Source organism: Astyanax mexicanus, chromosome 8, assembly GCF_023375975.1.
Source record: "Astyanax mexicanus isolate ESR-SI-001 chromosome 8, AstMex3_surface, whole genome shotgun sequence".
NCBI lineage: Eukaryota > Metazoa > Chordata > Actinopteri > Characiformes > Acestrorhamphidae > Astyanax > Astyanax mexicanus.
In genome coordinates, this window is record NC_064415.1 from 9668208 (window position 1) to 9740296 (window position 72089).

General features: G+C 38.1%; 2 protein-coding genes across 2 annotated transcripts in view; both read left to right on the top strand.

Annotated features, from left to right (window-relative positions):
• The first annotated feature begins 17137 nt into the window (after window positions 1-17137).
• On the top strand, window positions 17138-47102 carry wrnip1 (WRN helicase interacting protein 1). The gene is made up of 7 exons (XM_022678163.2): window positions 17138-17810; window positions 22381-22575; window positions 25751-25995; window positions 41658-41872; window positions 44330-44485; window positions 45266-45345; window positions 46544-47102. The coding sequence occupies exons 1-7, from the start codon at window positions 17166-17168 to the stop codon at window positions 46814-46816; spliced, it is 1809 nt and encodes a 602-aa protein (XP_022533884.2). The 5' UTR covers window positions 17138-17165; the 3' UTR covers window positions 46817-47102.
• Window positions 47103-50630: 3528 nt separating this feature from the next.
• The window catches only part of dhx30 (DEAH (Asp-Glu-Ala-His) box helicase 30), a 27586-nt gene continuing 6127 nt past the window's right edge, over window positions 50631-72089 (top strand). The window contains exons 1-15 of the mRNA XM_022678162.2: window positions 50631-50832; window positions 52467-52594; window positions 53216-53326; window positions 54630-54802; window positions 54967-55075; window positions 57486-57635; window positions 57734-57886; window positions 58777-59256; window positions 60660-61043; window positions 62016-62094; window positions 62362-62466; window positions 63502-63677; window positions 64587-64793; window positions 68889-68970; window positions 70327-70520. Of these exons, the coding sequence (XP_022533883.2) occupies window positions 50646-50832; window positions 52467-52594; window positions 53216-53326; window positions 54630-54802; window positions 54967-55075; window positions 57486-57635; window positions 57734-57886; window positions 58777-59256; window positions 60660-61043; window positions 62016-62094; window positions 62362-62466; window positions 63502-63677; window positions 64587-64793; window positions 68889-68970; window positions 70327-70520 (2718 nt within the window). The 5' untranslated portion in view covers window positions 50631-50645. The remainder of the gene's footprint in view (window positions 50833-52466; window positions 52595-53215; window positions 53327-54629; window positions 54803-54966; window positions 55076-57485; window positions 57636-57733; window positions 57887-58776; window positions 59257-60659; window positions 61044-62015; window positions 62095-62361; window positions 62467-63501; window positions 63678-64586; window positions 64794-68888; window positions 68971-70326; window positions 70521-72089) is intronic.

The following is a 72089-nucleotide window of genomic DNA, read 5'->3' on the forward strand; positions in this document are numbered from 1 at the left end:
GTTCTCAATGTTCTCAATGTTTTTTTAGCCTGGTTTAAGGTTTTTGCAGGTTTAGATTTAGATTTTGTTCCGTTTTATGGTCCTCAACTCTCTGTTAACCCTTTGAGGTTTCTCTGATTAATCTATATTCTATATTTTATATCTGCAAGCAATTGACCAGTACTTCCAACATTTCAAACAGGAAAGTTTTTTTTTTTTCATTATTTTAAAATGTTCTGCATTGTAAACTAATACTAAAGTCATCCAAACTATGAAGAAAAAAAAGGTTAAACAAACCAAGATGACAGTTTTGCACATCTTGGCTGGATTTTCTCAGTCAGCTTTATGAAGTAGAGTCACCTGGAATTCAGGCTTTCAGTTAACAGCTGTGCTGAACTCATCAAGAGTTAATTACTTGTCTCTTTATGCGTTTTTAGGCCAAGCAAAGTAAACCAAGCTAAAGAAATGAAGGTCAGATAATCCGTAAAAATCAAATTATTTTTTAAAAGTATCCTCAAGTGCACTCACATAGACAATCAAAAACGTTATGATGAAACCGGCCCTCATCAGGACCGCTCCAGAAAAGAAAGAGCAAGAGTTACTTCTATTGCAGCGGATAAGTTTGTTAGAGTTACCAGCCTCAGAAACTAATATATATAACTAATATATAAAAAAGTTATAATATGTTGGGTTTTTTAACACTTTAAATTACTACATAATTCATTATAAGTTTCTATATGTAGGCAAATAATTAGAAAATATAAATACTGAATGAAAAGCTAATGAGAATCCTAACTTTTGACTGGTATTGTACATGTTATAGATCAAAAACTATTGCAACTATTAAAAAAAAAAACATGGCAGCGCTCAGCTGCTTAAATGAGTCATTCCTTAATACATTCCCTTCCCGAAAGCATGTCACTGAATACCCGTGTGTTGACGCTACACAGTGCAGTACACGGCCCTGAGGGACTGGAAATAACCATCAGTGCAGCTCATCATCCACCACTTAAAAGCTCATCCCGGCTGATCCTGACGGGCTTGTCGCTGTACATCCCGGATAGAAATAACGGCAGTGATGCCAGAGCACCGAGAGGAGAATCAGGGAATACCTCAGGATGGCACGGACATTACGTAAACGCACAAATGCTGTAAAATCCAGAGTGGATTTAAGGTAGTATTGCAGACAATGGTAAATCTTAACTGTTAGCAACGTCAACATTTCAGAATTGAGAGCGAGGAAAGCAGGTGCTCAATAAAGCGAAGGCATCAGACTCCTAAATCCTAAATCCCATAATGCAGCAGGAAAGGCGGGAGGATCCAGGATGCCCTGGGCCTGCACCATAGCTCAGATGCATGGCGTGTCAGTAATAAAATCCGTCCAATCCAGCGCCGCTCTCACCGTTTCATCCCTAAGCCTGCAGCACACACCCTGTCATCAATCTCGCCCTTAACTCAACGGCCTGCGCTCTAATTCCCTAATTTTTAACGTTCCTCGCCTGCCAACATCCCACTCCGCTGCTCGGGAGTAATTGTGGGACTGGCGCTCGGCCACCGCCCATCATCCCGCCGAGAGCGCGCAGCTCCAGACTGTCTGAAAACATTAGCTGACTGATGTTTAAGAGCTGGCAGCCGCGGCGTTTTTCGGCTTGTTTATTGAGTTAAGCGTGCCGCTGAGTGCAGAATGTAGATGTGCCGCTCTGCCGAGCCAGAGCTGCTCAGGTTTGGACGTCGCTCTGATGGAAACAGCCTCTGAGCAGAGCTGGGACTGTCTGGAATTTTCATGAGCGTGCAATACAATATCCCGAGCCTCTTTATCTGATATGTGACTGATGCAGTGTGATTACTGCATGTGTTTGAAAACTCTATAAACTTGCTTATAAAGAGTACCAGTGAAAGTTTGGACACAGCTTCTTATTTAAAGTTTCAATCGACTTGTTTATTTAAAATATGTTCTACATTGTAGATTAATATTATAGAGATCAAAACAATAGTAAACAGTAAAAAAAATCTAGACGGTATTGTTCAGCACCTCCAGAAACTCCTTCCTTCAAGACGCTGAAAAAACTATTCCAGGGGACTCAGGTATCATGGTATCATGTAGGTAAAATATTAAGTGTGTGCAGATCTGTCCTCAAAGATAAATGCGGCTACTTAATATGATGAAACTGGCTCTCATCAGGACTGCCCCGAGTAAGGTAGAGCAAGAGTTTTCTCTGTTATCCAGCATCAGAAACCACAAGTTAACAGCACTCTAGATAAGAGCACCTAAATTCTGCACAGAGTATTTTGGTTTGTTTAAGACATTTAAGTTACGACATGATTCCTTATGTGTTCCTTCATAGTCTGGATCACTTCACCATTCATTAACAATTTAGGAACAAAATAAAGAAAAAGATTAAATGATAAGGTGTGTCAACTTTTCATTAAAATTTTTGACTGTACTGAATATATAGGATTTTAAACTAATATGATTGGAGTGGCACAATGTTACACAGTTACCCAACATTTTCCTGTCTGCTTCAGTAAAGTTCACATAGTGAGGTTATAGCATTATACCAAGCATTGATAGAAAAGCTATTCTCCCTAAAGCAGGACAATGGAGCATCACAATAATTCTAAAACAGTTATTTTATGGTACAATGCTACATAATGTTGCATTATTAAACTATTAACGTAATATCATAAGCTTTTGTACTACTGTTTTTAAATGAATGCTTTCTTTTTTGATTTTCACATAAGCTTACACAATGGTAAAGTCTGATAAAAACAGTGTGTTGTTCAGTAACATCACCATATTGGTACATATTTTATACTCAATTATATGTTACACTAAGATTTTTTTTTATTTTTTATTTGAACGCTGTTTTGCATCTGTCAGACACAGTGATGGTATAGTTACTTTGAAAAAGTAATCCGATTACTGATTACTGATTACTCCTTTAAAAAGTAACTTAGTTACTTTATGGATTACTTGATTTTAAAAGTAACTAAGTTACTTTACAAGTTACTTTATTAGTTACTTTCAGCAGCTGCAGACACCACCTCCCGCCGCCTTAACATAAACATTATAACCAGTTTTGCCAATACTCCCTTTATTGGAAAATGCACTTTTAACAGCAACAATTTATCTCTATTAAGTTGAACTATTTCCTAAAAAAAAATATTTTTTTTTTTTTTATAAAAATAAAAAAATTAACTTAACATAAATATTTTTTTTATAAAAAATAAAATATGGTCTTTCTTGATTTTACTAAACATAAATACTTGTTTTTATAAAAAATATATAAAATAAAGAAAGTCTTTCTTGACCTGACATATTTAACACTGTAAAACTGAACATTGAACCTGTTGTTCTCTGCAGGGCAGCAAGGAGTGGTTTTATAAAACAGAACCGTGTATATGGTCTAGACCAAGGATCACATATTTGCAGACTGCGGTCCGGGTCCGGACCCAGACGTTGTCCAATACGGACCCAAACCGATAAACTACTGAGAAGGATTTAATTCTGACAGTGTTCATTTGAAGCACCGGAACTTTTCTTCCCTTTATAAAGAGATAGTGAGCGGAAAACGGGCGGAAAACTAAAACGGGCGGAAACTAAAGACACGCCGAGCGCGCGAGAGAGAGACAGGGGAGAAAGCGAGACGCGTGTGATTGGGGAAGAGTGGAGGGGGAATGGGTAAGGGAGCGGTGTGTGTGTGTGTGTGTGTGGAGGAGATGAGGTGGAGAGAGAGAGAGAGAGTAATGCACAGTGACTTAAATAAGTAACTTTAATCTGATTACTGGATTGGAAATAGTAACGCGTTAGATTACTCGTTACTGAAAAAAAGGGTCAGATTAGAGTAACGCGTTACTAAGTACTAAACATCACTGGTCAGACATAACCAGTAACACAGGACAAACACAGCTCTCATACATCATAGGTGCAGACAGGAAGTGGCCTGCTCTCACCCCGCATCACCTGACACTTTAATAATAGACACAGGCATAGACACGGAGAACTGAACGATCTGCCATCATCATCTGCCAGATTTTCTGAGACCACAGTGAATGATCAGAGGGTTCTGGCAAACAGGCTCTTAATGACATACAGCCGATTACTGCCCAAATCAGTGTTCAGATAAGATTGACGTGTGTAGGTTTCTCAGGACCAGACACGAAAAGACATTACATGACACGGCACGACACCTCAGGACCAGAGCAGACCAGACAAGACAAGGCCAGAAAAGACAAGACAAGACAAGACAAGAAAACACAAGGAAAGACACGACAAACAAGACAAGACAAGACAAGACAGGACATGATATGATAATACAACCCACGACAAGTCAAGTCAAGTAAAGTCAAGACATAGGGAGAGTCTAAGAAATGCCAAAGCTCCTGCTTTCCAGTATAGACAAGACAAGACAAGATAAGACACAACATGACAAGACAAGACAAGAAAAGACCAGACAAGGCCAGATGAGACAAGAAAAGACAAGAAAAGACAATGCGAGACACGAAATGTCACTTCAAGACCAGACAAGACAAGACAAGAAAACACAAAACAGGACAAGAAAAGACAAGACAAGACAAGACAAGACATGGCATGGCATGAAATGACATGACATGACAAGTCAAGGCAAGTCAAGTCAAGACATAGGGAGAGTCTAAGAAATGCCAAAGCTCCTACTTTCCAGTATAGACAAGACAAGACAAGATAAGACACAACATGACAAGACAAGACAAGACAAGATCAGACAAGGCCAGATGAGACAAGAAAAGACAAGGCAAGACATGAAACGTTACTTCAAGCCCAGACCAGACAAGACAAGACAAGACAAGACAAGAAAACACAAGACAGGACAAGACAATACAATACAAGACATGACATGACAAGTCAAGTCAAGTCAAGTCAAGTCAAGTCAAGTCAAGACATTTAGAGAGTCAAAGTGATACCAAAGCTCCTACTTTGGCAAGACAAGACATGACAAGACAAGACGCGACATTGAGAGAGTATAAGAGATGCCAAAGTTCCTACTTTCCAATACAGAAACAAGAGAAACATATTAAAGGAGGTGCCATAAATTAACCTGTGATCAATTCCAACACAATACATTTAACCTAATTCAGATTAAAATGACCTAAATTGACCTCATATGATTAACCAAACACACCCATACAGCTCCTGAATGCTTTATTACAGCTGCTGACAGGCCTGTCTATCTGACTGACATTAACTACTGCACACCTGTCAATCTTTCCAAACAGACAGATAAATAGACCATCATGTGACCTACCGATGACTGTCACAAGCAAGCACTGGGTCCAAAGCAGGACCTGTGGTAGAACTGAAACGCAGGGCAGTGCAGGGGCAGTGGCAGCAATAGTATCACATATACTGTATATGTTAAGTATAACAAGCAAACTTACTAGAAAATTATTCTCTTTTTTATATAAAGCAGCTGATTTATATTTGTCATTTTACAACCTAACAAGTCAAAAGTTTGGACACATCTTTTTATTCAATGGTTTTCTTTATTTCTTTATTTCATTTGTTTTCTACATTGTAAATTGTTATTAAAGACACATATGGAATTAAGGGACACATATGGAATTATGTAGTAAACAGTAAAAACCTGTTAGTCCTCCACATTAATCCCCTGATCTAAACCTGATGAACTGAGATTAAGATGATTTGAGGTGATTTAATTGGGATGAGCTGGAGCTTCACAGTGTGAAGGAAAAGCAGCAACTATTGTTCAGCACCTCCAGGAACTCCTTCCTTCAAGACGCTGAGAAAATAACTATTCCAGGTGACTCTCCCTCATGAAGACACTGAGATTAAAATACCAAGAATGTCCTCAAAGATAAATGTGATACTTAAAAGAATCTAAAGTATAAAACATATTCTGGTTTGTTTATTACTTTTACTTTAGAGAATAATTCTGCATGTGTTCCTGTATACCTTTAATCTAGTCTTCAATAATACATTTACAATGTAAAAAATCATAAAAAGAAAGAAAACACATTGAATGAGAAGAGGTGTGTCCAGACTTTTGACTGGTAATGGTAAGAGGTGTTTTGCTTTATGCGTGTCTTAGCCAATCAGATCATGCAATTGGTACTCAATCGACTGGCTTTCATGCATCTAGTCTAGTTACGTAATAAGAAATCTATTTAAATGACTGTACGCCTGCATCGGCTGACGTAAAGGAATATTCCTGCTGTCAGCACCAACAGACCATTGCTATCCTTTACATCAGCATGTGACACTAGTGTAGCGATCTATTAATGGCTGCTGGTGTGCGTTAAGGTGATGCTCAGAGGTTTGATTTGAGTAATTGAAATTCTGAAATATTATTGTATTTTACTCTTGTGCTCTGGTTATATTTAATAAGTCATTTAATTTAATATTGCATGGGGTCTTTCCTTGTTTTTTTTTTTTTATTGTTGGCTCACAGTGAGCGGTGTAACACAAGGGGAGGCAGCAGCATGCCATAACCCACCAGGCTGGAGGTGCAGCAGTATGTGAAGGCTACCTTACATACAGTATTTTATTTATTCCAATTCACCTTAAATAGTACTGCATTGTTTTATTTTTGTTTGTAACAAATTTTTAGCTGATTTTATTTTATAAACTGGAAAAGTGCAGGTAAAATAGACATGATTGTGGCAATGTTGTGGCAATAGGTGTTGCTATGGTATACGTGGTGGTTGCTTTGGTGTTGCTAGGTGGTAGCTAAGGCCTAGCTGATTTTACTTTGTAAAAAAACATACATATGTATTTACCTTCCATTTATTTTAAAATACATTTTTTTTATATATATTTTTATGTTAAATTGTTATTTTCGATTATTAATGTATCAATACTTTGGAAACTTTGTTTTAACAACATAATTTGAGTTACACTACCAAAATAATCAATCTTCAATTTATTTTCATATATTTTTGTCTCATATTTGTTATTTTAAATGGTTATTTTCTATTATTAATGTATAAATACTTTAGAAACTTTTGTAACAATATAATTTAGGGCACACTACCAAAAAAATCTAATGTTATTACATGTAATTAAATGTTTAATATGCTCCAACTGCTATGAAATGAGATTAGAAGCCAATAATTGGGGGCTAACACACCACTATATATGCTCTCCATCTGTCAACACAGACTCATGGCATGACCATGATCATAAAGACCAATATAAGTGTAAACACACTAAGGGTGTATTATGATCAGATTACAATCAGCTCCCTCATACCTGCAGTGCTGTGATCCACGAGGGGTGGAGTCAGACACGTGGCCGCGGTCATGTGGGGCCTATAGCATTTCACTTCTAATCATAGTGAGGAGCTCAAACTCCTGACACTCCAGTGTACATGCGGATGAGTTTTCTACAGCTATAGGTAGTTATTTTATCAAAGGCTAGCAGATAACTAAAGGAAAGTCCTCTAATCTGTAGACGATTAGTTGACATCGTCTTGCTGTGAGCATCTGGCCTGTGTTTAACCTCACTTACAAGATAACACCTCACAACTTGTACAGGTGTGGGCCTTCCCAAGCCATCCTCTGAGGTAACACTTCATGATCATTACCTATGGGATGTGTGTGTGGGGTATAGACGTGATTTTCCAGGGTCGATTGTGTCTTCACATGGACAATTCTAGCCAGAATCCGCCGGTCACGATCAGTGATGGGAGTAACGGCATTGAAATAAACACTTTTTTTTTTCAGTAAGGAGTAATCTAACTACCGTATTTTTCGGGCTATAAGGCGCACTTAAAATACTTATTTTTTCCCAAAAATCGTCATTGCGCCTTATAATGCAGTGCGCCTTGTGTATGGATTTTGCTTGTGTTTACTGACCTCGATTTTATGTGGTACACGGGGCTCTGTTGTGCAGAATTCCTCACCCACGCCAGAAAAAGATCCCCCTCTTGGGCTAGCGCGCGGTTACCTTTGACTGCCGTACTGCCTCTCGGCTGTGGCTCAGGGTAGCTAGTTTCCACTGTAGCTCCGTGGCCAGAACAAGGTGCCGGTAAACTTTCCTTTCCACCCGTTCTGGGGTAATAGCACAAACTGTTTCTTTTTAGCGCCCACTTCTAAGTAAAGTTAACCTCTTAACACGCGCTGGCCCACCGGCGGGCCAGAAATATTTAATATTTCATAACTGGCTGTGTTTCTGAATAGTTATGAACAGTTACAGGGCGAAATTTAGGGCGAAATATGCCTTGGTTATGATTTTAATAATTCATAACTCTCATATTTGCGTTTATCGTTCGTCCATATTTCATCGAATGCGGTCATGTCATACACCATTCGAACCGTCTGGCTCTCCGGATTCCAGAACTGTGCTTTTACTGTAGGATGTATGTTTCATGAATTAGAGCTGCGTCAGAGCGCATGTTTCCAGTAATAAAAGGCTCTCCTTTTGTCCTGGGGTAACCTCCGGTCACTGCCGCCACCCCCCGAACACACACCCGTGCTCAGCCACAGGTCCTACCTTCAAAACGCGTCCAGACTAAAGAGAATCCATCAATCCAGTCTCCTGTAATCCACAGTTATATCCAAACAGCGCTGGAAATCACTTCATCCAGAAATGAAACTTATCCAATCTTTATCTCTGTTTTAAAACCGTTTTATTCACCGAATTCGGCACAACACGCTATTATAGTCAGAAGCCTCGCGGAGTAATGCGGTACTTGCTGTGCTTCAACATAATATTATGGTCTGTCGGAGCGTTGCGGCTACCGTTGTCAGGAGCGTCGCGGAGTAATACGTACTTGCTGTGCTTGTTGATTTATTGCTCAGAGATGTTGTTATTTTTCACAGATATTGTGAAGGATTTATTGCTCAGAGTTATTGTTACTGATATAAATAAAGTTTCATTTAGTGCGCCTTATAATCCAGTGCGCCTTGTGTATGGACTAACACTAAAAATAGACCGTTCACTCATCGTGCGCCTTATAATACGGTGCGCCTTATAGTCCGAAAAATACGGTAATTACTCTGACTGTAACTATAATGCCGTTACCATTTCCGACACCCCGTTACTGCACGTTACTTTAGCCGCTCAATTAACCTTTTTTTTTTACTTCACGCATGCTGACAAAGGCACAAGTGTGTGTCTGTGTGTCTGTTGCAGACATCCCAAGTTGCAAAAGTTGATTTCAGGGAGGTTACCCCCACTCTAAATTGATCTGGTGTGTATGTGTGTGGTATGTATGTACGTTTGTGTGTGTGTGTGTGTGTGTGTGTGTAAGTGTACGTATGACTTTGTTGCTGTAGTGCCTGATGCAGTCCTCCAGATGGACGGTTGTTTCCGGTTGAGAGTACTTCTCACCAGTGTGTTAGTTGAGTGATAAGTGTAATTGATTGTGTAAAAACATGATTTTAAGTATCCTTGGATTTCTAGAAAGGCACTATATAAGTGTTACTTTATTCATTCATTCATTGTGTGTGAACATGGACAATTCCAGCCAGAAGCCGCAGGTAACGATCATTGCCATGAATAGTTCACGTTGCCTTGCTATGCGCATCTGACCAGGGTTCAACCTCATTTACAAGATACAAAATACAAGATACAACCTCACAACGTATACAGATGAGGGCAATTCCAAGGCATCCCCTGAGGTAATGCTTCATGAACAACTTATTACTCATAACTCCATCCAATGACGACCACGACCACAATCATCAGCTTGAACGAAACCAGCCAGCACAGGAAGTCATAGGTACACCCAATCTAGCTACGCAACTCTGAATTTAATGTAACATTGCTACACTGTTTGCATTGCATCTACTGTTCACCTTAATGAACAGCTAGTCTTACATCAATGGCTCAAGCAAGAATTTACACCGTGTTCCCTAATAATCCCTCTAACCTGAAATGAATGTATCCACCAGCCAAGGGTCTTATCTTAAGGTTCAGGAGTGGCTTTAAGAGTTCAACACGGGGTCAAGAACACCAAGCATTGAAAGAAGATCTACCTGTGCTTCTGAAGATGAAGATGACCTGGCATTCCTCCGATACGACAGTAAGTCCCAGAGCTTGCGCCACAAGTAGGACGCCATCAGACACACACTGCTAACCAGCCAAAGGTCCCGGGCCTTCAGGAGGTTCTCCAAGCTCATCCACTTTTCGGTGCCTTTCTCCATTCTCGCTCTTCGTTCCTGCTTACCCTGCTGATCCTAGAGTGGGTCTAAAAGAACGGAGAAGCTGATAGGCTCAGAAAAGGGGTCTGAGATGGACGGCTGGTGATAGTAGCACGGGGCAGTAATGTGAGACCCCTCAATAAAAACATGCAGGCCTCAGAACAATCCAAACAATCACCCTCACTCCCCCCCTTCCACCCCCCCCCCCCCCCCACCACATACAGGGGACGAGAAGGACAAATCGACTTGTCCCCATGATGAGCAGATAGCAGGTGTTGGAGTACAGGGTGTTGGAAAACACCTCACGCTGCTCCCTGAACCCTTCTCACTATGGTGCAGCCAAAAGCAGACAGCAGTAGGCCGGGCCCTTCCTGGCTAAGGCGGCTGGTGATACTGACATGTCTGCTGACATATAGCTAAATACAGTGCTCTGCAGCCATCTCTTCCACTTCCAATTCGGGGACTCAACAGATATAGATGCTATACTAAATATTGTGGTTTATATCGGGTGGTTTGCTTGGGCATGGTGTTGCCCAGGTTAGACTTGTAACGTTGGTGAAGAAACAAACAGCAGAAATAAACTCAAATAAATCAGAAAGCAATTAGAATAGCCGGGGTGATAGAATGGAATTCTGTCCAAGATGTGCAGGAAAGGTGGATTGTGAACATAACATTCCCCAATACAAGAATATCATGGGATAATCTGGCAGTAGAACCATCTAGACCAGGGGTCGGCAATATCATGAAGCATCTGGCCCGTGAGGTTGTTTGAACTATAATGAAAGATAATGAACGATAATGAAAAAATGAAAAAATAAAATGCTTCTCTGGTGAGCTTTTGTTTACACACCTCCCCTGTCTCTCTCTCTGACGCGCTTGGCGTGGTTTTAGTTTCCACCCGTTCTCATTTTTTCAGACAGTTCTTAGGTTCCCTATTTCCTTATAATGGTGTTTTTTTTGCTAGCCATGTCCCAATTCACTAGCCAGGGCAGCGGTAGTGTTTTGGACCGTGACTCTGAAGACACAGGTTCAATCCTGTGTTTCTCAGGTTTACCTGCTTTTAAGATTAACCCTTGTGTGGTGTTCGGGTCTGTGGGACCCGTTTTCATTTTTCATCAAATGATACTAAAAAAAATATATTTTTCTAACTCAAACTCATTGGCATTGGCTCATTTATTGTGAAAAACATATATCAAAACACATTTTCGATAAACACACACTGTACACACTGTAGTTCACCTTCCTAATTTTTCTTTGAAATGTGTTGCGGGACAGCAATGCAGGAATGGATGTATTTGCCCCTGACATTGCATGTCCTGCGATTTAATTATTGTGCATGCACATATTGCAATATAGATGCTGAAATTATATATTGTGCAGCCTTAATTGAAACACTGTTATTATCAGCGCAACTTTTGAAAATGTTACCATATTTGATATATAAATAAGAGTGCAATATGGTGGTGATGCAGCTGCATGTGTCACATAGGTCCAGTGGAAAAAAAATGGATTGTGTTTTTTGTTTTTTTATATCTATACATATATAACACACTTTATGTTACATCCATTAAATATTATTTATTAGTATGATAGCACTAAATCTCTATAATCATCAGCATTTTATATATTTTTAATTCTTAGTTTCTAAAATGTTAATTCTGTAACATAACAAGGTGACAATCTTGGAGTGAAATGTGGCTGAACATTTCTTTAATGTTCTCTGTTAGCTGGGTGCATGCATGATCTAACGTGTGATCTAATCAGTTAGCAATGGTACTCCTGGAGGTCTCCCCATACAAAGATTTGAGTTCCCAAGCAATAGCTTGGTTTGATTGCTTACTAACTCCTCCCCCTTTGGATGTGGATGCTGACTCCCTTAGACCACACTCTCCAGCAAATCCAATACCCTGGCATACTATCTATTAAACAGTGGCTCTCGAATGCCAGTGTGCATGTCTTACATATACTGACACTTAGCTAACTAATGACTTACCTGACTTCAATGTCCCTGGCATAGCGCTTGAGTTAGACGCCTTCATTAAATCATCCAGACACCTTAATACCCTTAGATCCTCTTTCTCACCCACATTTAACCCGAAACCTCTGACTGTACCATCCGAGACGTTCGTCTACTCCACACCTGTTTACAGACTGGTGAGGAATGGGGTGTTATTTACTCTATAAGTGTGGGAGAGTAATGCCACACTCCGCCATACCGAAGTATGGTGGATATCAAGTGCGAACAGTTGACTTAAGTTAGCTTATTGTGGCGTAAACTAAACACAGATCAGATACAGCAAAACATGACCATGCCTTAAGTGTCCAAGATGGACTATGGTAATGCTAAGCATGTGAGGGATGGGTGCTGACTTACTCTTAGCCATGAGCCAAGCATAACCCAGCACCAGAGAATACCCTGCCTCGATACTTAAGTACACATGCTAGGGCCATGTGCTGTAACACTAGCCAGTTATCATAACAAGCTAACACACCAAAGTGACGGTAGCTCATCTCTGTGGATAAAAAAGCTCTGTCCTGCCTGGAGATAAATGAGAACAGCACATTATCTGAGAAGCTCCTGCTGCTGTTCCTCTGTAACGAGTTGTTTTTCAAAGTAAAATAGAAAAACAAAAGCAAACAGAAAATATTCACTCAGAAAATAGAGGAATACAATTGTGTAATTGACCCACAGCTTGAAGAAAAGTTTATTTAACCCCCAGACGAACCCAAAATCGGTTCTGGGTACAGAATCATTTATCACCACAAGTGATAAAACTCCCTAAAACTCTGGATATGAGGTGAAAGTAAGCTTCAAGAGCAGTAGCTTCAGCCCTGTTTAAATATATTAATACTGTAGCTTGAATGATCATTTTAATGCACAGTGAACTGAATGTATTTATTAACTGGAGAAATAAGGGAATTATGGCTGATTTTAATACTGTATACCTCTAATGACTTCAAGAATAACATATAATAAATTGATATTAAACTCTTATTATCTCTTTGAATACTTGAAACACTTGAAACACTGAGTATTTTAGGTCCATTTTAGTCTTTATGGAGCTATTGAAAATATTTAGATTTGTAAAGCAAGCCATGTTAAAGTTGTTGCCGTTTCTCTTTTTAAGGTCTATTGTTTAAATTCTTCAGCTGTCTTCATGTTAATAAAGTCTGTTGTCTTCATATATTGTGCAATTTTGTGGGACAAAGTAAACCCAATAGTTATCAAAGCTTAATTTAAAGCACAAATGTTTTATATTATATTAACTATATAAACAGTATGTCATAAACCTACATAAAAGCCCAGTGATGCAGAAAATAAATTAATAAAAAATTAATAAAAATACTGTCATATACCGTGAAACCATCAGAACCTTGAAAAATACCATGATATGAGGGCTCAAAGTCCAGCTTAAGACCAGCTTAACCTGATTGCTTTTTTCACAAAGTCAATGTGGATGGAAAGTTGGTCATCCTGATACTGGTATTCCTCCCTCGGGTAGGCTGCATTGATAATGCTAGTTGGCCATTGGTCAAACATTTTGGAGAGTGTATATGTTTTAGATTATAAGTGTTTAGTGGCTGCAGAGTAGCAGTGAGCTGGAAAAACACAACACCTGTGCTTTAAACAGATTATTGAACCTCATTATGATGTAAAGCTTCTATATATACGGATATTTGTAATTTTCTATTTATTTGTTGGGCAGGGTGGCAACCCTATGATTGGCTGATTGATTGAAGGTGTTGAAGAACTCATCAGATGAAACATTACGTTCATAGAAATGAAAGTGTTTGTATTTCTCATTCGGGTTTATACAAAAGACCTGACAAAGTAAGAGAGCATGGGGACCTGTGATATCTGAATGCATCTGGTGTACTCCTGTACCTCCCAGTGGTGGGTGTAGGAACTGTCCTCAGACATGATATCTAAAATGAGCACTGGCCTTGCAACTGTTGACCTCAAACAATACCTTTGACCCTCTAGTGCTTCTCCTGGCTTTTTCCTACTGTTTCTGTTAACTAATGAACTGACCAACTCCTCTAGTCCACATAGCTGTGTATGCAATTATTTATTAATAATCTTTAGTGGTTTGATAAATGGAGGGATTAATAGAAATGTATATTAAATCAATGTTCTCCAACATTAACTCTTTTAATTCTTCATGGTTTAAAATGTAAAACATCCTGTATCAGAAATATATTGTTTATTAGTTCTAATAGGTCAATGGTACCATTTGGACAAATGGAGTAAATCTTATTGCTGTCATACATTGTAGAGTCCATTAGATGGCAGCAATTTATTATTATACAGCAGTACCTGTGTGCCCTAATGTTTTAATTGCCTCAAGTCATAGTAAATTTGCAGGGCTTTCCTGGAAATACCTGTATTATATTTATATATAAAAAATCATGTTTATTTAAATAGCATTGTATTCCAAGACTAGGTTTAATCCATGGTTGAGAAAATGGTCCACAGACTAGGCCTGTCACAATAATTATGTTGTTCAATAATCATACATTAAATATGCATGTTCTTAAAAAAATGTAGCTAATGTTAATATTGCTTGTTATATATATATTTTTTTTCTGAGCATGAAAATGCCATTAACATGAATTAGCTGGTATTTTGACTTTATTAAAATAGTGTACTAATTTTTGTATAATATTTTACTAAACTATCATTATATAAGTGGCATAAAAATGTGCATCACACTTATTTTTAGGACAATATATCCCAGTCTGAACAAAAACAATAAAAAAATCAGATAAATATATAATACTAATACTAATAACAATAGATTTATATATAGACAAATTATACTATTATGCATGTAATAATAGATGTAAAAATAGATGTTTAAATACCGTAAACAACGATAAAGTTTGTTTGAGTCTGTTGTGCGTGTGAGTTCTCCAACAGACTACAATTCCCACAATCCCTTCCCCACCAAAGTTCACGACCTCTGGCTTGATTATTTTTATTTATTTTTTATTTTATATATATATAAAGATAGTTTAAACGTAGCATAAACTGCGTTGAACGTATTTAAATAGCAAAAAACACTTGCATATTTATTTAAAAAATGAAAAAAAAAATTGTATAATATTTTACTAAACTATCATTATATAAGTGGCATAAAAATGTGCATCACACTTATTTTTTAGGACAATATATCCCAGTCTGAACAAAAACAATAAAAAAATCAGATAAAGACATCACAATTTTTGATATCATTCTGCTTAGATTAGGGTTCTGAGCCAGATTATCTTTTTTTTATAAATCTGATAAATCTGAATATTCTCAGTATAGGATCATGAGTCAGCAAGAGGTTATTGGAACACTTGTTAAGGCATTGTAGTAGGTTATGTGTTTGATATGCTATGTAATAATGTGTGTGAGTGTGTGTGTGTGTGTGTGTGTGTGTGTACCTCCTCTATATCTCCACTCAGCTCGATGTGCTTGAGCTCCCAGAAGCAGCGCATGGTCTCCACTCTCTCCAGGTGACGGAAGAAGGCCAGTCTGCCCAGGCTGATATCATCAGACCTCTGACGAGCTCTCTTCAGTCGTCTGGCCTGCTTGCAGGGTGGAGATGAGTCTGGAGCTTCAGTCTTCATCCCAGGGGACACTGGACCTGACCCTGGTCTCTGATGGCAGGCCTTCTTATCAGAGCTGGAGTGGAACAGGGAGAATGTAATAAGACTGAGTTAGATTGTCAGGATTAACAGAGCGCATGTATTATTAAGCAAATGTGGATCTTTATATGGTTTAAACATATAGAGCATTAAGATATAATAAAATCAATGTGCTGAATATCTCATTTAAAACAAGTGATGACCAAATCAGTGGTTTATCCACTTATTCTAGTTACCAGAATAAGTAAAATATTTTATATTTTTTATAGTTTTCTAATATAGAAGGTAACTACTTCTGACCATTTAAAATATATTGTTACAGCATTTTTTTTAATCAGCTTTTATAACTTTTGTTCTGTTTAAAACAAACAGGGAATTCCCACTCGATAGATAGATAGATAGATAGATAGATAGATAGATAGATAGATAGATAGATAGATAGATAGATAGATAGATAGATAGATAGATAGAAATAAACATGTTTATTCGTGATGCATTATGTATATATTGTAATGCATAATGTGTATATGTAATATAATATTTAGGTTTAAATACCGTAAACAATAACAAAGTCTGTTTGAATCTGTTGCGTGAATGTCTAAAAACAGACTTCATTTCCCACAATCCCTTTCCCACCAAAGTTCACGACCTCTGGTTTGGTTATTTTTAATTATATTATATTTAGTTATATTTAATTTTTAAATAAAAAGAGAGTTTAAACGTACCAGAAACTTATGTATTTAAATGTAAATTCCCACTCTTCCATTTTCAATGGCATATCTACCAGAGACTGAATATATTGCCAAAATCTAACAATAATAGATAATACAAATACTAATAACAATATATATATATATATATATATATACATATATATATATATGTATATATATATATATATATACATATATATATATATATATATATATATATATATATATATATATATATATACGTATATATATAGGTATATATATATATGTATATATATATATATACGTATAGATATATATACGTATAGATATATATACGTATATATATACATGACATATTGTTATACATGTAATAATATATGTAAAAATAGAGGTTTAAATAGCGCAAACAACGATAAAGTTTGTTTGAGTCTGTTGTGCGCGTGAATACTTCAACAGACTACAATTCCCACAATCCCTTCCCCACCAAAGTTCACGACCTCTGGCTTGATTTTTTTATTTATTTTTTATTTTATATATTTAAAGAGAGTTTAAACGTAGCAGAAACTGCGTCGAACGTATTTAAACAGCGAAAAACACTTGGATATTTATTTTAAAAATAAAAATAAGCTCAAATAAAGAAACGCACTTTCGTGCACTTTTTATGCTAAGCTAACGGCGGCGCGCGCGAGCAAGCGGGCGGGCTGCGCGAGCGGAGATATGGCGGGAGTCGTGGAGGCAGAGTGTGTGAAGTGCCCGGTGTGTGGGGGGGATTTCGAGCCCGCCAGCATTAACGCCCACCTGGACGAGTGTCTGCTGGACCACCAGGCGGAGAGCGGCGGGGACCGGGGCGGCGAGAGTGAGCCGCCGGCTAAGAAAGTGCGGGTTAACGGGGAGTCTGGAGGAGCTGGAGTGAAGCCTGAGCGACCTGCTGCTGCTGCTGCTGCTGCTAGCGGGGGTGGTACTGCGGGTGTTTCAGGTGGTACTAGTACTAGTACTAGTACCAGTACTGGCGGTGGTCCTGGAGTGTTTTCACTCTTTCAGAACAAACCGAAAGTGACTGAAAAGTTGGAGAAAAGTTCTTCCTCCACTTCTTCATACTCCTCCTCATCTTCCTCCTCCTCCTCCTCCTCCTTCATCTCCTCCTCCTTCAGCAATACTACTGCTACTGCTCCCAATCCAGGCATGAAGTGGGAGTCCCTGCTGAACATAGACAAACCCCTGGCTGAGAAGCTGAGGCCCAGCTCTCTGGAAGAATACTTTGGGCAGAATAAAGTGGTGGGAGAGCAGACCCTGATGAGATCTCTGCTCCAGTCCCAGGAGATCCCATCCCTCATCTTCTGGGGACCTCCAGGATGTGGCAAGGTCTGATTTAACAGGGCTTAACTGGTCTATGTAGGTACAGATGACCCACCAAACGCTAAGTGATTTGTTTGTTTATATCAGCCTAAATGCCTGGTTTCATCTGTAGAAGTATCATTAAAAATATATTCATTTGGTGCCTAATCCCATTCCCACACTAAATTACATGGCCACGTTTTGTAAATGTTTTTTTTTTATTGTTACCAAAAAAATTAGAAACAAAACAATAATTATTCTCACACAACATGATCCATCTTTCTGAATCTTGTTGGAACAAACATTGAGCATGTTTGTGGTGCTTTATTTATGATGAAAAAAAATGCCTGTGCTTAAACTACAAATATTTTTCCTACACATATAGCTTTCTGCATTCCAGTTTTAAGATTTTATTTTATTATTATATTATTTTAACATTTTACATTGACAGAATTAAATTATATAATACACTGTACAATACAGTGTCTTGATTGGGGCACACATTCGCTGTGGCATTGTTTTGATAAGCTTCTGCAATGTTACAAGATTTATTTTAATCCAGTGTTGCATTAATTTTAACCAAGATCTTGCAGCAGCATTGATGATGGTAGAGTCTGACCACTGCTTAAAGCAGCACTTCTCCATCTAGCACATCCCAAAGATTCTCAATGAGGTTAAGATCTGGACTCTGTGGTGAATCTCATGCTCCCTGAACCCTGAACTCTTTCACAATTCCAGCCTCTTGAATCCTGACATTATTATCATCTTGTAATATGGCCGTGTCATCAGGGAAGAAAAAATCCATTGATGGAATAACCTGGTCTATATTCAGTATATTCAGGTAGTCAGCTGACCTCATTCTTTCAGCACATACTGTTGCTGAACCTAAACCTGCAGACCAACTGCAGCATCAACCCCACATCATTTACTTACTTAAGTCCAGGTGGTGACTTTTTTTTTTGGGGCCAGGCAGGGTATTAGTGGTGTATCAATTATGATTCTTATTCTTATTTTTATGCTAGTTCCCTGTATTTTATTATTAGGGGCACAGTAATAATAGTGTAGTGTGGTTTAGGTCACGCAGACTAGAGCTTTTTTACTGTATTTTAATTTCTCAGGAGAGAGAAAGCGAGTTAGCAAGAGAAAACAGCAGTGTTGACAAATTGAATGATCATCGTAAACATGCTCACTACTTTATTTCACTAATTCAGTTTAAAATGTGAAACTCATAACGTATATTGTATAGATGTATTACACATGGAGTGATCTATAGTAAACGTTTATTTTTGTTTTATTGTTGATGATTATGGCCAATGAAAACCCAAAAATCAGTATCTTAGGAAATTAGAATATTATATTAGACCTATTTGTACTTTTGACTAGGGGTGGGCAATATTATATCGTATACAATATATCGTGACTAGGGTTGCAACGGTATGAGATTTTCACGGTATGATAACCGTCTCAGAAAATACCGCGGTATCACGGTTATCACGGTATCACAGTTTGTTACATATATTATTAAACTGACCCTTAAAGAAATTACAACAAAGGTTTTTTGTTCAATTAACTATTTATTGTAGAAACCTGGAACAACTATATAGATAATGTCTCCTTAAAAAAATAAACTGTACACCATTAGGTGAAGGAAACCAGGTTTTTCCACTACTCTTAAGGGCATTAAGGGTGTATATAAAAAAAAAAATATATATATATATATATATATATATATATATATATATATATATATATACACACACACACACACACGTGTCACACATTACATGTCCTCTAAGAAGTAAAGATCCTGTGTTTAAACTATTCAGTACAATTATTTAGTATTTAATATCTGATAAACTGAGCCTGGGTCAGTGTCTGATCAACAACTGTTATAAACGTCCGTTTTACTGCCAAGTTGGTATATAACCAGATACTGCAGAAAGAGGGGATTTATTTCTGACATGATCCTCACAATAGAGATTTCTATTTTAAGGCTTTCACACCGAGTCTGGTTTTAACACATGAAAAACAGGCACGTCAGAATTTGAAAATTAACGCATGTAAATGAACGGCGTCTTTCACATCCAGTCCGGCCAGCACCTTTACACGGACACGTGAATCCGTCGTAGCACGCACTTCACGCCTGTACCTGCGTTTTACTGGTAATAAGCAAACACACACAGTATGATAACCGTGCATTTTAATACCATGGTATACCGTGAAACCGGTTACCGCTGCAACCCTAATCGTGACAAAGAAATATCATGATATTAAAAATCCATATCGTGATAATAGGGCTGTTCTGTCTTAAAAGTAGTCTATTATTTACTGTGAAGCTTTAAGTGTATTTATTGTATAATTGTTTTAGTTTGCAGTTTATATGCATGCACTAAATATTCTGCAATATTATTTGATGCATTATATTATTTTATGCTATATTATTTATTTTGCCACGTTATGATTATTCTGTTATACAATAGTATAATATACTATATAATGTACTATAGTAGAATATACTTTATTCCTTAAATGAAAGAGTTATTTTAGTTTTCCTATATCACTAAGTATATCGTTATCGCAAAAATACCCTGAAATATCGTGATATTATTTTAGAGCCATATCGCCCACCTCTACTTTTGGGCAGTGGGCAGTGTGCCAAGTCCTGCTGGAAACTGAATTCTGCATCTCCATGAAAGTTGTCAGCTGTGGAAAGCATTATAAACTTTGCGATTATATTCTATTTTTTTGAGATGCACTAGTAAAAAGAAACAAATAAATAAATAAGTACTGCTACTTTAATGAAATGTATGCATGAGCTCACTGACAACAATCAAGCCCTTACTTTCTTCACAGGTTCACAAGAGAATATAAAAATATTAATATTTTGTGTTTTAGCTTAAACACAAACCTTTTTTTTTATAGTAAAACAAACTCGGACTAAAAAGAAAAATAGTCGTCATTCCTAAAAATGAGCAAGAATATGGCACTAGGGGTGGGCGATATGGCTCTAAAATAATATCACGATATTTTAGGGTATGTTTGCGATATCGATATACTTGCCAATATAAGAAAACAGAAAAAAAAAAATAATAATAATTTCAGGAATATAGTATAATAGTATAACAGCATAATCATAATGTGGCAAAATAAATAATATAGCATAAAATAATTCAATGCAGCAAAAACTAGTGCAGAATATTTAGTGCATGCATATAAACTGCAAACTAAAACAATTATACAATAAATAAACCTAAGGCTTCACAGTAAATAATGGACTACTTTTAAGACAGAACATCTCTATTATTACAATGTGGATTTTTAATATCACAATATTTCTTTGTCACAGTATATTGTATATGATATAATATTGCTGACCCCTATTTGGCACTACAATATGTATCACAATAAAGGGGTTACTTACAATTCAATATATCGTAATATATTGCAAAACTGTAAGCAATGTGATTTTATCCCATTTTGCCCACATTGTGTGAGATGCTGATTTCCTCCAGCCTGCCTCCACAGTACAGGACTGGCACAGCTGCATCGCAGGCAGCCGGCGCTGACAGTCTGCAGCCTGAACCCTCTTCATCCGCCGTGGCATGTGTAACCCATCCTCACAGTGTGTTGGCCTGTCAGACTGAGGGAGCTTTAGAACGGCCTTGGCGTTCTGCGTGTTTGATGCAGTATTTTTAGGACAGTCGCTGAATTTCGACCTAGGTTAGGCCTGTTCATTGCGCTTTGTCTCTCTGTGGTGACGGCGGGTGTTTTATCAGGACATATATTATGATAATGTTCTCGCACATGAGTGTGAGTGATGACTGTGATGCTTTCTCACTGGCGGACCGTGAGCGCGAGATGGTTAGGATAGCGTAAATGTTTTCCAGAGCGCCGAACAGAGATGCAGAACAGCGTACGAGTGCTGACCTTGCATGAAAGGTCTTAACCTCAGTCCAGCATCACCCAAACATCTGCTGATATGGATATGTTTCCAATTTTACTGTACATATTGTGATAAATTCAGTGTTTTTTTTTTTTTATTATTTCAAAATATTCTAAATTGCGGATTAATACTGAAAAACATCCTAAATTATTTAGTAATAAAAAAAGTGTTAAACACACTAGAATAGGTTTTACATTTTACATTCTTCAAAGTAGCCCTTTGCTTAGAAGACAGCTTTGAACATCTTGGCTGGATTTACTCAGTCAGGAACTCATCAAGAGTTAATTACTTAAATTTCTTGCCTCCTAATGTGTTTGAGAGCATCAGTTGTAAAGTAGTGAAGAGGTAGAGTTACAGGTATACAGTGAATAGTGAATATTTGATTAATGTTCTAATCCATATTATGGCGAAAACATCTCAAATAAGTAAGTCGCGAAGACCATCAAAAACATGATGAAACTGGCTCTTATCAGGACCGCCCCAGTTCATCCGAGTTACCAGCGTCAGAATCCACACATGGTGCTAGTGTACATCAATCATAACTATCCAGTATGATTGGCCATTTACTAAGTAACTGCAGGTACTTGTTGAATGTGTTAAATGTATTGTATGTAATACTGTGTAATAGTTGCCTGTCTGGTTACTTGTTTTCAGACAACCCTGGCCCACATCATTGCCAGTTCCAGTAAAAAGAAGGGTTCAACGCGGTTCGTGACTCTTTCTGCCACCAGCGCTTCCACCAGCGATGTTCGAGAGTTCATTAAACAGGCCCAGAACGAGCTTCGCCTCTGCAAGAGGAAAACCATCCTGTTCATTGACGAGATACATCGCTTTAATAAATCTCAACAGGTCAGTCAGAACTTGATTATAAACACCACAAACTGGTTAACATTTTTAAAAGTCTGTGACTCCTGTTCTCTCGAGAGGGGAATCTGGTTAGTTATCATCTTTAGTGTGTTTACCCCATGAGGCATGTTAGTTTTACGCATTATGTTATATGTTATATTGAGGTATGTATTAAAATCAAGTGGTTGAGTAAGGAACTGCAGTATAGCTGGAAATCACCACTAATGACACAGGATTTGGAAATGTGATTGATACCAAAAAGTAAAATGCAGTTCACCGTGAGAGACAGTGCACAATTATGCATAACCAAGTCATGTCTGAAATAATGTAGTGGGCAGGGGGCAGGACCGTGCTCCAGCATGATTTAACCAAACCGTGCCTAATGTGAGTACACCCTTAACCTTTTACTATTTACTTTAGATCAAAAGCCCCTCTAATTGCAACACATGTTTATAATTCTTATAATGCTTTCATTGAGCCCAAGAAATGTTAATAATGAAGTGATGCTGTCACTTTTTAAAGCGATATATATATGTATTGCTTTTACCCTGAGCTGAAAATGGAAAAGGGAATGGCATTTGAATGGGAACTGGCATGCAGTGAGTGGCTCCCAAGAGAGGGTGGCACAGGCGGTGCATGTGCCAGGCACACTGGACTGCCTGTCTCCAGCTTTAACTACAGTAAAAGTACACTGTGCTCAAAATACACTGGGGGCTGTGGATGCCTTAAACAAAAGCAGGCAGAGGGATACCCTTCCTTATCTGTTTTATTTAGTACAGATGCTCAGCCTAAACAAGAGATCTCGTTCTACAAGACAATAGAGAGCTTATAACAGATTATTGTTGGAACAGACAAAGCCTTGCTATTGCTTTAAACTCCAGAGTAGCTTTATTAAGATACCAAAGCCATGCTGCTAAGGTGGAAAGAATCTCAGAGCTTAACGTTTACTCAGGTGGACTTCAGTGAGTCCTGACTAAGAGAGGAACCCTAAAAATAAACATCAATAAAACTGAGGGGTGGGTCTTAAAAAAAAAACACATTACTGTCAGTTAAAGTGGACACCCCTTTTTAAAGATTTTTTTTTTGCTGTTTTAAGCTCCATTAATTTCTGACACTGATATGCAAAATCACACACATACAAATACATAGGAACTATTGCCAAAAGAAAAAGATAAACATGAACCGATTGGCTCTGTGCCGTTTTCTAGACGTGGGCTAGAGGGGTAAAAAAAAAAAAAAAAACAGCATTGAGCTGTGAAGCAGTGGTACGTTGTTCTCTGGAGTGATTGAGCTCCATTCAGTACTTTTGGATTGGATGAGTTGGGGTGGTGATCATCTATCACTAAATGCAATCAAATCTCTACAGAAATGCTGTAAAATATAGTAGGAAGTCTTCCCTGGACAGTAGAGAGAGTTACTTCAATAAAAGCAGGATAAACTCTTTTTAATACCCTTAATTTTGGAAATAAAACAAAGAATTGTCCCTGTACTTTTATCCATATAGTGTACTTATTCCACTGGCAAACACCGCTGGTGTAACACCGCCAGTGCAAGTAGTGCAGGAATATCAGATGTGCAATATGTGTGTTGCATGTTTATACAGTCTGTTTACACTCCTCCTAAAATGAGATTGGGAATTATAAGCAGGTTTAAGTTGTCAGCTTTTTAATTACAATGCATGCTGTTTAATTACTTTAAAAGACTTTGAGAAGGATAACATTTATTTTAAATGTTATATGACATTAAATTATGTTTAAATAATAAATGTTAGTATTAAATAATATAATTTATAGCCAGGATATAGACCTATATATATTATATAGACCTTTTAAATATTATTGGAACAGACTGTAAGCTTTTTGCTAAGCTGGGTAATAAATTCATCCCTATCACCACTCCCACCCATTATTGAGTGGAAATGCTTAGCTAGCTCTGACATCAAGTAAGGCTGCCCTAACAACTTTTAAATCAATTAATCTATCAATTCTTTTTTTTATTAATTAATAAATCTAACAATTAATCTATCAATTCTTTTTTTTTTATTAATTAATAAATCTAACAATTAATGTATCAATTATTTGAAAGAAGTGATTTTTGTACTTTTTGCCTCAAATAAAATACGGTACCAGTCAAAGGTTTGGACACACCTTCTCATTCAATGTTGTTTGTTTATTTCTTCATTTTATTTATTTTCAATATTGTAAATTAATAATAAATACATCAAAACAATTAAGCGACACAGTGCAATTACGTAGTAAACAGTAAAAAAGTGTTTATCGTCCACATTAATGCCCTGATCTAAACTTGATGAACTGAGATGGTGATTTGAGGTGATTTAATTGGGATGAGCTGGAGCTTCACAGCGTGAAGGAAAAGCAGCAACTATTGTTCAGCACCTCCAGGAACTCCTTCCTTCAAGACGCTGAGAAAACTATTCCAGGTGACTCTCCCTCATGAAGACACTGAGATTAAAATCTCACCAAGAGTGTTCAGATCTGTCCTCAAAGATAAATGTACTACATAAATCAGCATGTGTTTCTGTATATTTTTTATGTAGTCTTCAATATTAAATTTACTATTTACAGTGTAAAAACATCATTAGAATCAAGAAAACACATTGAATGAAGAGGAGAGGTGTGTATATATATATATATATATATATATATATATATATATATATATATATATATATATATATATATATATATATATATATATATATATATATATATATATACACACACACAAAACTTACTGAATATTTTGACCTATAGTAAAGGTGTGTGTGATGTGACAAAAACGTATACTTCAATATATATTATATGATGAAACCCCAAGGTCTATATGATGTTAAATGTTGTAGTATTATGAGCTTTTTTATGGCATTTCTCTGGAAACCTAATCAATTCAACAAAATTGATCCAGGCATGTTCTTTTCTCAATTTATTTGTATATATTTATATTTATGAAATACCTCCCCAACAGTACCTTACTATATATAGTTTTTGTGCTATTTCTCTAATTGCATGACACTAATTGCATTTATTTTTAAGATCTTAGAGTAGAACATTATGTCAACTAGAGCACTCACCCTTGATAGTTGGACACCTTGGGGATGCCCAGGACCTTTTTCTCCTTGCCTCCCATGTTTCAGACACGTCTGCCGGTTTGATTTCAGGACACGTTTCTGCCTCACGTGGAGTGTGGGACGATCACGCTGATCGGGGCCACCACGGAGAACCCCTCGTTCCAGGTGAACAGCGCCCTGCTGAGCCGCTGCAGAGTGCTGGTGCTGGAGAAGCTGTCGGTGGAGGCGATGGGCTCGATCCTGCTGCGGGCCGTGGACTCGCTGGGGTTGGGTGTTCTGCCGGATGATGCTTCAGAGAGGAAGCGCTTAATGTCTGCAGAACAGCGATGCTCAGTGTAAGTGTGGGTGAGGGAGTGAGTGTGTCAGTGTGTGTTTATGTGTGTGGAATGCGCCCTTGTTATCACAGAGCGCGTGGACCTCAAGCCACCCGGAAATCAATCTGCGGCTTGTGATTGGTTAAAAAGGAGCTTAAGCCACGCCCATAGTCCCTCCCATCTGTCCCTGTTTCTCCAGACTGTAGGCTACAGAAGGAGGTGAGTGTGTGTATGAGTGTGTGTGTGTGAAGGGGGGGGGTGGGGCGTGTAAGTAAAGGACAGCTGTTAGCTTCTGGCACTTTCATACAAGTGAGTCTCAGGTTTTAGGGTCTGCATATTCCAATCCCCCCCCCCCCCCCCCACAGTAAACACGATGCTGGGTAGAGCCGGTGTTGAGTGACCCAGAGCCGAGTCTGGAGATTAAACGGTTTATGAGAATGACCCCCAGAACTACATACACATCTATCCCCAAGGATTCATATACATAGGTGTATGGTTACACATGTAGCGCTGTGTTAATGCAAGCATTCTGTATGGGAAGCTTTTGTTATGTAACATGCCATACACCATTGTTGTCATGCCACGTATTTATCCAGAACTGCAACTTAACAGCAGGAGGAAATGCTTTCATAACTTTAAATGGAAATTTATGTAAATTGTGATGCAATATTAGAAATATACTCCTCAATTAAAAACTACGGAGATTTTTGATATTCTATCTACTGTACATAATATAGTCAAAAACTATGGAGATTTTTGATATTCTATCTACTGTACATAATATAATCAAAAAACTACGGAGATTTTTGATATTCTATCTACTGTATATAATATAGTCAAAAACTATGGAGATTTTTGATATTCTATCTACTGTACATAATATAATAAAAAAACTACGGAGATTTTTGATATTCTATCTACTGTACATAATATAATAAAAAAACTACGGAGATTTTTGATATTCTATCTACTGTATATAATATAGTCCAAAAACTATGGAGATTTTTGATATTCTATCTACTGTACATAATATAATAAAAAAACTATGGAGATTTTTGATATTCTATCTACTGTATATAATATAGTCAAAAACTATGGAGATTTTTGATATTCTATCTACTGTACATAATATAATAAAAAAACTACGGAGATTTTTGATATTCTATCTACTGTACATAATATAATAAAAAAACTACGGAGATTTTTGATATTCTATCTACTGTATATAATATAATCAAAAAACTCAAAAGAGAAAGTTAACACTTGCATGTGTTTAACGGTAGCACTTTTTTCAACTAGTGGTGTGCCATATCATATTGTACGCCATTATACCGGCAACATTTTAAAATATCATAAACTATATAATATATAGTATATATAGTATATATATAGTATTACTTTTTTGCTGTTTTTATTAAAAGAAAACATTTCATATCAGATTATATCTGTCCAGTATCATTTATTTTACTTTACTCCTAAAGATATATGGAGATATTTGGAGTGTTTTATTAGTAGCATGGCATTCTGGATCATTGAATTCTGTTACAAATCTGATAAAATTCTTTTAGTTTTTAATATCTCAGTTAGAGGGGGTGCCATATCATATCGTATGCAATAATAAAACTCATTTCGCTGTAGTAGTGTATTCTTGAAATTTTTTTGTTAATTCAATGTTTTTTCATATCGCCAAGAGTATTGTTATCGCAGAGCCGTGCCGGATCTGTCGGCTCGCCGCTTGAATTCAAATAAAGTAACAGATATAGTCAATTATAAGTTCAAGATTTGTAATATTTACTCAACGTCATTTTAAGCTACAAATTCTGTAAATCCATATTCTGCCATTTTCAGCTTTCTTTTCTGTGGTTAAAAGGCAGCTGTGTGTATGCCAGGGCTTGTATGTGAGTGAAGTAGCTGCCTGCTTTTCACCGATTGGCTGGATGCAACACAGTGGCCTGATTAATTGGAATAAAGTTAAGCATGCAACGGCTCTCACCATTGAAATGAATAGGATGCGATGTGGCTTAGGTGCTAGTGGACACATACCGGAAGCTGTTTGGATGGCTCACTTATTGTGATGTCACAATAAGGAACCCTGCTTAGAACCATGCTGACACCACCCCTCGCCACCAGAGCACATAATCATGGCAGGGACAGCAACAACTTATTTGCATGAAAGTGACAGAGCCCTTAACCTCATGAAGATGTTGTTTTGTATAGCCTATAGAACTGTTCTAACTTGTGTGCCAAAAGGTATAATATTCCACCTCTAAATCCTTTGTCGAGCATGGATGCAGTCATATATATTTAAAGAAACGTCTGATGGCTGGACGGGGATGGTGGTGTAGGGGTTTAGTTTTTATGAGTAAGCTTTTATGGGCTGTAATGTACAGGAATAGTATGTTAGGAGGAAAGCCATTGTGATCTTAGTCTTTCCTAAACCAGCAGTGAGTCATCTGGTTGGCCCTGGCTATCATCTATACCACAAAGACAGGTGCAGTGCATCTTCACTACCTAAACAGTAATGGAACTCCATTCATCTACACTCTTCTAGCTGTTTTAGAAATGAAGATGCTAAAAATAAGAGTGTTTGCTTCGAGACAAGAGAAGGCAAGGGGCAAGAAAACCAGTGACCATATTTGTGCTGAAAGTACTGCAGTTTACATACACACTACAGGTCAAACATTTTAGAACACCCCTATTTTTCTGTTGATTCTTTTATTTATGTATTTTTTTTTTATCTTAGCAATTACGTTATTACTGCACTTCACCTGTCAGACATCTAATTCTTCTCTTCTCTTCACTGCTGAATCTAAGACTTAGTCCAATTATGTTAAGCTGAGCTAAAGGCTAAAGCTGTTGCCATGTAGGTCAGTCAGACCTCTTTCTGTAGCAGTTTTCAAGTTTTTCCAGTTTTTAAAAGTCTTTTATAGGTAACAGGAAACAGTACTTACCACTCTCTGGCTTCATCTGTAAGTTCTTTAAAGGAAAGACTTCTTCTTTTAATAGTTACAAAGTTCTCTGTGTCTTTTTCTAGTTATAATAGTGAAAGTGTGAATGTGCTGTGTGTATGTGTGTGTTAATGCTGCAGTAGAGAAATGGAAAAAATAAAGAGGGTGAATAAAAATGGAGTGTTCTAAAACTTTTGACCGTTAGTGTACCCCCTAGTGAACATCCTTATATGTATTAAATGTTATTTTTTTTGTTTTGTTTTAATAAAGTCTGATTGATGCGAAGATATAGAGAGATAGATAATGCATATAACATAGAGGCATTAGAGAATATACAGTATTTATATCAAAAATATGCATTCTGTGATTGGCTGATATTTTTTTAATTAGCTAAATTCTAAGAGACCATTAGATCATGTCAGTTAAGAATGCTGCATCTTTTTGTTCAACCTCCGTTTGGAACTACAGGAGAGATGGGGATAGATAGACAGATTGATAGTGAGATCAATGAGTAAAGACATGGGTGGATAGATGAATGGATGGAGTTAGAGATGGATACACAGACAGATGAATTGATAAACAGTGTGGTGTAAATGTTTTAGGCACCTGTGGGAATATTTAGCAAAGAAAAAGCTTCTTATCTGTGCAGTAAGTGTTTATTAGCTCAGTAAAACACTAAAATTACAATAAATACAAACAGTCATTTTACAAAAATTCCCTCATGTTTCCGTAAAACATCTCCTAATCTCTCCTCATCTGAGTTTAATAGAGTTATTTCTAGTTGTCATCATATTAATAAACACCTGGTTTGGTAAATGTGGTAAATCAGGTGAGCTGCTGATGGAACTGAACATATTATACACATGCTGACTGAGGAGCATCCAGGAGAAATCTGGAATCTCTACACATTGTTCTTCAGCTTGGCTCATAGGATTTAACATACTTGCATCTGTTCAAATCATATGTGGTGCTTTTTTCAGGAAAAAAAAAACTCATATTGCTGAGATAAATGGATTAGTGCAATTTGCTTTGGTGCTTGAAACTTTTGCACAGTACTGTATATAGGTAAGCATGGACTTTTAGGTGGATGCATCCTATTACTTTTAATCGTATAACTCCGCATTAAGCAGGAGCAGATACTGTGGCTTCCACACCTGCAGCAGGCTGCACCAGAGTCTACTAAAAGTGAACCCCAGTGCTTAAAATGTTCAAAAACATAGTTCACTTTTAACTAAACATATCAAACTCTAGCATTAAAAATTTTAACAAGCATGTGCTATCATGCCTTCTATACTCTTCTCATGATCATCATCTTGTCATAATAATAATATCGCCTACTTTTAGAACAGCAACAAATAAGAAACAGGCCAATCAAACATTTTCCACTGGACCCGGTAACACTTGACCCAGCTTTGCTGCCAAAACATGTCCCCTCTCAGGTTTAAGAGAACTACTTTCACCCTCATTTGTCATAAGGGTGTCGTTAACAATGTCCCTGCGGCTTCAGGAACGTTGGCAGGTGGTCGGTGCCAACTAGGACAGCCAAGTTCATTTCTTTTTTTGCCTGTCCTCCCTGTTACACCCTTTCTGTTTACTAGCCAGAAGTAATCAATTCAGTTAAATGCTTTGGTTTTGGATTTTACAGGGTGTCACCTTGGTGTCTCTACTATTTCTCATCATGCTTCTCGTGTTTTGAGCAAGTATTTAAATTCTTCTGCTGTTAATTGTTTGCTGTAAGCTCCTGATTGGAGTGTGAAATCGCAGGAATGGTGTGAGGAGCACATGCATTGACAGGCTCGACTCTTCCAGTGATGGATGAAGGCAGTTTTACTCCAGGTTCAAACAAATTCATGAAATCAATGCTGTGATGTGCTGGTGCCAGCCCGAGCTTCGTTTTATAAGCTGTCCATGGTGATTTATGAATTGGATCAAATACACCTTGTAAATCTACCTTGTTCACTTTATGAAGGATCTGCCTGTATGTGCCTGTATCTTAAATCCTACACAATGTATGTTTGTGTGTCCCTGCTACAGCTGCCTGCTCTCCAAACCAGCTTACCAAAGCCAATACTTACAGGGGTTGGACAATAACACTGAAACACCTGGTTTTAGACCACAATAATATATTAATTCTGCCGTGATTTGATCAGTCGTGGTTTTATGTTTTTTGGATACAATCCGGATTAGCACCCGAACATCCCTTTCAGACAGCTTCCTCTTACAGCGTCCACAGTTAATCCTGTTGGATGCGGTTGGTCCTTCTTGGTGGTATGCTGACATTACCCTGGATACCGTGGCTCTTGATGCATCACAAAGACTTGCTGTCTTGGTCACAGATGCGCCAGCAAGACCAATTAATGAAGATTGGCCACCAGGCTGCTCCAATTTAGCCATGAAACCTCCCACAATAAAATGGCAGTTGTATCTAGTTGTTCACAGGTTGGAGATGCCGTGCATTAAAAGCAATGCTCACCTAACGAGGGGTAAAATACCAGTTCCAACCATTTATCTGGGGATGCAAACATACCAGACAGCTCTAGAAAAGCAGTACAGAGCTTTCAGAATATCTAAAATTTTGAATCTGTGTTTCATGACCAGACTATCGGTACGGCCTGTCATTTTTCAGTCACTATCCTTTAACCCTAAATCAGAAAAAGTTGATCCAGTGTGGTAATGCAAATAAACACTGAATGTCTTACATTTCTGCTGACGTATGTTTCATTGCAGATTGTATGAACCAAAGATATTTATATTCTGTTTTCTCACCTTCATTTAATTTGTTAATATGCCTTTATTTGTGCATTTCAGGCCAACACCAAATTCCAAAAGTAAAGTTGGGAATTTAAAGTATTTACTACTTTGTAATACTACCATTCTTAAATTAAAATTTTTACTCTATAAGGTGCGATTGAATCATCAAATTTTCCACAAAATCGTCAGTGCGCCTTATTGTCTGGGGCGCCTTATGTACAAATGTTACCAGTCAAGATTTAAGGAGTAGTAAAGCCACTCTGCTGAAGTACAGCATTATACAGGAGTTTCTTAGTTCTCCAGCACTGAGGCTGGAGCAGTATTAGCATTAGCTGCTAACTGCACTAAGCGCTAGCTCTTTTACCATTCAGAGATGAGTATATTGGACTGTAGCCTGCTGCTAACCCTGGCTAGCACTGCTGGAGCAGTATTAGCATTAAAGACTAACTGCACTTTTTCTGTACAATTGCTCTTTTTCTGTTCAAAGGTGAGTATATTTGACTGTAGTATGTTTGTTTATCGTGTTAAAATAAGCTATATGGGATGAACCGCTAGCTAAAATCATTGCCCTGCCTTACCGGAACCGGTATAAGCCGCTTACTGGAAATCTAAGCTCATTGTAAATAAATGTAAGTGCTTTACTCACCCAAATAAACGATTTTCAGGAAAGAAATTTGTGTAGATTAGCATACAGTGCTCATTTGACTTTATAATTTTTTTTTTCTCTAAACAGTTTACAGAATTACAGTTTTGTTTACTTAACTTAGCCACCCAGCAGTGAGACCTGCTGAATTAGAAGGAAATCTGTGTCTTACTAATGTTGCATAATGCGCCTTAGAATCCAGCACACCTTATATTGTGAATAATACGGTAAATGTTAGAAATTATGCATTAATTTGTATTTTATATGTTGTTCCAACATTTAATCTGTTAAAAACAGATACAAAAAAACTATAAAACAGGCTTCTTTAAAACGTTCTCTAATCATGTTCTATCACAGGCAGCTGATGTGCTGCACCTCATTGTAATTTTAGTAATTTTAGGTAGTAGTGAATATGGGGTAAATAAAATCTAATTCTAAAACTAAATTTAACAAATCTCTCAAAAAGTTTTCAAATTAATATCTAATGCATATACGTAGCATCCTGGCCCATTTAACATTTGATTCACCTCGTCAACTACTAATCAAATTCTTCATATATTAAATTTAGAGTTTTAATACTGGCTAAAGCATGCAATAAACCAAGTTTGACCTACTTAAACTCAGTTCTGACCCATTTAAATCCCAGCCTGTATTTCTTGCTTTTTGCTGTCACAAGATCAGTTGGCCCCCAGTCACTCGACACTTTTACGATCTTCTCACGACTAACTGACCCGACAATAACATTATCCTTCGGATCGGTGCCAAAGAACCCAGCACAACCCCGGGGTTCCATTTCAGCAGAAATTTGCTGAGCACCCAGAGTTGTTTTTGGTGGAGGATGGACATGTCACTTATCTCGTCTGTGTTCACAGGCCAGGGATACCTGATAGTGGCCCACTAACCCTAAATCTTGTTCACAGTTGTCAAGCTGAGTTGTGATATTGGTACAATGCCCTGCGTGTTCTTCACTAGTGTTGTGCAGATCAGAGCGTAAGGTGTGAGTACTAACATTCCCAGTAAGATTATGGTCATAGCTCCAAGATAAAAGTTCATTCAGTATATAAGAGATAATTATCCTAAGAGAATTGAATATAGAATAGAATATACACGAACCTTATTGTTGCACCACAGCGGGTTAATTTCGTCATAAAAATACAATTAAATAGCAAACATATATGTAATAATACTTCTGCGATATATGTATGAATCTGAGTCTAGTCTCAAGTCTCTGGGGCAGATTCTCCATCTTATCCTGACTCTCTCTAGGTGTGGGTCTGAGGCAGTTTCTTGAGTTTCTTGGTTCGAATCTAGTACGAGTCTAGTTTTAAGGCTTTAGGTGCAAGTCCAAGTCTGGTGTTGAGTTTCTGTTGATCGAGAAGAGTCTCTGGTTGATTCTAATCTCAAGCCTCTTGGTGAGATTTCATATATATATTTCTGTATACCGAGTGTATTTTTGACTCTCTGTTTGTTAATCTGTTTTTAGTCTCAAGTCTTAGTTGTTGAGTCTCTTGGTTTAAATCCAAGTCTATTCCTGAGTCACTTGGTGCGAGTCAGTGTCTCTGGGTGAATTTCTTTATCTTGTTTCACATTTCTGAATGTGAGTCTGTATCTTGTGTTGATATATACAGAGTCTATTGTTGCCCTTTTTTTTGTCTTTAAATCTGATTCTAGGCTCAAGTCTTGGTACAAGTCCAAATCTAGTGTAGTGTCTCCAAGATACAGGTCAAATCTCGAGTCTCTGGGTGTAAATCTGTGTCTGGTCTTAAGTCTTTGGGCTGTTGAGTCTAAGTTGAGTCTTAAATCTCTAGGTGTGAGTCTGAATGTAGTCTGAAGATTCTCAGTACAAGTACATGTCCAATGTCAAGTTCTTGAGTGTGACCCTTAGTCCAGTCTTGAGTCTTTTGGTACAAATCAAAGTTTAATTTTGAGTACATCAGAATCAAGTGTTGAGTCAGTTGTCTGCGAGTCTGAGTTTCTCATTGTGAATCTGAATGTAGTATGAGATAAGTCTCTGGATGCAAGTCTGAGTCTTAAGTTATAAATCTTGGTGCAAATTGGAGTATAGTCTTCTGAGTCTTTGTGTGCAAGTCAGAGTCCAGTCTCAGGTCTCTCTGTAAGAGTCTGAGTCTAATCTTTAGTTTCCCAGTGAGTAGTCTTGAGTCTCTGGTGTGCAGTGTCACTTTCTGGAGGCAAGTATAGCCCTATATGGGATTCGTTACTCAGGGGAAAGTCTGTAAAAAATATATTTCACACTTTGGCTTTCTAGGTCACATGATATCGCTTTCAGTAGCTCCTCCATTTCCACTTGCTGTTGTGTTTAAAAGTACTAAAATGCGTAATTGTGTAATGTGTAATCCGTGGAGGACCACGGAGTTCAGCGAAAAACAGTAGCTAATTCAGCCTGTAATTTTCTCAGAGGACGCCTGAGAAAAACACATACATGGTCGTTACGGACGAAAATAAAATCACAACCCCCCCCCCCCCCCCCCCCAAATAAAATATAAAATTACCCCAGAACCCCCAAAAAACTGTACTGATAGGGCTTCTGATGAGTCTTGTCTCAAGTCTGAAGGTGAGATTTCATCTCTTGTCTCAAGTCTCTCAGTGAAAACCTTAATCGATATTAGAGTGTATGTGGAGTTTTTAGGGCATGAGTCGTGGTGTGGGGGTCTAGTCCTGAGTTGCTGTTCGAAATATACATTGCGTCAGATGACAATGTTATGTAGTGTGAGCAGCACTAAGATTTTAAAAGACGTCTAGTGTCTACGCAATTGGCGCAGCACACTGTAGCTCAAAGAGCAGCCCTTTCTCCAGAGAATGTGGACATTCTCATCTTCTTAAAGAAAAACTTGAAAATATAAAAAAAAACAGTTGTTTGGTCTAGCCTCAAATATGTTAATAGCACCTTAAGGAGCATCTTTCTCTCAGATAAAGTTAATAATATATCTTTGTTAAAGAAAAAAACTTGTCATTCTCAGGAACCGAAAAAGTCTTAGTCTTATTTTTTCATGTTCAACTGTTATAGTAGGATGGAGTTCAGTTTGTTAAGGTTCTAATTGTTCTGTTATTTTGTACATTACAGTTCCTGTATTTTGTGATAATTTATTTTGTTATGTGCACACTGCTGCTACCAAAAAAAGGCACTAGATGGCATTACAAATATATCTTATTTAAATTATTTAAATTTGACATTAGTGCCTAATGTGGTGTATTACAGATCACTTGTATCACTTTGCATCACTTATATCAAGCTCACCTTTTGAAATAAGATTAAAGATAGTGTAAATTTGATTAATCAAACCAATGACTGACCATAGACTAATCTAAAAAAGACATAGGCCATTCTGCTGTTAAAAAAACAAAGAAAAAAGAAAATCGTGAATTTCGAATCGAATCGTGACCCTAAAATGAGAAATAAAATCGAATCGAGGATTTAGAGAATCGTGACACCCCTAGTAGTGTCCATTTAGCATCCACTTAATGCTAAATAAGACCTTGATGAACAGCCATGTAATGGAAGAGTGTAACTGTGCTCCACAGGTGTTTGTTTCTCTCCATGGCAGTAGAGACTGGAGGATCTTAAATCTTTTTTTTTTTTTTTTGTGTAATTCTTTGTGTACACAAATATTATGGATACAGCTTTCTGCTTGTTGACTCAGGCACTTGGTGGTATTCGCCGTGCTGTGGTGTCTATGCTCCGGTTACAGTCTCAAAGCACTTGAGCTTCTCTGAGTCCACATTAAAACTGGGTGCCTTCGTGTATTACTAGGGTGAGCATTGCAAAATTGGCTCTGTGTCTTTCTAGCTCTTACAATGAGTGGAATTTATATTGTGCCGCTGTTAAAGCTTTACTTTACTGCCGGATACTGTCTGCCTGTCTGAAAACCAAGGTTCTCGCTCAAGGTCAGCTGCTGTTTTGGTGATGTAGTGGACGGAAATGCTTACACCAGACTTACGTACGTCCTGAAAACATTCTGTACTTTTAATTCAATCTCAGCTGACAGGTGAAATATTGTATCTGGTATGTTCCACTCCTCCTCCTTCTCCTCCTTTTACGGGGTAATATGAGTGAAAAGGAAGCTGTTTATCTGCCTTGTGATGACACAGCCTACATGGAAAGTCCAAAGCGAACTGCCCGTTCTGCCCCAGAGCCACGACCTGGCAGGCCTCGGCAGGCCCTGGCAAGCAGTGATGTGTTTAGAGGGTAAGCAGGTGATGAAGCGCTAGCTGCCTTTAGCACAGTTTGTAAGTGTGGTGGGGTTTCACTGCTGCCTTAAGCGAAATTGAAGCACTAAGTGTTTAAAGCAAAGTGACCGCTTTAATTGGACGCCAGGAAGGAGGAGCATTAAATATATGCTAAATATAAGACTATAAGGCTTTCAGAAAGTGCTCAACAAATCTAATTTTGGCATATCTAGGTTATATCTACGTTTATTTTTGATAGTCAGGGCTGCCAAAAACCTCAGTTCAGGGTTTGTACGGTCATGAAACAACTTGAAAAGTCATGTAATTTGAAAATAACAATTTCCAGGCCTGGATACATTTTGGATAAATATAAATATCCAAAAAGTTTTGGAAAAGTCATGGATATTTGGTCTACAAACCTTAGTGTTCCATTTATCGATGGAGAAAATCTATGTTGAGCTAACAAATACATCAGCATAGAGTTCATTCAGTAATTTAGCCCTACACAATGGAGCTCTCAGGATCAGACACATTTTATTATTAAACGTTGTGTCAAATTTATCAATGTTGATTAGAGTTTTAGTTGATTTTCAGTTTTAGTGTCCATGTTTGCACTGTTTTAAAAATCATATGGTCATGAAAATTTACCTTGAAGGCATGGAAAAGTCATGAAAAATCATGGAAATTTATTGGTAAAAAAGTGTATGAACCCTGTCAGTTTAAATCTGATCTTTGCAGATCAGACCTGAACCAAATTTAGAGGGAATTTAAACTGCAATCACAATCGAATTTGTAAAGATTCCTCATAATCTGGACGCTCTTGATGCTTAAATGTTTCAAATCCAGAGTGATACAAGGTGTTGGGGTCCAAGGATAACACTTTCCAAAAAAAAAAAAAAAGCTTCTTGAACTGGCTCCGTTCATGCTAATATATGAATCTTGGTGCTTTTCAGCTTTTCATCCCGTGTTAATACCAGTTTTATTGGGAATTTGTACTGCAATCACAATCAGATTTGTACAGATGCCTCATAATCTGGACACTCTTGATGCTCAAATGTTTCAAATCCAGAGTGATACAAAGTGTTGGGGTCCAAGAATAGCACTTTTTGACACAATTAAAAGGTTCTTGAACTGGTTCCGTTCATGCTAATATATGAATATTGGTGCTTTTCAGTTATCCATCCCGTGTTCATACCAGTTAGATTAAAACAGAGGACACGTTACTGAATATGACATTTCTTATTTTCCCCGTTATATAAGAAAACGTCTGCCAACTGGTAGAGGAAGCCCACAAGTGAGTCCTCAATGAATGAGGGTAAATAATATATTTAAACTTCAATTAAAAATAGTAACTTTAGAAATTAGAATAAAGTATTGTACGAAAAAGCAAAGGAAATATATAAATATATATATACAGTTGAGGACGATATTATTAGCCCCCCTATGAAATTTTAAGTCTCCTCAAGATTCTGGCAAGATCCTTTTTAGCAGAGCAAGGCAGTTCTAACAGAGCATTTCTGAACATACAATTTTTCATTAGAAGGACCAAAATATTTATATTTGTGCACCAAAATATTATTATGTAAGAATAAGCTAAAATGACCAGGGACATTATTATTAGCCCCCTTTAAGAAATTAACATTTATTAAGTCATCACACAAGCCACTTTTGTGCAGTGATGTGCTTTACCTTCTTAGGTGATGTGCATAAAGGTGATCAGGTGAAACAGATGATTGCACTCAATTAAGTTAAGTTAATTAACTCATTTAAGTTAAAACATGGTATAAAAGCCTCATTATGGAGCTGGCAGTTGAGGAAGCAACATGCCAAAAACAAAGGAAATCAGTTTGGACCTGAGAAAAAGAATTATTGTTGCACACAAAGCAGGAGAGGGATATACAAAGATATCCAAGCGTTTCCAAGTGTCAAGAACTGGAGTGAGAGGCATCATTCAGAGATTCAAAGACAGCAACACAGTGCAGAACAAGCCTGGCAGAGGTAGAAAGAGAAAGATTTCAGAGAGACTGGAAAGAATACTAGTGAGAAATGTGTCTAGAGACCCCAGATTAACTTCCAAGGCACTGGCAAATGACTTGGCCACATCAGGAATCATAGTCTCTAAGAAGACCATAACTAGAGCTCTGCACAGGAATGACCTGCGAGCGTGCAGACCAAGAAAAACTCCACTTTTGAGGAAGAGGCACCTTCAAGCAAGACTTAAGTATGCTCGGGACAACCTGGAGAAAAAATATTCATACTGGAAGCGTGTCTTATGGTCTGAGCTCTTTGGCCACAGGGACACTGCTTATGTTTGGAGAAAAAAAGGACAGGCATTCAACCCAAAGAACACCATCCCCACAGTGAAGCATGGTGGTGGGAGTATTATGCTATGGGGATGCTTCAGTGCATCTGGAACTGGAAATCTTGTCAAGGTGGATGGAATCATGAATAAAGAAAAATATGTGACTATTTTGAAAGAGAACCTTAAGCAGTCAGCTGTGAAACTGGGTCTGAGACGTCACTTCATTTTCCAACATGACAATGATCCTAAACACACATCCCTCCTGGTGAAGAACTATCTCCAGATGACCAAAGTGAATGTCATTGAATGGCCTGCACAAAGCCCTGACTTAAATACAATAGAAAATCTGTGGGGTGACCTAAAGAAAAATGTCCATGCAAGACAACCATTGAATCTAGAGGAACTTGAGAGATTTGCCAAAGAAGAATGGGCCAGGATTCCTCAAATGAAGTGTGAGAGACTTGTTGTAAACAACAACAAACGTCTGCAGGCAGTAATCCAGCAAAAAGGATACACAATTAACTATTAGGATGTGGGGGGCTAATAATTTTGACCCTGATAGTTTTTGTGTTTTGTGTAATATCTTCATTTCTGAGTGGAATTTAATATAGTGTAAGCATCCAAAATAAAACTACGATGTCTAAAAAAGCTGTGTTTAGTTTATTTTGCTCTGGTTAATATCACTTGGAAAATCCTTAGAAAACAAGGACTATTTTGTAAGGGGGCTAATAATATCGTCCTCAACTCAGCTGATGCTGGTAATTTGGAACATTTGATAATAATGTTCTGTGTTGAGAAAAATGGTAAAAATTTTCAGAATAACATTTTTTCAATATTTACAGTCTATATATTTGGGTTAATATGGAACAGTTTGTTCTGAGTCTTTTGAACTACACAGAATTGATTACTGGATTCTCAGTGTTTTTCACTGAGGCATTACAGGCATTACTGGCATTGCTTTCATCGCTTTCCTTGTTCAGACTTTTTCTTAGTTTGACCTGAACCAAAATAGCAAGTCTCCTTCCAAGGTGCTCCAATTTATTATTCAATTTAACACCACAGTTTAGCATTCAGGTAGCAATACAATTATTAGTATTATTTTTTTAACATAATAAAAGCATCTAGTTAACAGAATGAAAAAAACACATTATTGTTCTCCTACTTTTGTACTGGTAGATATATATATATATATATTTTTTTTTTTTATGCAGACCAGACACTAATTGCATGTATCTTTTTACAGTGCAATTAAAAATCTCTTTTTAATTAAATCTGAGATTATTTTGATTCTTAATGAATAAAGGGGGAGTATAACTGACCCCTAATGGTGATGATGCCCCATTGCAATAAGACAAGTGCAGATATATCCGGACCTGCCTGCTCTTTAGATTCATGGTGCCCTCTGTAGGTGAAGCATCCTCTCCTCACCAGTCTAAAGGAAGTCTTTTGAGAGACTTTTACAGTAAGATATGAACGATTGAAAAAGATTACCTGTATGTTTAAACCTTTTTTTTTATTTAAATACAAGTGTATTCCACTGTAGAATAAAATGAAATCATGAAAAGAGGCTTAAAACAATAAACATACCCAAAAGATAACAAGACTGAACAATATTAGGCAAATTTTCTACAATTTGTTACATATAATTAAGATCTTATATCGGTCTGTTTTGCAGTTTCTTTCAGTACTTTCTTTTAAATAATGTTGCATTTATTTATTTGTTTATTCATTCATTCATTTATATATTTAATCAATCAATCAATCTTTATTTTCACTCGGGAAGAAACATTGAGGGTGACCCTCATTTACAATGTTGCCGAGCTTTTATAACATCAAAGGGATTGAACACATTTAATAATAATTTAGAAATAATAAGAAATAAAATAATTTTAAAAAATAAAATAAATAAATAATTTAAAAAATAAAATAAAAGGACACATTTTAAATCAACATTTAATAAAAATATATATAAAAAAGAAAATTCTAAAATACCATAAAAAAACAAATTTGACATAAGAATAAAAAAATCTATAAAACATAAGTAAATAGATAATAGTAGAAGTAAAGTAAAATATTAAAAATGATAAGTGATTAAATGAGTAATAGAACTAAGAACAAGAATGAAAATACAAAACTTTAAAATGAAATAAAAAATAAAAGTAATAATAAATAAACAAAAAATGAATGAATAAAATAAATAAGAAATAAAAATATATAAATATATTATATATTATATATATAGAATTTGAAGTCACAGTTTGGCTCATTAAGAGTAATTATTTATATTGTTTGTTATATTGTTAAATTTTTTTAAATACAAAGAACTGGAGATAGCTGTATGTAATATTTAATGATAGTAAATGTCAATTAAACTAATAAAATTGAGCTACAAAACAATGTCCATGGAGTTTCACTTCAGTTCCACCCAGGAACTTCTTTGCTTTTCCTTACAGGTGAATAAAACAGGAGGGTTAAGATTATATAAAGGTCTATTTTGCAGTTTCTTTCAGTACTTCCTGTTAATTTATGTTGCGTTTATTTATTAATTTAAAAATGTAAAGTTAAAGTTTGGCTTATTAAAGAATTAAAGAGTAAATATTATTTATATTGTTTGTTATATATATATATATTTTTTTTTTTAAATACAAAGTACTAGAGATAAATGCAATTTTTAATTATACCAAATATTCTTTAACTTGATATAAATTGAGCTAAATACAATATTTACAGAGTTAAATATTTCACTTTAATTCCACCCAGGAACTGCATTGATTTTTCTTACAGTTGAATAAAACAGGAAGGTTAAAAATCCGTCCAGCTGATGTGAGGATTTCTGTATTTTCACTGTCTGCAGGTCTCAGGTGTGGATTGAGCAGAAAGCTCTGGACACCATCGCTCACCTGTGTGATGGAGACGCTCGAGCCGGGCTCAACGGACTGCAGCTGGCCGTGCAGGCGTGTGTGGCCAAGGCCCGCAGTACCAACACACCCCCCCCTCGACACATCCTGGTCCAAGAGGAGCACATCAAGGAGGGCCTGCAGAGATCACATATACTCTACGACAAAGCAGGCAAGTACAACATGTTTAAATTATTGATTCCTTGCACTTTAGACTGTCCTTTAAATTTCCTGAATAAATAACAAAGCTTTCTGCATGCAGGTTTTTCATGTTTGTCGTATATAAAAAATATAAAAAATATATATATTATATATATACATTTGATATTGTATTAAGACTTCTGAATGTTGGACATTATTTTAGCAGCATATATATATATATATATATATATAATCACAATATTAACAAAAAAAAAGAAAACTTTTACTAGAAGTCAATGATTCAACATGTCAGAATATTGATACTTCTCTCTGTGAATCCAAGATTTGCTTATAAGAAATAATACTAAACAGATCCATATGTCATTGGAAATGAGAGACGGTCCTAATTAAACACTGTATCTGACTTAAAACTTAAATATTAGAAACCTCTGTAAAACTAGCAATAATTAAATTTTTATTTTGTTTCAGTAGTGTATTTTTTGTAAATAACATCTTTAATTCAGTGTTTGGTCATGTCGCCAAGAGTATCGTTATCGTGATAAATACCATTAAATATCGTGATGTTGTTTTAGGGCCATATTGCCCACCCCTATGTGACAGGCCTAATTAAAAACGTATAATCTATGAAGAAACACATATGCAGTTATGTAGAAGACAAAAAAGTAAATGCCCTTCACAAATAACTGACATAAAACCCCACCCAGGTGGAGCAGAGTTGGAGTGTAGAATGAAGGAAAAGCAGTGAAAAGAGCTCAGCACCTCCAGAACCTCCTTTAAGACAGTTGGAGAACCATTCCAGGTTCTTCCTCATGAAGCTGACTGAGGAAATTATACTTTAAAAAATCTAAAGTATAAAACATGTTTTGACCAATTTTAGATGTAAAGCACATTTTTAAAACTAGACAGCCATATTGCTGACAGTCAGGGCCCCTTGGCCAAGACTCGGAGGGGGATCTGCCAGCTGGCACTAAACAGCCTCTAATGCAAAAACTATTAGAGCTTTGTCACCAGCCAAGTTTTCAGAAATAGGACTGTCAACAGGAGGATCTTATGCCTCACAGGAGGTTATAGGGTGAATAATCTGAGATCATCATTTTAACTTTGTTTAGTATTAGTCTCTCTGACCTCATTTGTTTACTTGTAGATTAGATAAGATTGTTTTACTATTTTGTAACTGTTGAGATATGTATTGTTATAAGAAATAAATCTGTTCAACACAGGCTGGACATTTCCTTCTACCTACATGATGCACATAATGAAGTATACACCTCCAAAGAGTCGTTGGAATGGGATGAAAAATGTGTGTGCATGGCACCGAGTGGTCCAGAGATCTAAAGCGCTGCCAGTATGAGCGGGAGATCGCCGGTTCGAACCCCCGCTCGTGCAGCTTTGTCATCAAGCTGCCGGCACAAGCAAAATTGGCCTCGCGCTCTCCGGGTGGGTAGATGGCGCTCTCTCCCACATCACTCCTACGGTGATGTCCACAGCACAGGGCATCTGTGAGCTGATGTATAAGAACCTAGCCGTTGCGCTTTCCTCCGAGCGCGCTGGCTGCTCGGCAATGCTGCATCAGCCGCAGCTCGAAAATACTGGCATCTCTAGGGCTGCAACGATGAGTCAATATATTATCGACAATGTTGATTATTTAAACTTGTTGACTCCAGATTTCATTGTTGACGAAGTGTTAATTTGTAACAGTACCGCATTACACAAAGTGCTGGAGACAGAAGTGCAATGGGAGATAAATAGGGGTAAATAGCTCAATCACACAGACACAGACAGAAGTTAAGTGTAAACTATGTTTCAAAAAGTGGCCAAATACAACAGATTAGATATTAACTCACTAAATACAGGGTTCGTATGGTTATGAAAAACCATGGAAAAGTCATGGAATTTGAAAATTCCAGGCTTGGATAAGTTTTGGAAAAATAAAAATACCCAGATAGTTTGGGAAAAGTCATGGAAATTTGCTCTACAAATCTCAGTGTTTCCGTTTATTGACTAAGAAAAGCTATTTTGGTGTTAAAAATAATTGCATGTGTGTCACTCCACATTAAATGCAGGATTGAAGAGTTCATCATAAGGCCTTGTTGCATCCTAAATATATCCTGGAGTCTTGACGCTAAAGACAATACAAATTTTCAGTCTGTATCAGTCCAAATTACTAATTTACGCTCCTTCTCAAAGTCTGTCAACTTGGAAAAAATGTATTTGAGTGCTTTATAAAAGGATCTCTAGTAATAAATGGTCTTTCACCAAGAGGTACACTACCTCTGAGGGAAATACCCATTATATTATTAAACACACACCTCCAGTCATTTATGTGGTGTTTTTTTTTTTTGTTTGTTTTTTAGTTTTTGTTGTTAATGCTGTTCACATTCTCGTTTTTATATTTAAAGTATGAAAGTACTATTTCCTTTTTATTATTAAATGTATTTGGTTAATCACTGACATGTGCCACTCGTAGGTGAGGAACACTACAACTGTATATCAGCCCTGCACAAGTCCATGAGGGGATCAGATGAGAATGCTTCCCTCTACTGGCTGGGACGGATGTTGGAAGGAGGTGAAGACCCGCTGTACGTGGCCCGCAGGCTGGTCCGATTCGCTAGTGAGGATGTTGGTGAGTCAATAAAAAAATACACATATATACAGTACAGGCCAAACGTGTGAACACACCTTCTCTTTTTTAATGCATTTTCTTTATTTTCATGACTATTTACATTGTAGATTCTCACTGAAGCATCAAAACTATGAATGAACACATGTGGAGTTTTATGTACTTAAGAAAAAAAGGTGAAATAACTAAAAACATATTTTATATTCTAGTTTCTTCAAAATAGCCACCCTTTGCTCTGATTACTGCTTTGCACACTCTTGGCATCATTCTCTCAATGAGCCTCTCAAAGAGGTGGCCACCTGAAATGAAAAGTTTTCCAACAGTCTTGAAGGAAGGAAGGAGTTCCCAGAGGTGTTTATTAGCACTTGTTGCTCCTTTGCCTTCTTCACTCTGTGCTCCAGCTCACCCCAAACCATCTGGATTGGGTTCAGGTCAGGTGACTGTGGAGGCCAGCTCATTTTTTGTTAACTACATAAAACGCCACATGTGTTCATTTATAGTTTTGATGCCTTCAGTGAGAATCTACAATGTAAATAGTCATGAAAAAATAAAGAAAACGCAATGAAAAAGAGAAGGTGTGTCCAAACTTTTAGCCTGTACTGTATGTTATACATTAATGTGTGCGCTATTTAATTGTTAGATTTTAAGTGATTTAATTTAATGTAGTAAATACACATTTATATATTTTTTTTTAGTTTTATTAGAATGTTATCTCAGTTTGTTTAAAAATTCCAGTGAATTCAGTTCTGTTTGTAAGGTTGTGACCTCTACTGCTCTCTTAAGGTTTGGCTGATCCAGCAGCTCTTCCTCAGGCAGTGTCGGCCTTCCAGGCCTGCCACTTTATAGGCATGCCAGAGTGTGAGGTAAGGTTTTACCTGCATGTTCATCATTGGTTTGGGTAGAATACAGTACCAGTCAAAAGTTTGAACACACCTTCTCATTTAATGTTTTTATTTTTGTATTGGTTTCCTGCATTGTAAATTAATACTAAAGTCATCCAGACTATGAAGGAACACATAATGAATCATGTAGTAACTTAAAAAATGTTAAACAAACCAACATACTGTCTGGAGAGCTGTAAACTTGGGGTTTCTGAGGCTGGTAATTCTGATGAACTTTTCCTCTCCTTTCCTGGTGTGGTCCTGATGAGAGCCAGTTTCATCATAAAATTTTTGATGGTCTTTTTGTGACTGCACTTGAGCATACTTTCAGAGTTCTTGAAATGTTTCATATTAACTAACCTTCATTTCTTATTTTTTTTTAACTTAGTTACTTAGTTGAGTAGTTCTTCGCTTCTCATAATCTGGATTCGAACATTACTCAAATATTCACTATTCACTGTATACCTGTAACTCTACCTCTTCACTACTTTACAACTGATGCTCTCAAACACTTTAAGAGACAAGAAATTCAAGTAATTAACTCTTGATGAGTTCAGCACAGCTGTTAACTGAAAGCCTGAATTCCAGGTGACTCTACCTCATAAATAAAAAAAAAAATCTAAAGCCAAAATGTGCAAAACCTGTCTAATCTAAGCAAGAGATGCTACTTTTGAAGAATCTAAAATAGAAGAACATATTCTGGTTTGTTTAACAATTTATGGTATTTTTAATAATTCCATATTTTTTTTTTCTTCATAGTTTGAATGATTTTTGTAATAATCTACAATAATCTGCAGAATATTTTAAAAGAATAAAACCTTTGCACTGTCCAAACTTTTGCACTGACCTCTGGGATATGTGTTGGGGGAGGGGGTGTGCATTAAATGTAGATGTGATTTCTTCCAGAGTCACTTGATTGTTTGCAGGGACCATTCTAGCCAGATGCCACCGGTCATGATCATTAGCACCCACTGCCCTGTCCACTGTGGGTGGTAGTATTGCCATAAGCATGCTATACAGTTGTGGGCATTCCCAAGCTATCCCATTGCTTTTGGCATTGTTGTATAGTTGGAGTGTATACAGTTTTTTTACTACTTAACACAACAAAAATATTAAATAAAAAAACAAAAAAACAAAAATAACTCCTGTTCGTCTTTGTTCTTTTTTCATCCACATCTAGGTGATTTTAGCCCAGTGTGCGGTCTACCTGTCCCGAGCTCCAAAGTCTATAGAGATCTATACAGCCTATAACAATGTTAAAGCCTGTCTGAGGAACCACAAAGGACCCTTACCTTCAGTTCCCCTTCACCTTCGCAATGCCCCTACCAAGCTAATGAAGGAGCTAGGCTACGCTAAAGGCTACAAATACAACCCAAAGTTCAATGGGCCAGTGGACCAGGAATACCTCCCTGAGGAACTCCGTGGGACCAACTTCTTTACCTGGAAACGCTGATGATGATGTTTGACCTCTCCCACCCTTTATAAGTGGTGGTAAAAATGCTGAGAGAAATGCTTTTACTGTTTTGCCACTGCTCATAAATTTTGTAATCCAAAATATCAGCACTTATAATGACGTCAGCCTTTATGAATCTTTTGAATCTGTCACCAGTTTGTCTTTGTCTACAATCCGATGCAGTTTACTTGTTTCAGGACATGTTGGCAAATCTTCTTCTGTAATTAATCTTCTTCTGTAAATGTTTTGTAAAAAAATAGTAATTAAAAATATATTCTAATTTGTTTATCTGTATCTCTGTGCCTTGATTAATTTGACAAAATTAATCTTAGCATGATTGACATACTTGCAATCACTAAACACCACCATAATGGCAAACATCTAGCAACCTGAGGTGTCGGGTAATGAAATACAAATACTTGGTTACATTACTTAAGTATTAATGTTGGTTATCCATACTTTACTGCAGTAATTATTATTTTTCAGCCAGTTTTTACTTCTTCTCCTTACATTTTAAAAATCGCTTTGTAACTTCTATTTAATTACATTGTTTCATTCCATTCTGGCTACTCATCGTTTAATAAAACCCCTATCCAGATAAATCTCTCCATCCAGATTGAATCTGATTGTGATTGGATGTAGAGAAGTATAAACATATACCATTCCGACTCCCTATTGGTTTATACTGTGATCAATCACACATGAACACATCCCCCTCCCCTCCCCACACACACACACTCCAGCAAGAACATAGCAGACGTATGTAGTCTAGTATGAAGATGATCTGTGCAGAGACTCAAGAGAACTCCAGACGAACTCCAGTCCAAGTAAACTTTAATATCTATAATATATTTATATTCTACTAAAATACATTCATTTACAATCAGCATATATGCAGCTGAAACAGGAAACAGCCGAGTGCATCCCTAATTATATTATCAATATTAACATTTTAAAAACAGAACATTATAGTCATTATGGCTTTAAGATAAATGTGTTTTGGGGAGGGAGGGTAGTGCACTATAGGACTCTGTGGGCGTGGCCTAAGCTTTTGTTCTTAATGGCTTTATTTTTTTCTCCTTACATTACTTTTACTTTTATACTTTAAGTAGTTTTAAAAACAGTACTTTTACACTTTTACTTGAAGAATAAAAAGCTTGAGTTGATACTTCAACTACTCTACAGAATTATTTTATGAAACCCTATGATCTATAATTCTACCTACAGAATAATAAATGTTAATGCTTTGAAAGTCTTTGCTAGCAACACTGTATCAACCATCTGGGATAGCAGATCGTTTAAGATGCTCAACTTTTCTAGATTGTTAATTTATTGTTCATAAATAAAATAAATTACAATCTCTTTAGTGCATTATGCTTAGTCTTTAGTTCCAGAGCAAAACTTAACACAATCTTCAGACATCAGACATATCCTGGCTAGGATCTGGGTTCCCCATTAGGATAAGAGTTCAGGTTCCGACCCCAGAGGCCCCGTGCACTGCCCTCGACCCGTACCGGCCCTAGTCTGGAAACACTAGCTTCACATGTGCCGGAATGGTCCTGTCCGTCTCCAGACCACACGATTTGGTTCTTGTTTCTGTGATTTCTGCTGTCCCAGTATTTTCGTGGTCCTGAAGCCAGCACTCGTGATTCGCACTGGGATCCAGTGTGGCCCTCTGGGTGTTGGGGCGCAAATGCTGGGTCACAAGTTTTCAGCAAAGTCTAAAAATAAGAGGCGGGTCAGATCTGAAAATAACACGCAACTTTCACTGCTGATCTAATCTATGAACCATATGGTGCAAAACTGCATACACTGGTTTTCTCTTATTATAGAGAAATAGATCCGCAGAATGGGTGAGAGAGCTGCTGTGAAGAGAGTTTAAATCTGTATGAGAGCGTTATCATCATGCAGTAAAGAACGCTTAGGGAAATAATGTTTATTTTCTTTTTGTCTGTTTTCAAAATTTACTTTATATTTTTATTGTATTGCAGACAGCAGGAACCCAATGAATGTTTTGTGTTATATCTCAAATCAAGAGGCTTTTATTGTCATTACATCTGAGTACAGGTACACAGTGTAGTAAAATTACGTTCCTTCGGAACCATGGATGCAACATGGAACAATAAGCAATAGAGAACATAAAGTGCAAGAGTGACGACAGTGCAACGTAAAATTATAACACTAAATAACAATAAATACAAAAGACAAGACAATTTAAAAGATAGGACAGTGCAGTACCGATACGGTATAATAAAGTGTATAGTGAGGAAAAGGTGAAGAGATGTAACAAATAGAACATATATAATCACAGCAGTTACTGAGGTAGATAGAGAGTTTATAGTTTTAGAGAGTGGCAGCAAATATTGCTGATAGGGATAAAGACATTTCAGTCTCTGTGTGCTGAGTGTGTGTGTGGGTGAAGTTCAGTCTTTGTGTAAGTGTGTTGGGTGTGTGGTGGGTGGGGTGGGGTTCAGCTCTGTCTCTGTGCGTTGAGGAGTCTGACTGCCTGGTGGAAGAAGCTGTTGCAGAGTCTAGTAGTGGAGGCTCGGATGCTCCTGTATCTTCTGCCAGATATCTGTCTTAATTTAATGTGTTCATTTACATCCATTTGTGCATTTCAGGCCTGCAAAACATTAAAAAAACAAAATTATTGTCACTATGTAATTATTTTTTATTTATTTATTTTTTAAAACATGTTTTCTCACAATACTCTCTACTTGGGACATGTCAGGACCTGTATCCTCTTCTGGCACAGCCATGCATTTGTGTGGAAGCCCATTTCCGCCACCTAAAATAAACACAGTTTATTTTTTTTCCCCATTATTAAGTTAATTATTTTGGGTCATCATTTTGAGATGCTTAAATCATTAAAAGAAATAGCGGGATTCAAATAAAAAATGAAAAGCTTTTAACCCCTTTGAAATGCCTTTAATGTCCCATATAAAATAACTTATTTACATTCTGAAAATTTGAGGGCTTTGAAATCTCCTACAGGACACTTTGAGAAGCTGCCTGTTTTCTCTCTACTCCACTTAATAAATTAATAATTCCAGATAAGAAACAGGAATCAACCCAAATTCTGCATGTTTGAAAATAGACGTAAAAACTAGACACACATAATGTAACTAAAGGTTTGTAGGAAATTAACTGTTTGGTTTGTATTCAGGAATATATTAAGCTAAAATAAAGTTCAGGAAAAAACAATTTATTATTTTATTCTTTTTTTATATATATATATAATTTTCTATTACAATTACAATTAGGCTTTTCTGTAATGTTTCTTATCAAACATAAAAGCTTTTTTATGCAATGGTTGAGTAGAAACCCCTCAAGATTTAGTGGTGAAATGTCAGACAGACAGTTGACAAAAATCCTGCTGTGTTAGAGGGTTAAATTATCAGTGGTTTGACACATTTTTGTTTTTGAAAAATGTACCAGAAGTGTATGTAATGTGCAGTTGTTTTTGTTATTGAGTTGTATTTTTTCTATCTATCTATCGTCTGTCTGTCTGTCTGTCTGTCTGTCTGTCTGTCTGTCTGTCTGTTTATTTGTCTGCCTATCTGTCTATTTATTTGTCTGCCTATTTGTCTATTTATCTGTCTGTCTGTTTATTTGTCTGCCTATCTGTCTATTTATTTGTCTGTCTGTCTGTTTATTTGTCTGTTTATTTGTCTGCCTGTCTGCCTATCTGTCTGTCTGTCTGTCTGTCTGGCCTGCTGGAGCTGTAGTTGATCAGTCAGGCCGGTAGGGGGCTGCAGTGCTGCTGTAGTGTTGCTGCTGAACGTGCGCGCTCGTGCGCGTGTGCGCCTGCGCGTGTGTATCGGTAAAGATGGCGGCGCACTGTACCGGTATCATGCGTGTCCGCGGGCTGTGTAAGATACTGTCCCTCAGCACGGGAGAGCCCGCGGGCCGGGCCGGGTCCGGCTGGAGCTGGAGGTGGGCGAGCAGATACAGAACCAGAGCAGGGGAACGAGGAGATCCGGAGACTGAGAGCTCCACAGGAGGAGGAGAAGGAGGTACCAGCTTAACCATTTCATAACTGACCTGCAGAACTACAACACACACACACACTGGGGTCATACACACCAGTAACATTACATTACACCACAGTTTACACTGATTACACTGATTAAAATGGGTTATCAGTAGAGGATATGTGTTTATTTAAGTTCTTTTAAGAAGGTTTAGCTTTTTAATCTGCAAGCATAACCAACAGGGTTAGGCCACCAACTGGGTTAGCAGGGCCAAGTTTGACCTTACTGGTTAATCAGCTTGACCAAGCCAAGTGTCACCAAAACAGTTTACTAGACCGTTCATAATAATCACTTTACCAACGTATCCTATGATATATGGGCATGACCTAGCGAACTGAAGCTGTGTTTTTTTGCTTGTTAGCATTATTGATAACTGGTTTTCTTAGGGCTACACAGCAATTTAATCCCAATCCCTTGAGTTCCCTTTACTGCATTGTGCCCTTTGGGGAAAGCTCTTACTTTCACCTTTAAACATTTACTTGAGTTTTAGTGTTGTTCACCTTCTTTCAGATTTTTTTTTTTAATTACGACCACATTCCTTCCTAAAATACCATGTTCCCCCACTGTCGTTCTATTTTTTTTAATAATGACAGCTGAGAGTTTTAACCTAATTTTAATAGTTTTAGCAATCTGCTTGATTTTTTTGGAAAAACATGTCATCTGCTGGTGTTGATCCACTGTGTTTTATTATCAAGTCTAAAGTCAGTGCAGTTTTGTTTTCCCACAAACTTTCCCACAACTTTTATGGGGATGTGGATTTCATTTTCCAGCAGGACTTGGCACACCACTGCCCACACTGCCAAAAGTACCAATTGGTCTTATAATATAATATTCTAATTGTCTAAGATAATGATTCTTGGGTTTTCATTGGCTGTAAGCCATAAACATCAACAATAAAAGAAATAAACACTTAAAATGGATCACTCTGTGTTTAATATATATAATATATATATATATATATATATATATATATATATATATATATATATATATATATATATATATATATATATATATATAATGAGTTTCACATTTCGAACGGAATTACTTGCCTTTTTTACCGAATTTACTTGCTTTTGGATAACTTTCTACCACTCCTGGTATATAGGCCTGTCACAATAATTGCAATATCGATTTATCGTACAATAAATTAAAATGACCTCAATAATTTTTGATAATCATGATATCGTCTGTTGTGTTTTTTTTTTTTGTATGTTTGTTCACATATATTACAGTAAACAGTATTTTAGCCAGTCATGCTTCAATAACCGTGACTCCATAACATACACACAGTGTGGACTAAAGTAGGTGAAGAAATAAGTATATAATTCCCAAACTAATTATAATAAATGATTATTGATTTTTTTTGTTGCCCTTAAAAAGTGTATAATTTATTTTTTATGCTTTTCTGTTATCATTATGTTAGTGGAATTTAATAATCTTAAAATTACAAAAATATATGTATCGCAATCATTTCTGTGACAATATATCGCCCGCAAAAATTCTTAGCATGACGGGCCTACTGGTATATTGAAGGTATAAAACACTTTATGTGTACACTACAGTATGACAGACATTGATCATCACTAATAATTCTATGATTTTTTGATCCCCAGGTCAGTCTGATCTCCTGCTGGAGTTCCCCAAACCAAAGCAACTGCTCCACACCACGCTGAGTAGATCACTGAAGTCCTCTGATATGGCGAAGTTCATTCGCTACAGCTGCACTGATGGGGAGGTTAAGGTACAGTGCCTGGTTTATATACTGCCTTCATGCTAAGAATGTTTTTACACACATTTGTAGTACACTTCATTCAGATACAGAACGGTCAATACAGCCTAGTGCTGGGCGATATGGGAAAATATATCATGTATATCACGATATAGACTTTTTTTTATATTACGATAACGATATATAATATTATGATATACCACATTTACGTATGTTTTCAGTTATTCTTCGAATAATTTGACAAAATAATATCCTTGCTTACTTTTTTCTATAAGCTGTAAATAGTTGTTTATACATCTCTAATACATAATAAATACAAAAAGAGATTTACATATTTGTTAGTATTTAGTTAGTAATAGTATTTGCCTGTACAGACGCCTGCACCCTTAATAAATCTGTTGTGTCTGTATCTTTTCTCAGATACATTTATTTAGTTATTTTTCAAGTTTGCTTGTTTCTGATTGTGTTTGAAAGAAGAATGTGATTTTTTTTTTTTTTTTGTATTCATCTTCACAGCCAATTCATAAAGTCACTGAACAAAATGTATCATAAAAAAATAGAAATCATTATTTTATTTAAACAGAAATATATTCTATTTCACCCAATTTCTCATTGTTCTTATTTTTTTAATAGAGGGCAACAGTCACATTGCTCTGGCCTCAGAAGATTGAGGTGGAGGGGTTCAGCTCCCGGAAGGACGAGGCGGAGCGACGTGCAGCTGCAGCCGCCTGCCTTAAACTTAAAGTAAATAATAGCCCCGCCCACTTACACTTTTATTGAGTAATAGAGACACTTTTCACACCTTGATGCATATCTATATACAAGTGCATATTATGACTTACAGCCAATGAAAACCCAAAAATCAGTGTTTCAGAAAATGAGAATAATATAAGACCAATTGGTACTTTGGGCAGTGTGCCAAGTCCTGCTGGAAAATGAAATCTGCATCTCCATAAAAGTTGTCAGTAGCAGAGGGAAGCATGAAGTGCTGTAAGATTTTGTGGGAAAACAAAACTGCACTGATTTTAGACTTGATAATAAAACACAGTGGATCAACAGCAGCAGATGACATGTCTCTCCAAACCATCACTGATCATCAGTAAATTTTACATTTAATTTAAAGTAAGTCAAGGGATCAGAGTCTGGAGGAAGAGTGGAGAGACACACAGTCCAAACTGCTCGAGGTCTAGTGTGAAGTTTCCACCAATCAGTGATGGTTTGGAGAGACATGTCTCAATCTGCTGGTGTACAAAGTCAAATTTCCTGGAAAATCTTACAGCACTTCATGCTTCCCTCTGCTGGCAACTTTTATGGAGATGCGGATTTCATTTTCCAGCAGGATTTGGCACACTGCCAAAAGTACCAATTGTCTTCTTCCTCTTCTTCCTCTTTTTCTTCTTTTTCTTCTTTTTTTCTCTTCTTCTTCCTCTTTTTCCTCTTCTTCTTCTTCTTCCTCTTTTTCCTCCTCTTCTTCTTCTTCTTCTTCTTCTTCCTCTTTTTCCTCTTCTTCTTCTTCTTCTTCCTCTTTTTCCTCTTCTTCTTCTTCTTCCTCTGATTCTTCCTCTTTTTCCTCCTCTTTTTTCTCTTCTTCTTCCTCTTCTTCTTCCTCTTCCTCTTCTTCTTCTTCTTCTTCTTTTTAGTTTTCTTTTTTTCTCTTCTTTTTCCTCTTCTTCATCCTCTTCTTCTTCATCCTCTTCTTCTTCCTCTTTTTCTTTTTCCTATTTTTCATCTCTTTCTTCCTCTTCTTCCTCTTTTTCCTCTTCTTCTTCATCTTTTTTCTTCCTCTTTTTCCTCTTCTTATTCCTTTTTTCTCTTCTTCCTGTTCTTTTTTCTCTTCTTCCTCTTCTTCCTCTTTTTCCTCTTCTTCTTCCTTTTTTCTCTTCTTCCTCTTCTTTTTTCTCTTCTTCCTCTTTTTTCTCTTCTTCTTCCTCCTCTTCTTCTTCTTCTTCTTTTTCCTCTTCTTCTTATTTTTATTCTTATTCTTCTTCTTATTATTATTATTATTACCGGTAGTGTGTAAGCTGCTCTGTGCCCTGTGTGTGAACAGGAGCTTGGGCTGCTGGTCACAGACAACCAGATGCCCAAACAAAAGCTGTCCAGGAGGTCTTCTGTTCAGTCATCCTTGTTCAGCGATCCTGAGGAGGACACGTGTATACACGAGCAACTGCAGCGAGTTCAAACTCTGAAGAACCGAAGACAACGAGCTGCAGAAAGCACAAGGTAGGAAGCCCAAGCTGGCCCTTATGCAGCAGCTTTAGAGTCAGATGGTTTAGAACACTGGAGCTCTCTATGAAACCTAGACTTTTATTTGTTAATATAATGTGTGTCCTTGAGCTTATGTTATAGTGTTATATGATATATTATATTGATCATTTTGGTTCTAGTTTGCTGCAGGAGGATCCCAAGGTCACTGAAGCACTGGCCATCTTCCCCCGTCCAAAAGTCCTTCTGGGAAAATTTATTCAAGTGGCCACGTCTCCTAATAAGATCAGGGTAAGTTCTGCACAAGTATATGTGATCAACCATGATATGTGTATTAATACCATGTAATAGAAGACTGTTTAACATAGTTAGCATGGTGCTAACTAAAGCTAAGTCATAGCATGATTACTTAAAATGTGGCCTTCCATATATTTAGCTGTGATACTCATTTTTTTGTAGATAGAGGGCGGCATTGTGTAAAATATTGAACAGTATTTTTTGTCACCAGTCAAAAGTTTGGACACCTTTTCTCATTCAGGTTTTTTTTTTTTTTTCATTTTTTTCTTTCTTTAATTTATTTTATATATTTTGTATATTAATATTCAAGGCATAAAAAAAAATAAGAGACTCTTATAGAATTGCATAGTAAACAGCAAAAAAAAAAATGTTAGTCCTTCACATTAATCCCCTGTTCTAAACCTGATGAACTGAGATGGTGATTTGGGATGAGCTGGAAAAGCAGCAACTATTGTTCAGCACCTCCAGGAACTCCTTCCTTTAAGACGCTGAGAAAACTATTCCAGGTGATTCTCCCTCATGAAGACGCAGAGATTAAAATACCAAGAGTGTGCAGATCTGTCCTCAAAGTTAAATGCACTACTTAAAAAAAAATCTAAAGTATAAAACCAATATATACTGGTTTGTAAAAAAAAAATGTTCAAATAATAATTCCTCATTTGTTTCTGTATAGCAGGGGTATTTAATTAGAAGAAAGTTTCATCAGGCCAGGTTCCAGACCGTCGTAATATTTAACTTAACTTGTGATTCAGTGCCGTATCCTGTATGCTGAAGAAGCCTAGTAGTTCTGTCAGTTACAAATACTATTAAGTATATTTATTGTATGTATTGTACCCTCAACAATTTAACTTATCGAGTCTATTAATGTGAATTAAACTGCTATATTTATTCTGTTTGATTTTATTTATATTAGATTTAGGCCTGCCTGTCATTCAATGACTTGAATGACAAATCGTACAATATATGGAGACATGTTTGCTGAACTTGGCGTGAATATCAGCTTTGTTTAAAAACAGCAGTTTTATTTTATTTAATATTATTACTGTTAGTATGTTTTATTAATGTAGGGTTTTAATAATTTTTTTCTGGTGCGCACCATCTGAATCAGCCTTTCCTGCTTCTCCTGTGTGGCTCCGTGCTCCGAATCTACACAGATCATACACTGCGTATATCTGGACAGAGCATTGTCTTTCAAAAGTGAAGCCACCACAGGTCGGGCGCCCCCTGCTGTTCGGTTTCAGAAAGCTGTGTAACCCCACCCATCCCCATAGGTTTTAATGGCAAAACAGAACAAATTTTAATCACGTTTTTTTTTCCAATATACTGTAATTCTACCTCCATTTTTATTTTATCAAAATCGATCAAAATTATATCATGGTCTCGAGCCTCGAAGTCAAAAAGATGATCGACGATCCCTCCCTCTAAGCTACGCAAATGGCACAGCATGCTGTGAGAATGTGGACATTCTCATCTTCTTAAAAAAAAACTTGAAAATATAAAAATAACAGTTGTTTTGTCTAGCCTCAAATATGTTAATAGTTTTGGTCCCTTAAGGAGCATCTTTCTCTCAGATAAAGTTAATAATAGATCTTTATTAAAGAAAAAAACTTGTCATTCTCAGGGACCGAAAAAGTCTTAAAGTCTTATGTTTCATGTTTAACTGTTATAGTAGGATAGAGTTCCGTTTGTTAAGGCTCTAATTGTTCTATTATTTTGTACATGACTGTTCCTGTATTTTTTTTATTAATTATTTTGTTATGTTGCACATTGCTGTTTTAATAGGTCACACTGCTGCTACCAAAAAACACGCTAGATGGCGTTACATATATATCTTAATTCAATTATTTAAATTTGACCATTAGTGTCTAATGTGGTGTATTACAGATCACTTGTATCACTTTGCATCACTTATATCAAGCCCACCTTTTGAAATAAGATATTGTAAATTTGATTCATCAAACCAATGACTGACCATAGACTAATCTAAAACTGGCATAGACCTCTCTGCTGTAAAAAAAAAAAAAGAAAAAAGAAAATTGAGAATCGAATTAAATCGTAACCCTAGAATCGGAAATAAAATCGAATCAAGGATTTTGAGAATCGTGACACCCCTAATTAATATAGACTTTAATCTAGCTATATTATTCAGTATTAAAGTTACAATGTAAAAAAAATCTTAAAAAAAGGTTAAAAACACATTGAATGAGAGTGAAGAAGAAAAGGTGTGTCCAAACTTTTGACCGGTACTGTACAAACCGTGAGTTCAGAATTGATCATGCTTATGCTGGAGAACTCAATCAGCATAACCAGCTTGAATGACTGACTGGAGCTGATCAGGCTCTTTATTACTCATATTTTTTTTTTTTTACTGTATGTCCATTTCCTGTTTCATCCTGGTCCTCAGGAGCTTCTTCGGTACAGGACGGAAGGAGGGAAGGTGAAGAAGTGCCAGTTAACTGTGGGCTGGCCCGAACCGATGACCTTCACAGCCGTAGGCCGCCGCAGACTGGACGCCGAGACCCGAGCTGCAGCCCTCGCCTGCCTTAAACTCAAGGTCAGTATTTAACCAAAACGCCTTACTGAAAAAGATGTGAAGTGTCTTTCTTTCTTTCCCACGCCCTTACAGAATGTGTGTAACTGCTTTATGTTTAGGAGATGAATCTGCTGGATGAACAGAACAATCCTTTGACACATGCCAAGTACCACCAGGACGAGGTGCGGGAGGCCGGGAGGCGTGAGAGGAGGCCGTGTCTGGTGGAGATCTCAGAAGATCTGAAGCACAGGATAAGAGATTACCTCGATCAGGTCTGTCTACTCTGTAGGTAGAAGTAGAGATGCTAGGGTTTAGAGCTTAGATTGTCTGCCCAAACCCGACCTGACCCAAGGACCGACCCGAAATCGTCAGGCCGAGATTTCCCATCACATTCCACGGGCCGGGTTGGGTCGGGCTCCAGAAAATAGTCCGAGATGTAGGCATCTGTTTTTTGATTCTATTTTTATTTTATATAAAGCTCTGGTGTGATAATCACAATGTTGCTAAGTAACCAGTTATTATTGTTTACGAAATAACGAAAACTGAAAGTGAAAAAACCTGTGCACGTGTGCAGGTGTGATGGATCACAGTATAAGCCAATAGGGAGTCTGAAAGGTATATGTTATATAATCAGATTCACTCTATCTGGACGGAGAGATTTATCTGGATAGGGGTTTTATTGAACAATGAGAAGCCGGAATGAAAACGAGCTAAAATGAAATAGCAGTAACAAGGCTATTTTTTTAATGTATATGTGTACAGGGACTGTACTGACACGGTGGTGGTGTATGAGGTGTTAGTGTGTGTTGTGCTGATGGTACAGTAAATGGGTCTGATACAGCAGCAGTGCTGCTGGAGTTTTTAAACACTGTGTTTAATCTTCACTCACTGTCCTCCACTCTTATATTACACACTTCTACCTACAGCTAAACCACGTTGTAGATAAAGTAAAATCAGAGAAAGAAGCTCTGAATCTGTAATTATTATAAAACCACAAAGTGTCCTATATAATCAGTGAAGCATAACAAATACTATTCTGACTGAATAGTGTAGAATATAAAATGTAATTTTATGTCCTAATAACAGAATTTTTTTTCATTGATGTTGTAATGAAAGTTATAGTTTTGTTTTTTTGTATTTTTTATTTTTGTTTTGTGTTCAGTATCCGCTGAAAGTAGACATGCAGAGTCTGTGGGATGAAGAGGAAGAGCAGTCCAGGTATCGGCAGTCTTCCTCAGTTGCAGAGGAAGATGAAGACGATGAAGATCCTGTAACGGACACCATCACCGGCAGACCTTACCGCGCCCTACATCCCAGGGAGGCAGAGAGCCTGAGTGACAGCCTGCTGAAGCAGTGGGAGAGGGCGGGGCCTCTGAGGGGGGCGGAGCTTCCCGTGGACTCTCACAAGGAGCGCCTGTTAAAGGCAGTGGCGGATTCGCGGGTGCTGGTAGTCGCCGGGGAGACCGGATGCGGGAAGACCACCCGGATCCCGCGGTTCTTACTGGAGGGGAGAGTGAGGGACCGGGAGGGCGCCCACTGCAACGTCCTGGTCACGCAGCCACGCAGGATCAGCGCCGTGTCCGTGGCTCAGCGTGTCGCCCACGAGATGGGCCCCGCCCTTCAGAACTCTGTTGGATACCAGGTGTGACACACACACACACACACACACAGACACACACACACACGCATATGCAGTGTTCTTGACATAATGCTGATTTGGCATTCATTATTTATGGATGAAATGACAAATAGAAATACTTTAAAGTGAATTAGAGCAGCGGATATTAACCTAATTTAAAAAAAAAAAACTAATTAAAAAAAAAAAAAAGTGTATACATAGCTATAGTGGCTTACAAAAGTATTCATAAACTTTTTTTTTCAAATTTGTCACCTTGCACAGTTGCGAAGTGCAACTTTAAATCAAATAAAACTGAAAAGTGTGATGTGCAGAAGTATTCAGCCCAATACCTTACAGCAGCAAGTCTCTTAAGGTTTGTCTCTACCAGCTTTGAGCATCTAGAGATATTGATATTTGATATTTTTGCCCCATTTGTCTTTATAAAGTTGCTCAAGCTTTGACTGGCCTATTTTAACACATGCATATTCTTTGACCTAAACCAGGGGTGTCCAAACTACGGCCTGCAGGACCATTTGCGGCCCGTTTCCTTTTTTTGGAGCGGCCCGCGAGGTATTTTAGAAATAGAATGAAAGTTGGCCCGCTGTTAAGCAGGTTTTTATAATGTGAGATTCAAAGTTTGAACACTAGGTGTCAAAAATGGGCCAAAGAGTCTAAAAGCGGAGGGAGTGCGCATTTCTAGCGCAGAAAAAACAAGCCAAAGAGTCCAAAAGCAGAGAGGGTGCGCATTTGTAGCGCAGAAAAAACAAGGCAAAGAGTCCAAAAGCAGAGAGAGTGCGCATTTCTAGCGCAGAAAAACAGTCCAAAGAGTCTAAATGCGGAGAGAGTGCACATTTCCAGCGCAAAAAAAAACTGCCAAAGAGTCTATAAGCGGAGAGAGTGCGCATTTCCAGCGCAAAAAAAAACTGCCAAAGAGTCTAAAAGCAGAGAGAGTGCGCATTTCTAGCGCAGAAAAACGGGCCAAAGAGTCTAAAGCGGAGAGAGTGCGCATTTCTAGCGCAAAAAAACTGCCAAAGAGTCTAAAAGCAGAGAGAGTGCGCATTTCTAGCGCAGAAAAACAGGCCAAAGAGTCTAAAAGAGGAGAGAGTGCTCAGTTGTAGCACAGGAAAACGGGGTCTAAAAGTTGCCGTAATTAAGGAGTTTAATATTAAGAGACTTCATGAAATGAAACATCAATTTGAAAAATCTTAGTTTACACAACACTGTCAAAGTAAAATGTAAGTCAAGTAAAATGGTGTGTAAATGAAATAATCAGGAAAATGTATTATTTAAAGTGGTATATTTCATTATTCGTTTCATTACAGAGTCTGTGGCCCGTGACTTCAAGTATATTTCTCCTTCTGGCCCCCAACAAAAAAGTTTGGACACCCCTGATCTTTTCTATAATTACCTCTCCCGTCTCTCTGCAGGTACGTCTGGAGTCCCGGCCTCCCGAGCGCAGCGGTGGCGCCCTCCTCTTCCTCACGGTGGGCGTTCTCCTGAGGAAGTTGCAGTCTAACCCCACCCTGAAGGGGATCAGTCACGTGGTGGTGGACGAGGTGCACGAGCGCGATGTGAACACGGACCTGTTGTTGGCGCTGCTGCGCTCTGCTCTGAGAGAGAACCCGGATCTGCGCGTGGTCCTCATGAGTGCCACGGGGGACACCCAGCGCCTGGCCCAGTACTTCGGGGGCTGTCCTGTGGTGCGCGTGCCGGGGTTCATGTACCCCGTGAAGCAGTGCTACCTGCAGGACATTATGGAGGAGATGGGGCTGAAGCCAGAGCAGAAGAGCAGGGAGGAGAGACGCACGCAGGTGAGAGAGAAGAGGGTTAGAGGGCCAGTGTTAAAGCAGATAAATAAGTAGGAGTGAAAAAGATCATGAACACAATGACCATGTAGTGGTGTCAGTCACAAAATGTAATCGGATTAATCATGATGTGATTTTATGATTAAATGTGATTTATCGCACTTGTTCTACTTAAGATGTGAGTTTTTTTAATGGGACGTTTAAATGTGAATAATAGAATGAATGTAAGAAATGTAGAATGCCATTATATTTATATTAGTGGTTTCAATTAAAATACTAGTATAAACTTGTAAGTTTAAGGGGAGAAAAAGCCAACGTGGAGTGCTGGAATCAAGAAAGAATGCGAAATTGCATAAAGGAAACTTTTTTTTTTTTTTTTTTTTTTACTTTATTGTAAACATCCTAGCTTTTATTGTAAGTAATTCCAAATTAGAACTTAATTTGCTTAATATAAAAATCTCAGGAATATTGCACACATGATATTGCACACATGCACACAATGGGGGGGGGGGTGACCATTTAAATGGCCTGGGGGAAATATGTAACGGCCAGTATTCAGTAATTTGGACACTGTCCCTTTTAGAGCCGCTTACACTAAGTGTGCGGACGCGTGTTTTAGCTACGCTGAGGGCCACTTTCAAACCTGTAGTTGGTTTCTGTGGTCTGGATCAGGTGATGCATACCTCGCTTAGTGTGGAAACAGCATGGAGCAGGGTCAGAGCTGGAAGACTGAATCAAATGACCAACTCCAGAGCTTAACAACTGGACACCTGTGTTTTAGCTTTTCAGTCATTTCAATCTGCGGGACAGACTTCTGCGGAAGTTGGGGTCAAACTTGGTGACGCGAATTAGCGTTTATAAACAAATAATGCGTTACTGATTTCAAATTAATCACACATATTAACGCCTAATTAAAATAATTACAAATTAAAAATTATATAGATAATTTCTGTTTCTTTGTATGTTCGTTGCATCTAGAAGGAAGAAGATGATGCAACCCCCGACCTTGATTTTACAGCCAATGTCATCGACCACATTCACAGACATGGAGAGCCAGGTAAAAATGATCATATCAACACCCCCCCTTCTCTCTAACTGCCTCTATATGCTTGTGTGGAGAGGCACACAGTCCAAAGTCAGTGCAGTGTTTTCCCGGAAAGTCTTACAGCACTTCATGCTGAATTACTGAAGTAAATATTCAATGATATATTCTGTTTTTTTTTTTAGATGCACCTGTATCTCAGTACATCCCCTTTTAACAGTCATCTAGAATAGTTTTCTCAGTGACCTGGTCAGTTATTCTCTGTGTTTTCTCTGTGTTCAGGTGCAGTGCTGTGTTTTTTGCCTGGCTGGCAAGAAATAAAGGCGGTTCAGGAGAAGCTGGAGGAAAAACAGGCTTTCAGATCAGGCTCACAGATGATCCTGCCATGTACGAAGATAACTATGTTCTATGAGAATTAAATCTGCCTGTTTTGGGGAAAAGTAACTAAATACATCTCTCTCTCTCTCTCTCTCGCTCACTCTCTCTCTCTCTATCTATCTCTCTGTCCCTATCTGTATCTTTTTTATTTTTTTCCCCATATCTCTCTCTCTTTTCCTATCTCTCTATCTTTATTTTTTATCCCTATCCCTCTTTTTCTTTCTCTCGATCATTATCTTATTCTCTATCTCTCCATTCATATCTTTTTCTTTGTCTCTATATCTCTCTCCCTGTTTTTCTCTAACTCATCTCTCTTTCTCTCTATTCCTATCGCTTTCCCTAACTCTCTCTCTCTCTTTCCCCATCCCTTTTCCAATCTGTCTTTCTCCATCTCTCTTTCTTTATCACAATCACTACCTCTTTCTCTATCTATATCTTTACCTCTCATTCTATCTCTCTCTCTTTCTCTACCCCTCTCTCTATCCCCATCTATTTTTCTATCTAACTCTTTCTCTGACTCTTCATCACTATCCCCATCTCTGTCTCTCTCTTTATTCCTCTTTTTCTCTCTCTCTTTATCCCTATCTCTCTCTATCTCTCTATCCCTCTCACTCTCTCCATCTATCTCTCTGTCCCTATCTGTATCTCTTTCATTTTCTCCCTATATTTCTCACTGACTTTCCATATCTCTTTATCTCTATTTCTTTATCCCTATCCCTCTTTTTCTTTCTCTCGATCATTATCTTATTCTCCATCTCTCTCCATTCATATCTTTTTCTTTGTCTCTATATCTCTCTCCCTGTTTAACTCCATCTCTCTTTCTCTCTACCCCTTTCGCTTTCTCTAACTCTCTCTCTCTCTGTCCCCATCTCTTTTTCTATCTGTCTTTCTCCATCTCTCTTTCTTTATCACTATCCCCATCTCTTTTTCTGTCTGTCTCTTTCTCTGACTCTTCATCACTATCTCTTTATCACTATCTCTATCTTTGTCTCTCTCTTTATCTCTCTCTCTCTCACTCTATCTCTCTATCTCTACCTCTTTCAGTGCACTCCAGTATGTCTGTGGCAGATCAGCAGTCTGTGTTCCAGAGCCCCCCGCAGGGCCAACGCAAAATAGTTCTGGCCACTAACATTGCTGAAACCTCCATCACCATCAATGACATCGTACATGTTGTGGATTTGGGCTCTGCAAAGGAGCAGGGCTACGACCCCAGAACCAAGGTGAGATAAATAAAGAAAGAACAGATTTTCATCTCTCTCGTTAGTCTATACATTTTTTTTTTAAATATATTTTTTATATTTAATTCCGAGTCAAGTAAGGTCGTTTTAGAATATTTGATATTGAAATGTCGTTGTTTATTCTAAAACCCTTCAGAAACTCAAAACTATCTCCACTCCACAGTGAAAATGCTTAAAGGAACATATTATGCATGCTTGTGTATTTTCACTAGGTTCTCGACTGCCCCTTTAAAAGCTCCAAGCTCAAAACTAAACTATCCATGAAGCCATTTGGATGCTCCCTCATTGAGACGTTACAATAAAGAAACCTGCCGTTTTGTTTAATTTGATTGAGAACCTCATACCATACATATCAGGATTAGCCAGCAGACTTTGTTTGATGGAGGGATCTGTACCTACCCTCTGTGGGAGTCCGCAGATGCGAGAGATGAATGTACTTTTAAATAGTGAGGTTTGTGCTTTTATTGCAGTTAGGCATGAACTTGTGCCCAGCAACAGCTTATTTGCATAAAAGTGACAGCCCTTAAACGGCTTATTCCTAAAGGGACTGATACTCATAAGAGCTGCTGAGATCTTGTTTAAATAAGAGCGATTTTGTGCAAAAAACGTTAACAGACTTATTCTAACTAGGATAAAAAAGATGTGGAATATGTTCCCTTTAATACAAATACATAATACGTTTTTTAATTATATCCATGAATCAGCTTCGTATTAAAGCCCTCCTAGGAAATCAAACAAAATATACTTAAGTCCTGTTTATCTCTTTACCAGTACCTGCTGGCTGCTACTTTCAGATCAGATGGATGCCTTGACTATTATTTTAGTTTATTGTACTAATATTTTAAATAATTATTTAATATTTCTGTATTTAACGTGTTTTATATTGTTCAGGTTTCATGTCTAGATACTGTCTGGATCTCACAATCGAACGTCACTCAGCGGAGAGGCAGGGCGGGCCGATGCCAGCCTGGCCACTCTTATCACTTATTCCCTCGTGAACAACTAGAGACCATGATGCCTTTTCCCATCCCTGAGATTTTACGAACCCCTCTGGAGAACCTGGTGGTTCAGGCCAAGATCCACAGCCCTGATAGTAAGGTAAGTGGAGGGGTCTGCGTCACACAGGGAGGAGAACAATAAGAGAGATTAGTGATGTGTTCATTGTAAAGTTTATTAAAAAAACATTAAGCTTCTGTACAAATGAGATTAGCTTTTTTTAGACAGCTGTGTTCTTCATTAAAAGGATATACAGCTCTGGAAAAAAAAGTGAGCACTTAAAAATGATGAGTTTCTTTGATTTTACCAAACTGAAAACCTCTGGAATATAAACAAGAGAAAGATGGATGATCACAAGTCATCAAACCAAACTGAACTGCTTGAATTTTTGCACCAGGAGTAAAGCAGCATAAAGTTATCCAAAAGCAGTGTGTAAGACTGGTGGAGGAGAACATGATGCCAAGATGCATGAAAACTGTGATTTAAGTATCAGGGTTATTCAACCAAATATTGATTTCTGAACTTATGAACAACATTATGAATATATTTTTATGAATATGAACTTCAGTTTTTTTTTTTTATTATTTGAGGTCTGAAAGCTCTGCATCTTTTTTTTTTTTTTGTTATTTCAGCCATTTCAAATTTTCTGCAAATAAATGCTGGAAATGACAATATTTTTATTTGGAATTTGGGAGAAATTATGTTTGTAGTTTATAGAATAAAACTCAAACATCTACCTATAAATAGCAAAATCAGAGAAAATGATTCAGAAACTGAAGTGCTCTCATTCATTTTCCAAGATGGCGGCGCGTGCACATGCAGCGGCTACTCTCTCTCCTGAGGAAACAGCGTTTTCTTGTTTTTTGTCTCGTAAGTCGCAGTGTTTTTGTACGTCTCTGTCGTGCGTTCACGTCCTGAAGCGCACCTACAGCCGTGAGTTTCTGCTTGGAGTCGGCAGAAACTCACTTTTGGAGTTAAACCGCGGACTCCGAGAAGAACTGCAAGTCTGCGGCGTGCTCCGGACACCCGCACCCCCACCGACCCCCACCGCTGCAGCTCGCCCACAATGGAAGCGCCACAGGCGGCAGGCGAGAAGGCAGAAACGGGGTTAGCTCGGGGGTATCTGAGCGAGGCTAGCGGCTAGCCCACACAAGCCAGCTATCCCCACCATGCTTTTGGCCAATGTACGCTCTCTGGACAATAAACTGGATTACATCCGCTTACTTCAGTCAACTCAGAAGACTGTTGTGTTTATGTTTTTACCGAAACCTGGCTCAACAACAGCGTCCCGGACCACGCCTTTCAGCTGAAGCGGCTAACATGCTATCGGGCGGACCGCGCGCTAGCTGACGGAGGTAAGAACTGTACCAGTACATCAGTGAACAGCAGACAGTACACCCAGATGCTTTTCTCATTCTGGCTGGAGATTTCAACCATGCAGACCCAAAGAGTGTGTTTTCTGGACTTTTTAAACACAGACTTTCCAACCAGGGGAAACAACATATTGGACCAGGTCTTTACTACACACAGAGGAGCCTACCGAGCCTCCCCCCTCCCCCACCTGGGAGCCTCTGATCACCTCACCATTATGCTAATGCCAGCTTACAGACCACTGGTTAAAGTCACCAAACCAGTTCTTAAGCAGGTACGAGTATGGCCAGAGGGTTCCTCAGAGGCATTTCAGGACTGTTTCAGCACAACAGACTGGAATATGTTCAGAGAGGCTGCCACCCACAACAACTCCACAGACATTCAGGAGTACACAGAAACTGTCTCTGCCTACATCACCAAGTGCACTGATGATGTAACCGACCTCAAGACCGTCACTGTTCGAGCAAATCAGAAACCATGGCTGACAGGAGAGGTCCACAAGCTCCTGAAGGCTAGAAATGCAGCCTTCAGAACAGGTGACCAGGCAGGCCTGAGGACAGCCAGGGCCAACCTGTCCCACGGGATCAGGAAAGCTAAGAGGCAATACTCAAAGAAGATTTCCCAACACTTCAGTGACAGCAGAGACACACAGAACCTGTGGCAGGGTATCCAGTCTATCACAGGCTATAAACCACATCCACAGACCTGCGACAGTGACACATCTCTGCTGAACGACCTGAATGGGTTCTTCGCAAGGTTCGAGCCACTCAACAACACACCCGCCCAGAAATCCACCCTTCGTCCTGGGGACCAGGTGCTGACGCTGTCCCCAGACAGTGTGAGGAGAGCATTCAGCAGGATCAATGCTCGGAAAGCTCCTGGGCCTGACAACATTCCTGGTCGTGTGCTGAGAGACTGTGCCTGGGAACTCGCAGAGGTTTATACTGACATTTATAACACCTCTCTGAGTCAGGCGGTGGTTCCCACTTGCTTCAAAGCCACCACCATCATCCCTGTCCCAAAGAAGGCATCGCCATCCTGTTTCAATGACTATCGTCCAGTTGCACTCACCCCCATCCTCATGAAGTGCTTCGAACGACTAGTCATGCATCACATCAAGTCTTCGCTCCCCCCCTCCCTGGACCCCTATCAGTTTGCATATCGGTCAAATCGCTCGACCGATGATGCCATCTCCACTGTTCTCCACTCAGCCCTCACACATCTGGACAAGAAGAACACCTACGTCAGAATGCTGTTTGTTGACTTCAGCTCAGCATTCAACACAATCGTCCCCCAACAGCTCATACACAAACTGGACAGTCTGGGGCTGAGCACTTCACTGTGCAACTGGCTGTTAGACTTCCTGACTGGAAGACCACTGGCAGTGCTGGTTGGCAGCAGCACATCCAGCATCACCACACTGAACACAGGGGCTCCCCAAGGATGTGTGCTGAGCCCCCTTCTGTTCACTCTGCTGACCCACGATTGCACACCAGCACACACCTCCAACCTCTTCGTCAAGTTTGCGGATGACACGGCGGTGGTGGGTCTCATCAGCAACAACGATGAGTCACACTACAGGAGCGAGGTGAGCCGCCTGGCCTCCTGGTGCAAACACAACAATCTCTCTCTGAACACAGAGAAGACCAAGGAGATTGTTGTGGACTTCAGGAGAACCCACACACTGCACACCCCTCTGTCCATCAACGGAACTGCTGTGGAGAGGGTGAGCAGCACCAAGTTCCTGGGTGTGCACGTCACAGAGGACCTCTCCTGGAGCACCAACTCAGCATCACTGACCCGGAAGGCAAATCAGCGTCTCTACTTTCTCCGCAAGCTGAGAAGAGCTGGAGCCCCCACCCCTATCATGACCACCTTCTACAGAGGGGCCATCGAGAGCATCCTGACCAGCTGTTTCACCGTGTGGTACGGGGCCTGCACAGCATCCTGCCGCAGGACCCTCCAGCGCATCGTGAGAGCAGCTGAGAAGATTGTTGGCACCTCTCTCCCCTCCCTTCAGGACTTGTACAGCTCCCGCCTCACACGGAAAGCCCTCCGTCTGGCAGGAGATCCCTCTCACCCGCTACACAGCTTCTTCAGCCTGCTGCCATCAGGGAGGAGACTGCGGAGTCTCGGGGCGAGGACCAGCAGACTGGGAGACAGCCCCATCCATCAGGCTGTGAGAATGCTGAACTCTCTTCCTGCTCTACCCCCCATCCCAATCCTGCCCCCAGCACACACTCACTCAGCATCCTGACCCCCCACTAATACAGTACTGAAACTCTGCACTACAATGCACAAAGTACTGGTCCCTTCCAAACGGACTTGCACTACACACCCAATATCTGTACCACTGATATACTGCACTGTCAATTCACACTTTAATTCCCCATAAACTGTGAACTTTAAGAACTTTGTACATATAGTGTCTCCCACTCTTTTATATTATATATCTATTTCTTTTTTTTACTTATATTTATATATCTATTTCTCCCCACACTACTGCACCTTGTTTTTGTCTCATGTATGTCTATTTGTGTCCCTGCTGTATTGTACTCATAGTGTCTCCCATTCTCTTTTATTATATCTATTATCTGTACCTGCTGTAAAATTGGGAAGGAGAGTAACGTAATTTCAATTCTCTGTATGTCCTGTACATATGCAGTATTGACAATAAAACTACTTAACTTGACTTGACTCAATTTTTTTTTCAAGAGCTGAACATCAATGATTTAGTTTAGTGATTGTAGTAATTTTCATTTCACAATCGTGGACATTTTCTAATCCACCTGCCCTGTGTGTTTTTAATGCTTTGTCTTTCTGCAGGCTGTAGAATTCCTGTCTCAGGTGCTGGACTCTCCAGAGCCAGGGGCAGTGCGTGACGCAGTGAAGACTCTGCAGGATATCGGTGAGATTTTGCAGCAGGACACTAATCTTGAGGTGTAGTGAAATATGATGAACATGTTTCACCAACTCGAGTCCAGTCCGATGCGTACTATTAATGTTTCGTTTATGATCGTCAGTCAAGATATCATCACTTAACTTTATTTTTTTTTGCATTGTAAGGCATGTACACATCATATTATAAGGCACTCTATCAATTAATATCTATTTTCATATACGATGCTACTGAATAATAAGACATTTTAAAGCTCCACTAGGTAGGACTGTGGGCTCCCCCTACAGTTGTAGAGTGTAAGAAATGTTTCAGGCGGATTAGTTTCTCTTTCTCGTTTTCTGGCTTTCACAGACATATTCAGTTTCTTTCCAGCTTCTGCCAGTGTCTGTATGTTAGCTTGTAAAGAATGAACCAGTAGTCCTTGTAGAACTGTTAGAACTAAAGGTCGGGAAGCAGGTCGCAGTTCTCGCGAGCGTTGGTTGCGGCCGCCTCGGAAAACTTGACCTCAGAGGAGCTCCGGCACAGACACGAGAGCACCGCTGTTCCTCCTATTACACCTCAATGCAGCGCTGCAGTGAGTTTCAAGCTGTAATTTTACAAGAAAATCAAGAAAATCCTACCTAGTGCTGCTTTAAGAGACACTATAAGGAATTCAGCAGGTCTCATCGCTGGGTGGTGGTGGTAGTGGTGGTGATGGGGGTAGCTAACTAAGTTAAGTAAAGTTAAGCTTTGTAAACAAAACTGTAATTCTTAAGAAATAAGACTTTTTTTTTTCTTCAGTCAAACGAGCTCTCTTACGAGATTTCTCTCATGAAAACTGTTTTTGTTTCTGTTTATTTACAGTTATATTAATAGGAAAGGCTACAGTCCGATATACTCACTCTATATACTCTGAACGAGAAAAAAAACTAGCGTGGTTAGCGGTTAATGCTAATGCTGCTCTAGTAATGCTAGCCAGAGTTAGAGCTAGCCGGGGGTTAGCGGCAGGCTACAGATCGATAAAACTTACCTTTGAATGGAGAATAAGAAATAGTGGTTAGCAGCTAATGCTAATGCTGCTCCAGCCTTGCTGTTGGAGAAACTTCACTGAAACTCTTGTAATGCTGTACTTCAGCAGAGTATCTTTACTGCTCCTTAATACCTGACTGATTAAATTCATAATACATAAGGTGCACCAGATTATTAGGTGCCCTCACGATATTTGGGAAAATTTTAAGGATCTTCTATGCACCATTTATAGTGCATAGTGTCTCGTTTTGAATGTCAGGACCCTCAGAATTCTACCAATGAAGTGTGCAGCTACTTTTAACTTTGTAATAATGTAAAATTAGTGATTTCTTTGCTCTTGTTTCTCTCTCTCTGTAGGAGTGCTGGACAGTTTGGAGTGTCTGACTCCGCTGGGCGAGCGAGTGGCGTGTATGTCATGTGACCCGCGCTTGGGAAAGGCTCTGGTTCTCTCAGCTGTGTTCCGCTGTGTGCAGCCCATGCTCTCTATAGCTGCCTGCCTGACCCGAGACCCGTTCTACAACAGCCTGCAGAACCGCGCCCTTGTAACCAAGGTCAGATAGAGCGCTTTTTTTTTTTTTTTACTGGGCACTATAGCACAGATGCTACTGATATAGTTCCAGAGATACTAGTGCAGGGGTGTCCAAACTACGGCCCGCGGGCCATTTGTGGCCCGTTTCCTTTTTTGGATCGACCCGCGAGGTATTTTAGAAATAGAATGAAAGTTGGCCCGCTGTTAAGCAGGTTTTTATAATGTGAGATTCAAAGTTTGAACGATAGGTGTCAGAAACGGGCCAAAGAGTCTAAAAGCGGAGAGAGTGTGCATTTCTAGCGCAGAAAAACGGGCCAAAGAGTCTAAAAGCGGAGAGAGTGCACATTACTAGCGCAGAAAACGGGGCAAAAAGTCTAAAAGCGGAGAGAGTGCGCTTTTGTAGCACAGAAAAACGGGGCAAAAGAGTCTAAAAGTTGCCGTAATTAAGGAGTTTAACATTAAGAGACATCATGAAATTAAACATCAATTTGAAAAATCTTAGTTTACGCAACACTGTCAAAGATAAAGATAGTAAGTCAAGTAGGGCTGCAGCTATCGATTATTTTAGTAGTCGAGTACTCTACTGAAAAATCGATTCGATTAATCGAGTAATCGGATAAAACATATTTGTTTGCTTAAAGAGTAACTAAAAATACACAAGAGAAAACAAGACATTTCACTTAATAATGAATGACCAATTGATTTCCTTTTTTAGATAAGTTATATTTTTAAATTCACAACATACATTTCCAAACTGCAAACACAATAAATAAAGGAATGATAACAGCTTATTAATTAGTACTTTAATAATTCAGTTGAATTATTTTCAACAAGGGTTTTTTTTAAGTATCAAAACTATAGGGAATTAATAAATAAAAAAGGCATAAATATTTGCATTCTGTTGTACATCTTAGCTTCCGAACGTCAGAGATGTTGCCAGTTCGTCTCGCCAAGTGACGTATTTATTTATTAACTCCTCAGCTCTATGTTCACTTACATAAAGCCTGTATTAAGCCCAGAATTGTCTGTTTCTATAAACTAACCACACATTAGACAGTATTTCTAATAGTTAGCGCTCCACAGCGCTGTCGTTGTGTTAAGCTATATTAATGTTTATCTCATTGATTTGTTATGAGTTATATTAACCTTCTCTCGGCTCCACCGCTAACGTGTCCTCGGCTGAGACGGTGCAGCATTAAAAACGTGCTGTTGTGGGAGGCAAGAGTGAATACACGCTGTCCAGCCTAAAAAGCTGCATTATTATTGCCCTTTTTCCTCGTAAGTTGTCGCTCTTTTCTGTCGCCGCTTTAAAATACCCTCTTCTAAACTAAAACCTCCGCCGCCTGCTCCTCTTTCCTGCGCTTCCTGAGTTTTTTAATTAAATAAACGATTACTCGAGGCACAGAAAATTACTCAATCATTTTTTAAAATCGAGTTACTCGAGTAATCGTTTCACCCCTAAAGTCAAGTAAAATTGTGTGTAAATCAAATAATCAGGAAAAATGTATTATTTAAAGTGGTATATTTCATTATTTGTTTTATTAGAGTCTGTGGCCTGCGACTTCAAATATATTTCTCCTTCTGGCCCCCA

Bases quoted from the DNA above. Each gene is read 5' to 3' on its own strand.
- wrnip1 (XM_022678163.2), top strand. From the start codon at position 17,166: ATGGCGGGAGTCGTGGAGGCAGAGTGTGTGAAGTGCCCGGTGTGTGGG. The intron at 17,811-22,380 runs GTCTGATTTAAC...ACTTGTTTTCAG, and splicing joins GACCTCCAGGATGTGGCAAG to ACAACCCTGGCCCACATCAT. The intron at 41,873-44,329 runs GCAAGTACAACA...TGCCACTCGTAG, and splicing joins TATACTCTACGACAAAGCAG to GTGAGGAACACTACAACTGT.